The sequence below is a fragment of the Eucyclogobius newberryi genome, unplaced genomic scaffold (genome assembly GCF_026437365.1).
Source record: "Eucyclogobius newberryi isolate DKJ021-1_F unplaced genomic scaffold, fEucNew1.0.hap1 SCAF_16, whole genome shotgun sequence".
Taxonomy (NCBI): domain Eukaryota; kingdom Metazoa; phylum Chordata; class Actinopteri; order Gobiiformes; family Gobiidae; genus Eucyclogobius; species Eucyclogobius newberryi.
The window spans coordinates 16,964,009-17,036,097 of NW_027315790.1; the positions used below are offsets into that span (position 1 = coordinate 16,964,009).

At 40.3% G+C, this 72,089-nt stretch overlaps 3 protein-coding genes across 4 annotated transcripts; all 3 read right to left on the reverse strand.

Moving 5' to 3' along the window:
* Positions 1–12,749: 12,749 nt before the first annotated feature.
* On the reverse strand, positions 12,750–15,213 carry LOC140361427 (CMP-N-acetylneuraminate-beta-galactosamide-alpha-2,3-sialyltransferase 1-like). The gene is made up of 6 exons (XM_072447138.1): positions 14,987–15,213; positions 14,686–14,882; positions 14,184–14,363; positions 13,857–13,902; positions 13,670–13,789; positions 12,750–12,918 (listed from the first exon to the last, which is right to left on the reverse strand). Exons 1-6 carry the CDS (start codon positions 15,194–15,196, stop codon positions 12,754–12,756), a joined length of 918 nt encoding a protein of 305 aa, XP_072303239.1. The 5' UTR covers positions 15,197–15,213; the 3' UTR covers positions 12,750–12,753.
* A 2,046-nt stretch (positions 15,214–17,259) lies between these two features.
* On the reverse strand, positions 17,260–27,301 carry parp10 (poly(ADP-ribose) polymerase family member 10). 2 transcript variants are annotated; one of them, XM_072447731.1, is made up of 11 exons: positions 27,227–27,301; positions 24,936–25,108; positions 24,193–24,435; positions 23,892–24,122; positions 22,181–23,217; positions 21,704–21,916; positions 20,759–20,873; positions 19,747–20,688; positions 18,857–18,987; positions 18,616–18,790; positions 17,260–17,973 (listed from the first exon to the last, which is right to left on the reverse strand). In XM_072447731.1, the coding sequence occupies exons 2-11, from the start codon at positions 25,105–25,107 to the stop codon at positions 17,669–17,671; spliced, it is 3,564 nt and encodes a 1,187-aa protein (XP_072303832.1). In that variant the 5' UTR covers position 25,108; positions 27,227–27,301; the 3' UTR covers positions 17,260–17,668. The 2 variants fall into 2 exon arrangements, with proteins under 2 accessions (XP_072303832.1, XP_072303831.1); XM_072447730.1 differs by having other exon boundaries at positions 18,857–18,990.
* A 2,702-nt stretch (positions 27,302–30,003) lies between these two features.
* LOC140361857 (CMP-N-acetylneuraminate-beta-galactosamide-alpha-2,3-sialyltransferase 1-like) lies at positions 30,004–59,298 on the reverse strand. The gene is made up of 6 exons (XM_072447739.1): positions 58,958–59,298; positions 52,330–52,523; positions 39,951–40,130; positions 36,920–36,965; positions 33,585–33,704; positions 30,004–32,736 (listed from the first exon to the last, which is right to left on the reverse strand). The coding sequence occupies exons 1-6, from the start codon at positions 59,243–59,245 to the stop codon at positions 32,563–32,565; spliced, it is 1,002 nt and encodes a 333-aa protein (XP_072303840.1). The 5' UTR covers positions 59,246–59,298; the 3' UTR covers positions 30,004–32,562.
* Between the last annotated feature and the right edge of the window lie 12,791 nt (positions 59,299–72,089).

Consider the following 72,089-nt stretch of genomic DNA (forward strand, 5'->3'; position numbering starts at 1 on the left):
TCCCACAGAATAAAGTTATAATGAAAAGGACAATATCTGAAAAATCTATCTCAAAATTCAAGAAAACAATAGAGCCAATACTCATGTGATCCTGCTGAGAACAGCTTTAGTCCCAGTTTAAGTGATCAATTTGTCGACTTGACCATGAATTCTCTGAAGTCTGCTCTTGATGTTGTAGCGCCGTTAAAACAGAAGGTCATTAGGCCAAAGCGCGCCTCCCCATGGTACAACCAAGAACTGCGTTCACATAAACAAAGAGTTAGAAAGTTAGAGGGATTATTTCGTCGTTCTCACACAGAAGAATCCCTAAAAGCATGGAAAAGTTGCCTGCTGTCCTATAAGCAGGCTCTGCGTAAGGCCCAAACCAGATATTATTCAAATCTAATAGAAATCAACAAAAGCAACACTAAATTCCTTTTCAGCACTGTAGCTAGGGTAAAAAACTGTCACAGTGCAGTAGAGCCCTCAATCCCAGCTACACTCAGCTCTGATGATTTCCTCCTATTTTTTAACAATAAAATAAAAACAATCAGAGATAAATTAGATGAAATTACCCCCGCTATTAGCCCTGAACTAGCCCAAGCTGTAAATCTAACGTTCCATATAAATCCACCTGTAAACTTAGAAAGGTTCACAGCTGTTGATCAAGCAGAGATAACTTCAGCCATTATGTCCTCTAAAAGCTCAACTTGTGTCCTAGACCCCATTCCAAGCAGACTCCTCAAAGACATTCTTCCCCTAATTATAGACCCTATTCTTAATATAATAAATACTTCACTCGAAAGTGGCTATGTTCCACAGTCCTTCAAACATGCAGTCATTAAACCTCTTCTGAAAAAGCCTAATCTAGATCCCGACCTATTGGTAAACTACAGACCTATTTCAAATCTTCCCTTCGTCTCTAAAATCCTTGAAAAAGTTGTAGTAAAACAGCTTTGTCGCCACCTGCAGGACAATAACTTATTTGAAGTTTTCCAGTCAGGGTTCAGAGCCCACCACAGCACTGAAACTGCACTAGTTAAAGTCACAAATGATTTGTTATTAGCCGCTGACGATGGACTGGTCTCAATCCTGGTTCTGTTGGACCTGAGCGCAGCGTTTGACACCATTGACCACAACATTCTACTGCAGAGGTCAGAATGTGATGTAGGTGTCAGAGGAACAGCCCTCAGCTGGTTTAAATCCTATCTATCTGATAGGTTCCAATTTGTTAATGTAAACCAGAGCTCCTCACCAAGCTCTAAAGTAATTTACGGTGTGCCACAGGGTTCGGTACTCGGTCCAATTCTGTTTACTCTTTATATGCTGCCATTAGGCAACATTATCAGAAAGCATGGCATTAACTTCCACTGCCATGCAGATGATGTTACGGCAGTTTCCTGTAAACAATGATCAAGTAAAGAGTAACCAGGCAATAACTTGAAGCAGAAACAGAGTCTCTCGGTCTCTCTCAAAAGGTGGAAGTTTATTCACGTGCACAGTGGATAAACACCCTCACTTTCCCTAAGACAAGTTCGTTCTGTCCCTACCTAACTTTACAAGTTACAAAGTACACCTTTTATAGGTGGTAACAAACATAACATAATCACAACCCAAATCAGCTCAAAAAGAGATAGACCAGACTATCACGTCCGTGACGGTTCCAGCTCTCTCTTCAGAGGTTTAATCAAAGACCATTTCCACACCGAATCCGGTCCTGACGCATTAATTGATGATTAAGAGGCGCCGGACAGTAGATATTCAGTATAATCAGGACCTCATATTCTTATCCCATCTGCACACAGGAGAACAACAAAGATATTAATTCCGTGACATGTCATGGCCTAAAACAACATTAGAATGACATGACATGACCCATTTTCTGCCATTACAATACCACTCTTTTGATTATCTTAAACCCCTGTTTAATATCATATCATCAATCAATTACCAATCAGAGAAAATATTAATTAATAATTAATAACACAACAAAAAATGAATAATAACAATAATTAGATAAATTAATAAAAAAAAAAAAAATTAATAAAAATGACAAATTTAATGATTAAAAACACTAATTAATAAAATTGAACCCTTGAAATTAGAAATAAAATAATAATAATAATAATAATAATAATAATAATAATAATAATAATAATAATAATAATAATAAAAAAATAGATAAAATAATTAATAAAAAATATTAATAAAGTTAACCCCAGCTCCCCCGTCCCGAGACCCCCTCCACCGGCCAGGAAAAAACTACCAAACCTCTTTGGGATAAAAGTAGAAAACCTGAGTAGGAGAAAACTACAAAACCACTTTGGGATAAAAGTAGAAACCTGGAGGAATTCCCCTGTGAATGGGGCTCAGGACGGACAGGCTGATGCTGACTTCTGGAAGGAAAAAAAAAATGCTCGATTAATTTCATCAAAATAAAGATTTCAGTCTATCTCTTGTCTTAATTTAAGTCATTACAATTTCCCTTTGAATCAGTGATTTTAAAAACAGTTTAAAAGAAATTAATAAAACTGTTAAAGTTTTATTTGCCTCCGCTCTTGTTTATGCCGTTACTGGCTTAAGGTCTCATTCCCTTGATGATTGAATCATCATCTGAATCACTAATGTAGCCTGTGTCTTGCTTAGACGCGTCTCTATCTGGCCCTGGAACCTGAACAGACACATATTGAGCAGAAACCATTTTACCAATCGCTTTGAACAAACATGGGAGAACACAAGAAAACAGAATCAAGATTACCCCTACAATAATGCCAACATTTATGAACACGTCACGCCAGGAAGTAAGAGCCCATCCTAACACAGAAAAAGGGTGAGTGGCAGTGACAGTTTCAGATTCCATGAGATTACGGAGTCTGGTCAAATTTGCGAGTCCCTGTTGGATCGCACCCCCATCCTCATCATTAGCAGATATGTAGGTACAGCAGCTCCCTCTTAGTAAAGTGCACCCGCGTCTAGTTTCACATTTTTAGGAGCTCTGATGTGAATCTGAGGTCGGAACTTAATCTTGCGTGGGAGAAGAGGAATCACCGCTCTCCACGCAGACCAAACTATCCTACTCAGAAGTTTAACATTATCTCTAGAAATTAGAGTGCCAGGTAACATGTTGGATAAATTAGGCACAGGGAGAGGGAGCACGTGTGGAGAGTTGGTTGCCATGGGCATGTGTGTACATACATAACAATCTCTCCGCTTGTGACTGTCGGCTACATATTTAGCATATCGATACCAATAGTTTAGTGTATAGACGGTGGAATGGTTATAAGTGTCTGTGAGAGACTCGATCTTGGATGTGTCGTCATAGTGCAGTGTACGAGTGTTACGGTCTACCCTGTTTTCTCTGTGGGGCCACATCCAGCTAGGCAGAGTGATAAACCATATTATTCCCAACGCCAGAACTATTGACAGACCCAGTGCATAAATCATTATTCTATAGTTCAGCAACCTGATGTTGAGCTCGACCTTTCTGTCGGTCAGATACCATTTAGAGCTCTGACGCTCCGGGGGACTCCTCCCCCCAGGAGGAGCCGGGTGAGCCTCAGGAATCATGAAGACGATGAAGACAGTATTTGTGTAGATATTACCAGACGATGCAGAAGAACGTGGAGCTTTAAACCGCGCCGGGTTTTGGCAACGTGCCCCCTGCTCGGAGCACTCGATCAGTGGGCTCTGGTGCCTTTCGAGGTTTACGACCTGCTCGGACCCCGACTTTCTCGAACTTGAGATCGTTGCAAAAAGGTCCCACGACGTCCTCAGTGGTTGCCCCTTGTGTCCGACCCACGAGTGGACCGACACCCGCGTTGTCGTTGATCTCCGCAGGTGTGCTGAAGATGGCTCGGCAGTGAGATGCGTGAACCCAGGTGCCCCGTTCTGCGACTTTCACTGCGGTGTGAGTGATGAGGAGGACCTGGACCGGGCCAATCCACCTTTTGGAACACCACCTTTTCCTCCTCGGCTCTCGAATCAAGATCCAGTCACCTGGTTTGAAGTTGTGGAGGACAGCTTCTGCTGCCTTTGGGAGAGCGGCTTTCACCTGTGCAGAAATTGAGGACAACCGGTCTTCCAATTCTATACAGTAAGCTAGCATTGAGTCGTCGCGTCCATGTGAGATCAGCGCCATCTGCCTGAAAAAATGTTTAGGTAAACGGATTTTTTGTTAGGCCCAACCCAAATGCCATCACACTTCTCAGCCCCCGCCTTCTTCCACACAGAGATTTCCTCTGACGTGGAGAATTCCTGCATGGCTGATAAGGACTCTGGAAGAGAAGTGTTATTAGACACAAAACATTAATTTTGCTCTTGTCTGCAGAGATAAGATGCGGCCTTGGCTGCCTTGTCCGCTCTGCTGTTTCCCTGTGAAATTGGGTCAGTTCTGTTAGTATGAGCTTGACATTTGCATATAGCAATATCAGATGGGAGCAAGATCGCCGTCAGGAGTTCCCCAACTTGCGTGCAGTTCAGAATAGGCTTACCATCCGATTTCAAAAAGTTCCTGTGTCGCCACAACCCCGCCCAGTCGTGGCATACACCAAACGCATAGCGAGAGTCTGTGAAAATTGTGACGGACTGACCCTTCGCCAATGTGCATGCGACTGTCAGAGCCACCAATTCTGCAGTCTGTGCAGAGAAATGAGAGGGCAGTGGGCCTGAGGCCGCCACATCCCACTCAGAGCATATTGCAAAGCCAACACGGTTCTGTCCCGTGTTGGTGTCTCGAGATGCTGATCCATCTACATAAAAAACCAAGTCAGAGTTAACAAGTGGCTCCTCTTTCAGATCCGGTCTCGGGGTGCACACCTGTTCGATTGTAGAAATGCAACAGTGAGCTTCGCCCTCTTCAGGGGTGGGCAAGAGGGTGGCAGAGTTAAGCTGTGTGCATCGTTTTACTGTGACGTTAGGTAATTCAAGCAAAACTGTGTTGTACCTGAGCCATCGGGAAGCAGAAAGATGCGAAGTTTTCTGTTCCAGCAGGATCAGAGAGACAGCATGTGGCACAAGCAGTGTTAGCTCAGCATAGCCCACCAGATCACGCGAGGCCAAGACTGCTTTTTCAGCAGCCGCCACCGCGCGTAGACATCGTGGCATGCCGGCTGCAACGGGGTCCAGCTTAGCAGAGAAAAAAGCCACAGGTCGCAGGGAGCCCCCGTGCGCCTGTAAGAGGACAGAAGTCATGCAGCCGTTGCGTTCGTCAACAGTCTGTGTGAAAGGTCTTGTTGGGTCAGGTAACCCCAGAGTTGGAGGCTTCTGTAAAGCCATTTTCAACTCACAGAAAGCTTTGTCTGCTTCCTCTGTCCATGTCAGTTTGTCATTAGTCCTAAGGCCTTTTCCATGGATTAGTGCACCTAAAGGAGACTCCATTACAGAATAATTTGGAATGAACTGTCGACAATATGAACACATTCCTAGAAATGACATCAATTGTTTCTTAGTTATTGGTTTCAGAATATTCTGAATGGCTGAAACGCGCTTCGTCGTAATGCTTTTGCCATTTTTATATATCACATGACCCAGAAATATTACTTCCTCTTTAACATATTGCAATTTTGAGAGACTGGCCTTGTGGCCTTCTGCATGCAAATGTTTGAGTAAGGTCACCGTATCTTGTTTACATTGGTCCTCGGTTTGCGAGCACAACAATATGTCATCCACATATTGTAGCAGGCAGCTACCTGGTGCCAGTCGCAAGGGAGCCAATGAATCTCGCAGCGCTGCATTGTACCATGTTGGAGAATGCACGAACCCCTGACACAGCCTTGTGAGAGTCCAGAGTCGATTCTGAAACTCAAAAGCAAACCAAAACTGCGAATCCTGGTGAACGGGAACAGAGAAAAAAGCATTAGCTAGATCCACAACTGTGAAATATTTTGCCTCTGGAGGAATCTGAGATAAGATAGTGTATGGGTTTGGCACCACAGCAACGACAGGTTGAACAGCTTCGTTCACTGCTTTCAAATCGTTTGTAAACCTCCATTTCCCTGGTACCCCAGATTCGCTTTGTTTTTTAACCGGAAATATGGGGCTCCGTACCCCCCCAGATTTACAAGGAACTATTACTCCCGCCTCCCTCAGGGCTTCAAACACCGGAGTAATACCTTCAACCGCCTCTGGGCGCAGAGGATATTGTGGTCTACAGGGGCGAGCGTCAGATTTCGGGGTGATCACCACGGGCTGACAACCTCGAATCAGGCCGACATCGGTTGGACTCTTAGCCCACAGGTCAACCCCCACCTCTCTTAGTTCCGGTATCGCCTCTGCCCCCGCCTGAGATAAAAAACAATCCGCTCCCGGAGCAGCGTATCTCTTATCAGTGGAAACACAGCGAAAGGAATGCAGAGACGACTGTAAACACACCCGCCATGCGTCCGAAGACCGTGAAAATGTCACATTAGAGTTTGGAACACTATCCCAGTCCTCTGCTATAAAACACTGATGGACAAAATCCTGTACCTCCCCCCAATTAGCATTCTTTGGTTTTGATAATGCTACGTACAAATTTGAGTTTGACAGGCTAAAGTTTTTAAGTGAATCGGGGAGTGACACGGAGACAACAGAAAAGTCTCTACCCCAGAATAAAGATTCAGTCTTTAAAAAGTCCTCACAGCATTCATTCCAACAAGCATCAAAATCACATTCTATTTCTGTTGCATATGTGGGCAAACAAAACGAGCACTGCAATTCTCTCACATCCTTGAAGTCAACATTCTCATTGTGTGTCACTTTCTCATAGGCTAATGAAATTAACTGAATTGAGGAATTTGGGGACAATTTCCAAAAATAGTCATATTCAGGAGCCTCTGTACGCTCTGCCAGAAAATTTAAACCATGTACCAATTCTCTGTTATTTGTGACCTGCAGGCCGTCTGATGTGGAGATAAGGCAAATTCCTAATCGACACATCAGATCCCGTCCTATCAAGTTCACTGGACACAAAGGGGAATAGAGAAATGAATGTTTGAACGAGTGACCACTGACATCAAAACATGTTAAAGGAGATGTGAAATGCTCCTTCGTTGTCTCCCCAGAAGCTGATAATGAAAATGTGTAACGACCCCCCAGCCGAGGTTTTTTCGTTAGTGCAGAACATTTAATCACTGAATTTGTAGCCCCTGAATCCACCAAAAAATCAATTTTTTCCCCGTTAACGTTCAATTGGTACTCTGGAAATTTAGCTTTAGCTTGACTAATTTTAGAATAGGTACCCTCCGGTACCACTGCACATGCCTCAAGATAGGTGATTGCGTGTGTGAGTTGTGCCAGGTGCATGTTACCCTCTTGCAGGTGTTGTTGTGGGTGTTGTTCCGGTGCGTGTGTCGTTGAGCCAGTCGTCTCTGCTGCGTGCTCGGACCTGCCCCCTTCCGCCCCCGCCAGTCAATCCGACCCCCCATAATGTCCAGGAGCTGGAAGAGCTAAACATGGTTGAGTGGGCAGAGCTTGTTGTGATCTGAGTCCATGATTGGCCATGGGCAGTTGTCCGTTAGCATAGTAAGGTCCAGGCTGCATAGTGGGGAGAAAATGTTGTGGTCTGGGTACGTGGGGGGTCGGTGCGTGATTTGCTGTGGGAAGTTGATCGTTAACATAAGGTCCGGGCTGCTGTAGTGCAGCTGTGCAATCTCTGGCAAAGTGTCCGAACTGTCCACATGTGAAACACGCCCCCCTACGTTGTTCTTGTCTCCCACGCCCACGCCCACGGCCGCGTTGGTGATGCCCATCTGGTCTACCGGAAAAAAGTGTCAGTGTGGCCTCGTGTTGTTCCGTAGCCCGTTTCTCTTCCTTTTTTTTTTGTGTCTTTGAGATAAGCTTTTGCGCATGACGTGCATATCTGCGCAGGTCATCGAGCTTGGGCTGGTCAAGTCCACCAATATACAACTTTTCCACTTTGGCAAAAATGTCTGGAAGGATGCCAGGGCAGAGGGCCCGACAAAGGCTTTCTTCATATGCTGAGCCCGGTGTGTCTACCATGCCACTCTTTTCTTTATACAGAACGGAGAATCTATGAAAATAGTCGTCTGTGGTCTCGTCTGGCTTTTGTTTACACCCCAGGAGGGCTTCAGGGTCATATTTGATTGGAAAGGCCTCAGTGATGGCCGTATTCAGCCCCTTTATAGCCGCAATGTATCCCACATTGTGTTCATAGACTGGTTTGTCGGCCCGCATGTCATTAGGTGGAATGGCTCCTTTAATTTTTGCAAAATCGCTAGTCCTCAGAGCAGATAGTAAAATTTTTCTACATTCTAACCCGGAAGGTCTTAGCTCTTGGCAAAATTCTTCGAATTCTCTAGCAAATGTAGTCCCATTGGGCACTGGGTCAGGCAGGGCTTTGGAGTTGGCCAGGACCTCTTCTGGGCTCCAGGGTCTATAAACAAACATCTGTCCCTCCGGGCCTGCCACCTCCACCATTGGCAAGGACATGTGTGGTCCAATATCTTGTCCTGTCCGTAGAAGTTTAGTCCAGTCCTTTTCTACTTGAGCAGGTTTGGGTTTTTTGTATTTTACTTGCGTTGGCTCGATGCCCCCTGTGGCTCCGTCCTCCTCGAGTTCTGGTGGTGGGTTTGGGTGGGGTCGACCGCTGGGGTAGGCGTCCAGGTCGGTGTCGAGCAGCGCCGCAGAAAGACCGGTCAAATCTGGATAAAGAGAAGGCATAGACGAAGTGATCCGTTCTCCCAGTTGTGGCGGTGTGAGTGTGAGTGCGTGTGTGCGTGGGCGCGCACCAGCCGTGTGTGTGCTGGTGTCTGCTATGCGATAAGGGTTGGCAGCAGTATGTGAATATTGCGGCGGTTTTCGACTCTCTCCTTCTTCCTCACATTCAACCTTCACAGTCAATTGTTTACATAGTCTCTTTCGCTCACGTGACTCAGCTTCCGTCTCCCACACTTTTACCCACTTCTCGTGTTTCCGCACCCACTTAACCGATTCACTTGATACTTTTTTAGATTTTAACAGCTTCTCTTGTGCTTCCTCTAAGTTTGTTTTAAGTTTTGCAATTTGACTCATGCTTAAAGACCCTCCCACTGGGAACCCATATTTTTCAGTCCAAATCGGCAAGCATTCTAAACACTCCGCCCCATACTTGTTTGACATTATCAACATTACTGGTGTCTCAGGAATTTTTACACACTTCGATTGATTTTTCCCCATTTTGTAACCGTACGTTAAGTCAAAATCACACGTCTGTGTTATGCTAAATCGTACCTTCCACTCTTCTTTAGTCTAGGGTCCACCACTCGCTAAGACTATTTTTACCCCAGGCAAAACTAGACTACAAGACAATTTTTAAATTGCTTTAGCTAGTGAAATAAGTGGGCTCTTCTCTGCAGTGGCCTTCTGCCGACTGATTATGGTTATCTCGAGTGTGTTATAAAAACAAACAATGTCCTCCTATAGACACCAGTAAATGTAACTTTAGCAAAATATCACAAGAAATATTCAAAAACAGATCCGAGAGTAAAACAAAGTACCAAAAAAAAAATTTACAAAAACAGATTAATACCCTATGATTCGACCTAGTTGAGAGAGACAAAAAAAAGACTCACCGCGGTGGTTGTTTTCGAATCCGAACGTCGGCGCTCCTCTCCTCCGGGCCGGTGACGCAGGCCTCCCGTCTCAAACCGTGGAGAGTGGAGGCTGGAATGTGGTGTTCCAGGTGGCCAGCCCTGCTTCACACGAACCCCGAAAAGATGGACCGCCGCCGAAGGATCCGTCGTTCGTAAGACGCCAAATTGTTACGGCAGTTTCCTGTAAACAATGATCAAGTAAAGAGTAACCAGGCAATAACTTGAAGCAGAAACAGAGTCTCTCGGTCTCTCTCAAAAGGTGGAAGTTTATTCACGTGCACAGTGGATAAACACCCTCACTTTCCCTAAGACAAGTTCGTTCTGTCCCTACCTAACTTTACAAGTTACAAAGTACACCTTTTATAGGTGGTAACAAACATAACATAATCACAACCCAAATCAGCTCAAAAAGAGATAGACCAGACTATCACGTCCGTGACGGTTCCAGCTCTCTCTTCAGAGGTTTAATCAAAGACCATTTCCACACCGAATCCGGTCCTGACGCATTAATTGATGATTAAGAGGCGCCGGACAGTAGATATTCAGTATAATCAGGACCTCATATTCTTATCCCATCTGCACACAGGAGAACAACAAAGATATTAATTCCGTGACATGTCATGGCCTAAAACAACATTAGAATGACATGACATGACCCATTTTCTGCCATTACAATGACACTCAGCTGTATTTATCAATGAAACCTGATCAGAGCGATCAAGTAGACAGACTTAGTGCTTGTGTGAAGGAGATAAAAACCTGGATGACACTAAACTACCTGCTTCTTAACCCTGAAAAAACCGAGGTCATTGTGCTTGGCCCTAAGCATCTACGAGACGCTCTATCTGAGCAGATAGTCACACTGGACAATGTCAGTGTAGCCTCCAGTTCTACTGTAAGAAATCTTGGAGTCTTATTTGACCAGGAGCTCTCATTTAAAGCTCATATAAATCAAGCTTGTAAAACAGCCTATTTCCATTTGCGCAACAAGAGCCAAAATCAGAAGAATTCTGCCTAAAAGTGATGCCGAAAAACTTATCCATGCATTTGTAACGACTAGATTAGACTACTGTAACTCCCTGCTTGCAGCGTGTCCTAAAAGCTCCATAAAAATCTTTCAACTGGTTCAAAATGCAGCAGCAAGATTACTAACAGGAACAAAAAGAAGAGAGCACATTACGCCAGTGCTGAAGTCTCTTCACTGGCTCCCCGTCGAGTCCAGAATCAAATTTAAACTCCTCCTCCTGACCTACAAAGCCATAAATGACATGGCCCCATCCTACCTCAAAGATGCTATAGAACCATATCATCCAAACAGAGCTCTTCGCTCTCAGAATGCCGGCCTTCTGGTGGTCCCAAGAGTCTCTAAAAGTACAGTAGGAGGTAGAGCGTTTAGCTACCAAGCTCCTGTGTTATGGAATCAGCTCCCGACCCATGTTAAATATGCTGACACAGTCTCTTCATTTAAGTCCAGGCTTAAAACGTTCCTCTTCGAAATCGCTTATGGTCAGACTAGTTAGGAACAGAAACATAAACCCACAGCTTTAGCTATGCTGCCCTAGGAGTAACTATGCTGGGGGAAGTATGGCAGCTTGAGCACTATCCTCTTCTTCTGACTACTTATGCTATCAAACAATATTTATTTTTTAATTCCACTTGCAAACTGTTCACCGCCTTCTTTTTCTTTCTCTCACTCCTGAGGACCTGTGGACCCAGATGCCCCTCCCCTGGTGAAGTGGTCCCTGCCCCGTGTGGACGGTCCCTCATCTGCCTGAAGAGTGGGTCCAGCTCGACTCCGACGGTCCCTCATCTGCCTGAGGAGTGGGTCCAGCTCGCCTCCGACGGTCCCTCATCTGCCTGAAGAGTGGGTCCAGTTCGCCTCAGTCGGTCCCTCATCTGCCTGAAGAGTGGGTCCAGTTCGCCTCAGTCGGTCCCTCATCTGCCTGAAGAGTGGGTCCAGCTCGCCTCCGACGGTCCCTCATCTGCCTGAAGAGTGGGTCCAGTTCGCCTCAGTCGGTCCCTCATCTGCCTGAAGAGTGGGTCCAGTTCGCCTCAGTCGGTCCCTCATTTGCCTGAAGAGTGGGTCCAGTTCGCCTCAGTCGGTCCCTCATCTGCCTGAAGAGTGGGTCCAGTTCGCCTCAGTCGGTCCCTCTTCTGCCTGAAGAGTGGGTCCAGTTCGCCTCAGTCGGTCCCTCATCTGCCTGAAGAGTGGGTCCAGTTCGCCTCAGTCGGTCCCTCATTTGCCTGAAGAGTGGGTCCAGTTCGCCTCAGACGGTCCCTCATCTGCCTGAAGAGTGGGTCCAGCTCCAGTTTCCCTTGTGTCCGTCTGTCCGTCTGTGAGAGTCGGATCTCTCCTTCACTGGAACTCCTCCAGGTTTCTACGCTTTTTTCCCAAAGAGGTTTTTTTTTGTAGTTTTTCCTGGCCGAGAAGGAGAGTCTAAGGACAGAGGACCCTGGGACATCGTCCCTCGCCACCACAGACATTGTCTGACTCCATCGCCACCACAGACATTGTTGATTCATTTCTCCCTGTGGCCCTCAGAGGCAACTGTTGTTGTGATTTTGGGCCTCACAAAAATAAATTGATTTGATTTGATTTGAACTTTTACTGCTGTTTTATAATTCAGCCTAAACAAATTTCAGAAATACATTTCAAACATTTTCCAGAATATGGAAATACAGAGCATATCGTCAGAGTGTTTTATTTGTTGTACACAGAGGAACAGGACACATCCTTTGCATGGCCCCTCCTCCCTGTATGAGATAAGATAATCCTTTAACGCAGGTAGATACAGTCTCTGAACAGGAGTTACGGGACATGCGGAAATTCTGATATTCTTGAAAAAAAAAGAGTTCCATATCGGATTCAAAGGGATTAAAATACATACCACAAATATTAACAATCATTATTTATAATTATGTTTTTTTTCTCTCCCAAGATTGCCACTGTGTCTTTGTGATTTGAATGCATTTTTCCTGTTGTGTGAAGCACTTTGAATTGCCTTGTGTACGAATTGTGCTCTACAAATAAACTTGCATTGCCTTATTTCATAAATAAAAGTGTAAAAAAACTTTCAAGAGGTAGTAAACAGGCTTCACACACATCACGTTAAGTTTTTGCGTTCATTGCAAAGTCTTCTATGTAACAAACCAACATATTAAAGGGAAAGAGGGCCATTTGCATCCTTAACTTTCTCTTTCTTCTTCATCCTCTATTGAAAGTCACTTTGTTTTGCTTTGCCAGCTCTTGAATGAGATTGTATTCGTAGGTCCCGGGATGAACGCCGGTCTTTAAATGTTTGTCATGAAGTACTTCCCAATAGTGATTCCAGTTTCCATTTTTGTCTGCCCCGAAACCAAAAACGTTCACCTGTGAAAGAAAGAATATAAAAAAATAGTCTGATGGAAGCAAGTGGAATAAGGTGGGGAATGGGTCATGTGGATGAAGTGTCTTGCCGGACAAAACAACGCCAGTAAACAGTCCCGACAACAAACCACCAACCTTTTAGTCTCTGTAATTATATGTGACTTCATTATGTATCCTACTAAGAATCACGTAGAATGTTTTTTTATGTAGCACACTTTGGTACATGTTACATTTACTTACATTTGAATAAAACGAATGAATGTAAAAAATATGCAAATTAACCAACTCGATGACGCGCTTAATTTCCCATTGCAGTCAGTTGTGTTATTCGACTTCTTGTTGTGAGCAAAGTGCGCTTGACCAATGGCTTGTGTTGATGTCTTACACAAAGCCAGTATGTCAGTCGTTCTTCCCTGTTCTGTTGCTTGACTGGAACTGAAATAAGAATGAGGAATTCTTGCAGGAAACAAAGTGACAAAACCAGTTTCCTACACAAAGCTGGTATTGTAGTTGTTAAAGTTGTTAAAAGAATGACACTGTGAATGATGAGAAAACCAAATATGTCACAAAGCAACAGAGCAATGGTGTTACTTCTTAACTATACGTATTAATCAAGGGGAAGACGTTGTGACAAAGTAGAAGTATTTCTATCCTCTTGTGCAATATGGACACGTTGCAGGTATTATCAGGTATTCTAAAACGCTTACTTTCCTTCCTTAATTTGATAATAATGGCATGCACACACTTAACTTACCTCATCACAAATGTGCATGGCAAGAACCAGGGTCATGAACCCAGTGGAAGGGTAACGCCCTCTGTTAAGAAGCCAGGATGTGTGAACGTACTTCATGAATCCAGGATTGACCACCAGCACCTATTTCAAAGAAGCAGTCTGTGTTTATAATAATAAATACATAATAACTTAAGTCCAGAACACTTACCAGATTCTTGTTAGCCTTGATTTTCGTTTTAACTGGTGCATATGACCTGAAAATGTACAGTTAAAACAGAAGTATCAATGCTGTATAGGGAATTATTGGGTGTGTACTAGACCCTTTAAAATGCTGTGTCATGTTTGAAATTATGAAATCGAGGCAACTGGAAATCAAACAAACATTTTCACATATTAAACGACATCAGATGCAAATGCTAATGATGTCAAGTCTTTAAAACAAATAATAAGTGACTATGTTTAATTTCCAGGGCAGAAATGATAGTTTTTCTCATACAATGACATTTTTTGGACACTATTTTTTAATTTAGCTTACCTTCCATGAACGCCAGTTGTGAAGGCCTCTGCAATCCACTGGAGGTCCAGGATTTTGAATGGAAACAGAACCAGATGTGTGTTATTATCCAGGTCCATAGCGCTCTCCGGGTACATGACACGATGAGTGGTCTTGGTCCCCACATCTCCCTCGTAGCCTGCAGTCTTACCAAAGTTCATTCTATATCAAACCACATGAACACAGTGATTCAGTTTGAGACACAATAACAGACATATTACTCTATAAAACATCACCATTACCTATACTACTAGTAATTTGGTAATAATTCTAGTAAATAAACTGAAATATATGTGAAATGCTGTTTTGATTTTGCATACTTATACCTTATTACGCATTCAGTTTGATTTTAAAAACAATGTATCTCCAATGATCTGTAGAAAAACTGTACAACCTGTAGAATGTACTTTTGGCCGCCGCAAAAAAAAAATGACAACAAGTTTATGGTTGACAGGGACGGAGACGACTATCTTTAATGTTTTACCTTATTACAATATCATTAGTATCTATTTGACGTCCATAATGGGTTCCTATCAGATTTCCAGAGTTGCCCACCACCGCACATGTCTGACAGCGGTCCGGGTGGCGTTCAGTCACTACTGGTCTGGAAGGGAAGATCTTGAAGAGACGCTCTTTTGCCACTTTGAATTGTTTTAAATTGCCTCTTTCACGCTGCAAGGACTGGTGGATAGAAAGGATCAAATTTAGCCATATGTAAAAAAAAAAAGAATAAAGAAGTCTAGATTTTTATAAGCATTGGTTTGAAGAATTGAAGAAAGACTTACCTTCCACCAGATGAAGGTCTTTAGTGAGAGATTTCCATCAATTGTTAAAAAAGGTTTAACTGATTTGTTGTACCTGTCTCCAACAGGGACTTCTACTATTCCTCCCCATGCCTCAAAGGTAAGTCCAGAAGAATACATTCCCCAGATAATGGCAAAGCAAGCGCTACAAACTATCACCATCACCAGCCGAGATCTGTTTTTCATATTCATCACAAACCAGACCTGCAATAGAAACAAATGCAGTTATTTCACAAATGTAGTTATAGTTTTGGAGTAAATGGTCTCTTTTCAGCTTTGTTATCTTATCATTTTGTTTCCTTACCTGTTGGAGAGATAACTCCGGGCTGTGTGGACTGTAAGGCGCTGGTTCAGGTGTAGCTGTCACTGCTCTGGAGAAGAAGGCGGAGCATTAAACCCATGGGTGTATTATCCATCCTCTCACAGGGAAACACACATTGTTGCTGATTTGTAATCGCAAACCCAGCGGGACTCGAGCCGCCGTTTACATACCTTTATATTCCAAGCACGCTATAATGCAAAGGCGGTAGCGCCCCCTACTGGATGCCCCACTAACTACAAGTGCATGAAAACAGTTCACCAAAAACATACCTGTTTTGTATAGACTAGTACATAGAATTAAAATTTACTCCGTTTTTAAGTTGCTGTTTGAATGTTGCCTACATTGAAGTAATTAAACCAGAATATAAGCTATACAAAGTGCCCTTTTATCACACTCTTGTCTGTTAATACTGTGTTATAACCTAATGAGTTACATCTTTTTGTTTACCTGAAGAGTTGATACCCAAAGATAGTAGTTTCAGTTTAGGTGGTAGAGGGAGAACCACATGAGGCGCACCCATGGGCGCACCTGTGCCTCCTTCTAAACAGTACAGTCCTATAGTCCATGTACAACCATCCACCTGGTCCCACGTTTAGAGAAAGTAACTATTCTCAGCTCCATAAATATTGGGACATTGACATAATTCTAATCTTTCTGTATTTGTTTCAGTTTAAATCCATTGTGGTGGTGTATAGCGCCAAAAAGATTAGAATTGTGTCGATGTCCCAATATTTATGGACCTGACTGTATATATAAATATGTATCTCGGTATCATTATTGACATAGTCAATTTGCCAAAAAGTATTGCCGTATAAGGTAAAGTTAAGAAAGCTTTACATACACTTTACTTTGTACTGGTTTCACCATATTTAGGATATTGTGCAGATCCAGGGTTATAATTATAAACTATCATAAAATCTTTATTCATACTTCAAAAAAGATAAATTTGAATTATTCTTAAAGTTGATTTTAGTTTTCTTTTTTTTTTTTAAAGATTATAGCCTCCAGACCAAACAAATAAGGCAAATGACAAAGAACTACCTAAAATACTCAAAAACGTTATATTGAAAGGAAAGAATATTTATATTTTGAGGGGACTTAACTTTTTAAAAATGACCCAAGTCCTAACAACAAGGACATGTTTTGTTCTGCTTGTGGGCTCAGAATATGGGACTGTCAGAATGAACAAGTCCAAGTATGAAACTATTTAAACAAAACTACAAAGAAATGATAATAACAATGAATGCAGAAATAACCTAAGTTTCTGTGGTGCCATTTTATCGTTCCTTGCATAATGCATATGCAAAAAAGCAATACTTAAGCAATAATGTATCTTGTATATCGACGTTTAATAACCAATGCAATTTACTAGTAAAGTAGAATCAAGCATGGCATAATGATTATTAACATTTTAACATTCCACTTCCACCATCAACTTTTCAACATTCCACCCCGATCCGCCCCATAGAAAAAGCTGCATTTTGAAATGCTGTGTAATTTAAACTGCGGGTTTGATTCAGTCTGAAAACGTACCAAAAAGTTCTAAATAGTTGAAAACATGTGGGATCTGCACCTGAGCAATGATGCATGTTAATTAGCACGACTAATAATCATTTAAAAAGGAACTGGGAGTTTGCGTCCGTCGCCCTCATCCTCACTAACAAGGCCAGGAGCAGAGCCAGGCACAGGTCAATCAGCTCACACAGAGGTCACGGGCAAAGGGGCCCTTTATTGCCTGGAACTTGTTCTTACCATTGAGCTGGCTTTTTAGGACTTGCCTCTCTTGTTTTAGTTATTTGGCTGTCGCTGCTTTCCTGGTTACCTCGAGGTTGCCATAAAGGTTGGATAAAGTGCATTCACTGGTAAAATAAAGGTTGAGAACCAAGGCTTTAGGCTTTCAAGTCCATACACAAATTAACACATTAACGCCAAATAATTTATGAAGACTTTTAATGTCACTTTTCGCCAAGTGCTCAAAAATCAAGTCTTTGGTAAACATTCACAGATAAAGCTTAATCATCTCTAGATTGTTTCTATAAACCTTCAGACCCTTTATTATTGTTTCTATAAACCTTCAGACCCTTTATTTTGCTCTCTAACAATGATTCTTTTCCATGTTTATTTGGTTACACATACTATGAAGATCTGATTCTAATATTTGAAAAGTAAATACATTTGACACGAAATCCAGGTAGATTTCTAATGCACAATAAAAATATTATAAAACTCTATTCAAACAATAATAATACGAGCACAACAGAAAAAGGAAACATGGTTTAATGTAAAATAGCTCCCTTCAAACGCTAACTTCAGACACAGACATGAGTTTGTTTTTGATATATTCAACCCAGCCCAAAGATGCGCTGACATGTAATGAGATATTCGGGATAAGCTTGTGTATCGTTGAATATGATGAACATGGACGGCCTGGTGATGTCGTCAGTTACACTGTCGTATCTCAAAGGTATGTCTCCAGTCTCTTTCAAAGGTGCCGTCTTCATGGAGCCGTCCCCTTTGGTGTAGTCTCCGGTCAGGACTTTTGCCACAAAGATAAACTTGTTTCCATCTATGTTTGGAGGAGAATACTGATCTGATAAGGACAGAGAGGAGTTCACGGCAAAATACACTCCCTGGCCATAGACCGTAGCTGTGGAAAAAGTACATGACAAGATCAGTGTAATATTGAGAATGAGCCATAAATCATTTAAAACAGTTCTGTTTAACATGTCAAAAATATGAAGCAGAAGATAATGGATGCATGGATATAAAAAAATACAGTAACAAATGTGTATTTTATTGTTCCATTGGGGAAATTAAGCTTCTGTTTTTGATTCTCACACAGATGAAAAAAACTTAATGAAGTAGTAGTTTAACATAATAGCCATTATTTAATCCCTTATTAATTAAACCTGCCCATACTCCATACAACTTTTCTTTTTCTAAGTGTATCTACGCTCTCATTGGACACTTCAGCTTCATTCGATCATCCAGCTGAGGTGCAGCGTAACACAAACGCTCATATTATTGACATTATGTGTCAACAATTAGAAAACCCCATTCAAGGATATAATTGTCAGCTAAACAGCTTTAACACTCTTTATCATAAACGTACGTCTGCGAACACTAGAGCTTGTAGAAAAATATATACTTGATTACATATTTATTATAATTCATAACTAGTGTTTTTATTGGTAAAACTGAAATATAAATTATTTGACTATGAATATTTAGTGCTTATGTATATGCACACACGCACAGGCACACCTACACACACACACAGAAAAAGTACCATTCTTTCCACAGAAGCTCCTGTTGAATCCATGAACACAAATCTCTTTGACGCTGCTCTCGCTGGTGCCGTGGTAAAGACTGCGTTCCACTTGAGGATACACCGCAGACTGTTTCACACTTTCCTTTTTCAGCCGGTACTGACTGTAAAGTAGTTTGTTCATCAGTTTGTCCACCTGCCAAGACACACAATCATTATTACACATACTGTACAGGCAGTGTTTGATATTCATATTTACCACCTTAATGATTCGGATCCTGCTGTGGTGGTGCTGAATTGTCTCGTAGAATTTCTTCACCACCATTTGAAATTCATCTGATTCTTCATCGACTTTGACTGCCTCGGGCAGGTTTGACAGCAGAGAGTAATCCTCTTCTGTTAACAAAAGATTCATTATTTATAGATGCAAGACAGCCTCTTTGCTTCTTTGTGAAATTGGTGGAAAATCTCTCCAATATCCATTCCAGGACAGGCTTCCCCGGCTTTTCTACTTCACACATGGTGCAGCAAACGGATGAACCGAATGTGCTGCATTAAAGCATTTATGGAGAGTTTCTAGACCAGTTTCTAGAGTGACCTTCACACAACGACACCTGACTGATTTCCACATGAAGAAAGCGCAAAACACATCTACATGTGCATCTACAGGAATTTTCCATAACAATTGAAAATATTAAATTAGGGCCTGTCATTTTACAAGGATCACAATATGTGGATGTGTTACGCTTTCCAATTGGGTAAAAAATAGATTGCAATTTGGTAAATAAACTATTCAGCTCTGAATCAACTATTCAACTTAAATTGTTTGATTAGTCAGCTAGTCAAACGGTTAATTCTGTTGTACTTCCAGACTTTAAAACAAATTATTAACCAAATAAATGTGGTGACTGAAAACTCCTAGACGGATTTAATAATGCCACCGTCTCTGTTATAATTAATAGTAATATTCTTATTTTCAACTTTATCCAATTTGTGCTTTCTCTGGTCCTGTGGCACCCCTAATTTAAGATTCATTGCAATATGAGCAATGTCATAATATCGATATCCACATATAACAGCTTAGTATGAAACTAAATGTGACTTTTTCCATAAATCTTTCTATATACATGTCTATAAATGAATTCTAGAGACCTGGTACATCAGCTTCAGCTTGGTCTCCTGGGCTGATGGGCTGCCTGGAGAGCTTCAGCACTGCTCCCGATGAGATGTTGCGCGCTTCCATCTTCTCCAGCTTTATGATGTGCGGTTGGTTGTCCAGTAAAACGTCCAGTGACTTCAGCCTCAGTCTCCACGCGTTATCTAGGAGGACGGTCAGATCGGGAGGATATGGCGTCTTGCGTTTCGTAGGGGGATCGTACTGGACCCACTGCACAGTCCTTAAAATCTCTTTATCCGATACCCAGTCTGACATTTTCTCTAGAAGCAGGTTCACGTCTGGAATCGCTTCATCCACGTAGGTCTTAAACCCTGAAATGCTTATGATCGTGCCGACTATGTCAATTGTCACCGCGTGGTTTCTCCTTATCACATCTAAACACGTCCTGTGGAATTCGGATAAGTATTTTAGACATCTGTGCTCCAATTTCTGCTCATCTTGTCTTTGGGAAACCTTCTTGCCAAACGCTATGTCTACACGAATCAAGTCGGAGTTGTAACTTGCGAAGACGACTAACTTGAGAGTGTTGGCTGACAGGATGGTGTCTTTTAATGTTTGCTTGGCTGGCTCTTCCGCGTTTTGTACGTCTTGCATCGACCTCTTGGACAGTTCTAATGCTTGTTGCAATTGCGCATCTTCGTCCTCCACTGACCACTGGTTGGCTTCCATAGAGTATTGGATGGCGAGGGACAACTGAGCCTCTTCTTCCAGGCTGCATGAGAAACCCATCGCTCCTGGCGTTAGGGGATTTTGCGAACTATCCGTCTCGGGTATTGACGTTACTTGGAGGTCTGTGGGTTCCTCCGCCGAGTACAAGTCGACATCGTCCATGTCTTCGGATGTGTCCGGAATAGCGCTGAGCTCAGGCGGACTCTCCTCAAAGGCCGAAACAATCTTTTTAGCTTCATCGATCAAACCTGGACAAAAAGAACATGTGAGCAAAAGCAGAGAATTGCTCATTGTAAAAGTTTGGATAAGGTGTATTACTAGCGTTGGCTTCGTCGTGATCCGTTTGCATCGCATCCTGGCTCGAACTATCCGGAGTGGATTGGAGACTGAAGTTTTTGTCAGCCATTATCTTCATTGCACATTCAAGCATGTCCTGGAAGGAAGTAAAGCAATAATGTAAACAATTGGGGAAAGAGCAAATCAAAATGTAAGGCGGCAAAACAAATAAATACCATGTTCATTTGTTTTTATTTATTTAGTTTGACATACACTGTTTTGTATTTTTATAAACTGTATTGTGTTTTTTTCAAATGTGTTTTTAACATTGTAAAGCACTTTGAATTGCACTGTACGAATTGTGCGCTAGAAATAAATACATTTGATTGATTGCTAATGCTATATTCGTTGCCTTTATAATAGGTTAAAAGTATAATAATACTTAAAAATGAGAATCGAAACTAACTATTGTCACTTTAATGAATAGCATAAAAACATGAAGCAGACAAATTGCAAGTCGTGAGATAAAATGATTTGTTGTAAGTACATATATTTGGTGGTTATGAAAAAGTGCCATGTGTTTGTTGCTGGCTTTCCCAGGAGCAGGATTTTGAGATGAAACACTTAAATAACACCTTGTTTTGACATTTTCAATTTAATTCAACACCATAGCTCATAGAACATTTTTCAAAAAGACGCAATACCCATTAGAAAATAGCCCAAAACACAAAGCAATCATAAAACCACCAAGGGTAGAACATGCTGCCAGTCAGTATCTGTCAGAACACTTTTTTCCATCGCTCCAACGTGACATTTCTCTCAATGATAAAAAAAAAAACCAGCTGAAGGCACGGAGGAATTTAGTGAAGCGGAAGCAAAGAGCTGAATGTATGTTGATTATTTTTGTGCTGCTCCACTCGCTTCACTGTCGACGATTTCTGAGAATACACTTTCTGCTCTGCGTTAATAAAATAAAAGCGGTAGTACCTTGTTTACCGGCGGCTCCCAGGGAACCAACTCAGGAAAGATGCAGACTTGGAACTTGGTCTCCATATCGTTGAACATTTTCTTGCTCTCATCAGTGTCCCAATAGCGCGTGACCCCAGGGGCATTCACAGTGATGGCTCTGGTGCAGATGTCGTTCACCAGGCCCTGGAGAAGCTCCTCTGCGATTTGGCAAGCGGTGGGGTGGCCATGGATCTGGGGGCAATTGAAAAGAAGCGTTTGTCATTAATCTGATCCCCAACCATTAATTAACTCATAAGAAATATTTCCCAACCAACATACAACTGTTGGAGGAGTACAATATGTTTCTTTCAGATTTTTTCCAGAATTTGTGCCTTCCTTGAATATTTGAAATTGATAATTGGAAAGCCTCTATTATTTAAAATCACAATAAATGATAAAATGTGTAATAACTCCTGACACAAACGCACCGGGATACGTTCCACACAGACCACGCACCTTTAACCCGCACACATCCTGGGACTCCACGGGGAATATGGACACCTCGGTCATGTCCGCCAGCAGCTGATGCGAGTGGACCTGGATGTATTTAAGTCGACCCGGCTCCATCCGAATAAACGTCTCCCTTTCAATGGGCGTGGTGAGAAAGGTTAATATGGCCACCCTCTTTTCATTCTCCATCCCCGCCAGTGTCACCACATCCAGATTCCGCCCGCACTCGGACACTATGGCACATCCCAGAGCCTGGCAGAACTCCGTCCATTCCCTACAATACAGCATGCTCTCGTAGTTCGGATCCACTTGCATGCTAAAGCTACACATTTGTGATTTTAACAGGCTACTCGCTCGCTTTGCGGTATCTTCGTTCACCGACGTCACCACGACATTGCAATCAGACAGCGTGTACAACGTTAGCTCGCCCGATTGGTCGATCATTTGGGCTAACCTTTCTTTCACGTCTGTCTGTGCTAAAAACTGGGCTTTCTCTTGCTCTACGGTAAATGTGATTTCAGTTATTTTACAAAAAAACTCCATAAGCGTACATTTCACTTGGTCCATTTCTGTTCCTTGAGGACCTGCTATGGAAACGCCCTTGCTGTCAAATGTGATTTTGTAATTTGGGTGAGATTTTTCAATTTCTTGCTGAAGTGCGCTCTTCTGAAACAAAGAGAGTTTTGGTGAATCTGTGATGGGAATAATTTCTGTTGTAATTTGGACCTCCTCTGGTTGTGAGTCCTCCATGACTTCGACAAAGTCAGCAGGAGGTACTGGGGTTAAGGAGACAGGAGGCGGGCTGTTAGCATTAGCCAAACTAGGTGCGATGGTGGGAGTTATCTGCATTGGAGAATTGTCTGGTTCCACAGAGGTTTGGTAAGTAATAACGTGGATGCTGGGCGGAGGGTCGGGTTGAGGGCTCGGTAATAGTAGAGGTGGGGGAGGTACTGCTTCTTTAGGCTGGAGGAAATCAAAGTATGGTTTTAACACCAGTTCAGCACCTTCCAGTTTGTGTGGGTGGCCCAGGACAAGGCTAACCGCTGTGAAAAACACATATATTATTACAAAAGTGATATAATGTATAAATTCCCAATGTATACACGTACTTATAAACTAATGTGTGGAGAAGGACCAACATTCTATAAATTGACTAATAGTTTTACTGGGATTCCATGGTTTTGAGGGTGAATTGTGAGTTTATTTGTCTCTGTAGGTCTTTCTCTGGGTCTTAAAGTCGAGTGAGGGCAGTTTGCAAATGTTTGGTCTGAGAAACTTAAAAGTGCTGTACCCGATTAAAAAAACACACCAAAAAAACAGAACTAGTTCATTTTAAAACTGTTTGCAGCGGGCTAAATGTATTTCTTATTCAACTAGTGCATCTAATTATTCACCATGATGAGTTTATAAGTATTTTCACAACTTTCACAGGCCAGCAGTTTGTCATCACGGTAAAGCTAACAAACATTAGCATGCTAACAGCGCAATGTTTGCCAGAGAATAATTATCTTCTGTAATTAGATGCAGACACCCCAAGATCTGCTTTTACAACATCCAGAACAGCCTCTTTAATTGTTTGGAGAACTTTTATCAGCTCTTTGTCATGTCCTTTTTTAGTAGATTAATCAATGGACAAGGTTCGTCTTTAGTCAAGTTGGTGTGGAGCAGTCATACTATTAAGTTATGGCAAATGACAACTGTGCATTGGTAAACTTACACTCAAAGCGGACAAAAGTCACTTTGGCTAAGCCTTCTGACAGCTTGACCACCTCCCTGACCTGCTGACCTCCTCCTCGCTGGCTCTCAAAATACAAAGAGACCAAGTCAGCAGTGATGCCTGGGTGGATGTTCTCCACTAAAACAGAATCCGTCTCAAAAACTTCTTCCAGAGTGACCGCTGCTCCACTAAGGCGTCTTTTGGCGATTGGTTCACAGAGCCTTAGAAAATCTGTACGATCAAACGACATACTATCAGTGAGTATCCATATTACTAATATTAAAATGTAAAAATAACAAACCTTGTGCTAAAGGTTGGCTGAGTTGAATGAGGAGGAGCTGTTTGTCAGCTGAGCGGAGCAGAGTGTAGTCAGACACATTGAGGTTCATTAGGTTCTCCACATAGAGCTCAATCATGTCTATACTTGTCCTGGGGTTGAGTCCCTTCAATAAAAATCTGCACGGGTCTTTAGTGGCAGGTTTCCTCACTCTCAACTCCACATTATGGACAATATGGGGCTCTTTGGAAAGCACCCGAGCTGCAGCTATTATAAAAATACAACAAAGGAATTGAGATGAGATGATGGTACAATACACTTAACTACCAAATGTTAATGCATTATCAAACATATTTTATGGTATGTCAGAATCTGAATCAGAAAGGGTTTATTGCCATTGTCAATGAACATAATTCACAAACATAGGAACATGTCTTGGTGATTCAGTGCAACATAAAACAATGAATAAGTGAAAAGACACAATTTGAATCTGCTATGGGATGAAAAAAATTATAAAAATAAAAAATAGGCTTAATATGTACACACATTTACAGTTGAGTTTACATATGTGGTGCAGAACAGTGAACAGTGCAGTGAGTGATTAAATCATGGTTAAGTGACTGTGTTTAGGAAGTGCTCATGAGTCCAACGGCAGAGGAATGACTTACATTACAAGCCGTTACTCATTGTGGCTCAGGGTTATGAACTACAAAAGGCAACTAAACTAAGCTGGCTGGATGTAAATGTTTGGCCCGCTCTGGATTTACCTCCTGCATCCTCAAACACCAGCCTGGCAGTGTCTCCACTCTTGTCCACAGACACCAGATGACCTCCTCCGGACCTGCGCTTGTTCTCAAAGTACAGTGAGAGCAGCTCATCATCCACACCTTCAGGAAGCCCCAGCACCTCCACCACTCGACCCTCCTGGCTCTCAGTCATCCTGAAACAATCAACAACACATTATTCTTATTAGACTTTAATGGTGTATGCAAATTCCACAGAGCTGTTTTGCTTCACAACTAATAATAGAAAGAATAGATTTATATGTTTTTCTTTTTCTACAATGGAACACTCCTGGACGAATGAGGGATTACACAGACGTAAATCTTTTTTTTTTTTTTTTACCATGTATCATAATTGATTTGAAGGTACAGACAGTTTTGTGGTAGTTCAAAAGTAAAATTACTACACGTAATTAATCAGCAGTTTTTACAGTGGATACTTTTTACGTTTACGTGCATTTCAGACCAAGTATATGTACTTTTACTCCTATATTTTTAAATTGGACTGGACAAAAAAGAACAAAAGAGATGCTACAACTCAGTGGGACTTTTATGGTTAAATAAAAGGTCGATAAAAAAAGTTGGAAGTACTTCTTGAATTTGAAGTTCATTTGTTTGAGCACATTTGTCAGTACTCGTCAGATGTAGGACTATATTGTATTCCCCTAAATAAACTATCGCTTCTTTATACTACAACTTCAACGCTGAATGGCTTGCAAAAAAATAAGTCTGATAAGTTTACAGGAAATGAGTTAGGCATTTATTACATTTGAATTGCCCCTTCAGAGTGCAGGCTGTAGACTCTAGTGTAATGTAGTGTAAGTGTGATGTTAAAGAAGACATATATTGGGGATATTTTCAGGTATTAAGTATTAAACTATAACATAAATAGATCATTATTTTACATTTTGTTCATTGTATACAGTAATCTTGAACTAAAATGACTTAATAATAGCAACAGGTCCATTCACTTACTCTAGTTGTAAGTATCCATCCATCCATCCATTTTCTACCGCTTGTTCCCTTTCGGGGTCGCGGGTGACTGGAGCCTATCCCAGTGACTTTATCGTGGGTTCTCTCCGGGTTCTCCGGCTTCCTCCCACCGTCCAAAGACATGCATGTGTTAGGTAAAATTGGTGACTCTAAATTGGCCCTAGAGAGTGAATGTGAGAGTGAACTGTCTGTAATGTCTATGTCTCTGTGTTGGCCCTGCGACAAGTTGGCCACTGTCCAGGGTGTACCCCGCCTAAGGCCCGAAGTCACTATGTGTTGTTGTTGTTGTTGTTGTTGTTGTTTTATGGCGGTTGGCATCCAATTGTTGCATTACCGCCAGACTTTATTCCTCAGACTTTTCGTAGTCCTCAGACTGTCGTAGTCCGTAATGTGTTTACGCTATACCTTAAAAAAATAAGAGAGAAAGTGCCACTGTGTTTATGTGTCATTGTCTTCAAAGCCAAAGAGATCAAAGTGGAAAGGAATTGAATGCTGTTGTTGTGGTTGTTGTTTTATGGCGGTTGGCATCCGAGTGTTGCATTACCGCCAGACTTTATTCCTCAGACTTTTCGTAGTCCTCAGACTCTGTCGTAGTCTGTAAAAGTACTCCTGTCGTTGTTGTGTTGCTTTTAATGGCGGTTGGCAGCAACTGAGAAGGTGCACTTAATTTATTCTTCTTCATTTTTGGTGTTTTATGGCGGTTAGTATCCAAGTGTTACATTACCGCCACCTACTGTAGTTGTACAGACTTTATTCTTTGAACTTTACTCTTTAGAAGAAGAATTGTGCAGAGCTGAAAGCTCATGCCCCCTCAGCGGATTGTCCTTAACTTGTTATGACTAGAGCAAACTAGCATTTTCGGAGCATTCAAGCCAAGAGGAAAGAACAGGATGACTCAAACATGTACAAATCAACCAGAACACAAATCTGAGCCCATTAAAAATGATAGAGCAGAATTAGAACATGGTTAAAAGTCGATTTTACATTGTCCCCTTAACAACCTCCTGTACAGTAAGTTATTTTAACGTTTGGTTAGGTAGTTCTTTTCCTTTTCATTTTGTCACTATTAAATGCGTCGACACAAGCTAATATGTGGCTAATGTGATGTGTTGTACCGTGATGTTTATTAGTACAGAAAGTGAAACTTACTCTTCTCACAAGCCATGTTTCATGCAATGTCTGCTTATTTGCTCTCTAAGGTGGCACTTTATCAAAATGTGCAACGAAAATTAATATTTTTATGTGTATTATAGATATATATGTAGCTACGGCACATAACTCACCTGTTTTCCTTAAAACCATCTGCCTGGGTTGGTTCAACGAGTTTTTCAGAGGAACTTCCTTATTGTGCTGCTTGTGCTGCTCACGGAAGTGTACGTCTTAAAGAGACAGTACACCATTAAAGGCTGAACAGGCTACGAGTATTTCTATGTATCTTTATCTACCTTTCTGTATATTGCCAACACTTTTGAAATTCAAACCCATTATACTTTATGAATAAAAAATAAAACAAAAATATGTTATACAATGAAATGTAACCCATTCCAAAAGGGTGTCAAAATACTTATTTGATTATTTTTCTATTACTGTTTCAAGCTTTAAAGTTGAAAAAGATGGTATTTGTTTCAGTCCTATCATCAAAACTCAAAGGTTCTTTTTAAAATGTATGAAAAATATCATATTTCCTTAATTTTCTTTTTATTTATTTTCTTTTTTCATTTTTTTTTTTTTTTAAGCATCCGGTAAGAAATACAAAATTGACTTAAATGTGGCTTTAAACAGGCCTTATTTTTTAAAAGACACATGTGTTTTTTACTTGAAATACCAAGTAAAACATTTATCGTGATTTATGGTGCTACTGCTTATAACGACAGACCAAAATTCAGGTATCAGTTCTTTCTTCTTCTTCTTCTTCTTCTTTGGTGTTTTATGGCGGCTGGTCTCCAAGAGTTACATTACCGCCACCTACTGTAGTTGTACATCTTAGACTTTATTCTTAGACTTTGCAGGTCTCAGCAAGGCTTTCATCCTCACTCTCACGCTCTGTGTCATGGGTGTGAAATCTATCACCCGAGTGGCCCTCCTCTGTTTCTAATTTTTACTTGTATAGACCTATAGCATAGACCTATAGCATCTCAAAATTCTAGGCCTAAGGGGTGTGTGTAATCATGTGAGGTTAGCAATGCACCCAAGGTTAATGGGCCTTGGTGCTCAAATTCATTTTATGACTGATATAAAAGTCAAGACTTGAATTTTAAATGGAGCATAGCTTGTCCTGTCCGGCTTGTAAGTTATATGGATCATTAGGCTGCACACTAGAGAACAATATGTGACTATTGTTTTAAATTAGTTTAGTATCCAACTTGGTAACACTGAATATAAATAGGTTAATATAAGACAAATGTAGACCTGTTTTTTTTCTGAATTTTTCAACTCTTATCGTTCAAAACAAGTTTTCTATAGTATATAAAAGATAGCACCTCTAAACTCATTTGTCTAATGGACTCAACTCTATATTTAGTTTGCGTTCTACATAGATTATACTACAGTACAGTCTAAGCAGCTCTGCATGCACACAAACTGACTCCGCTCAATGTCGAGTATCATTTCACAAATCACGTAAAAGCAATAATATAATCCCTATTCTTAAGTAGAATAAAGAATATATTCAACATCCATACCACCTTCCTCCAGCTTAGAGCTCTCCTCCCAGCATGTTGTCAATCTTTAATCCGTTTTGATGAATGAGCTTGATTAGATTGTAATAACTGTTCTGTGGGGCAAACCTTATACCATAATGAAACTGATAGCAATTTGAAATTCCATACAACTCACTGCATGGTGTCTTTAATTACTTTTCCACGTCGTTATTATGCAGAGCTATGTCTGATTACATTTTTAATATAGCATGTACTTTGCATGATGGACGGAGCTGGAAATATAGAGTTTATGATGGCATAATCCATACATCTAGCCTATAGTAGCCGTGTTTTGTTTATAGTCGGCTATAAGTCAAGGTTTTTAGCGACTCAGCATCTCTCTAATGGCAGTTTTTGGGGAAACTTTCTCCGGCAGCATCTGCAAAAACAGCTGCAGCGTGAAGCGTCATGACAAATTAAAGAGAGAGGATACATGGGCACACTTAGTGTCAGGACCGGGCGCGTTTCATTTCATTGATGCATTGGGAAGGAAACCAGCATCTGCAGCACACTTTTGCTACTTCCTCAAGGCACAAAAAGAACAAACCAGCATCTTATGCAGGCACAGCATAAGATCAGTAATGCTAAATATGACGACAAGGAAATGTATGGGCGTTCAACAATACATAAAACATGAAGCTGCCAGACAAAAATACAGCATGGATTGTAAAATTAGCATACGTTTTATGCATCTCTGGCCCAGCTTTCGCCTACGAACCGGAAATTGGCAGTTCAAGCCCTGGCACTGCATGCTGTTGTTGCGTCCTTGGGCAAGATGCTTCTCCCATTTTGCTCATATGAAGTTGTGAATGTGATTGGCCATCATCAGAGAGGCTAGACGTACTATTGTTGTTACTGCTAAACCAAAACTGTGTTCCCACTACTTACTTTATAACTGGGACTGCAACTAGAACTAATGCAGCTGTAACTGCATGAATAACTTCAGTACTGTTGCTCCTGGTATAAGTAGGCATAAGTAGAATCAGAGTTTCTTCAAATTGTTGTAGTAGCCCTCAGTCACACAACCAGTCAGCACACAAAACACAAACAAGTCCTGTTATAAAGAGTTTATTTAGCTTTGAACAATAAAAATCCTTAATTAAAATAAATTTAAATGTTAAAATAATTCTTATCATGATCATATTTTGGTCCAGCAAAGGACCTTTCAGGTAATTAAAGCTGACACAAGAGTTTGGCCACTAGGTAGAACCATCTGCAACGTTGTTGGTTGTTGTGTATCATGCTTTTGCTCATTTACTTTAGCACTCTATAGGCGAAGTGAAGGCACAATGACTCTGAATGAATGTGTTTAAAGTGAATGTATCTGCTTCTGTTGGTTCCACATACTGGGTTTTTTTATCTTTTATTTTAAACAAAAACACAAAAAGTGCACCATGTCAGAAAACCACTTCCCCAAATGTGTCTATTTTGAGACATTTGTCGACAGCCATAAAACATGCAAGATTTTAAAAAATGAAATACATATAATAACAAATAAACAAACAAACACAAATCATTGTATCACAGTAAATCTTCATAGCAAAATGAGTGAAAGGCACTTCACAACCACTTTTAGAACTTGTACAGTCACAATGTGCAGTACATAAATTTAAGGCACCCTGTACAGACCGTGATCATCAGACGACACAAGAAGTTTAATCATCTATTCCTCATCATGGTGAGTGACATAATCGAATAGATTTATGTTCCCTGCGGTCCAGCAGTAAATGGGCCCTGTGATGCATCCTTGTACACACGTTATACAGATTTTATTTGTGATGTTGGCACAGTTTTAGTTCACTCTGACAGCCTAGGGGCCAGTTTTATGGGATGGTAGTTTAGAGTGTATTTTATATGCCTGCAACAGACACGTGGCATAGTTGACGAGGGAGGAGATAATACAAATCTACAAGAATGCAAGACAGGAAGAATTATTGATCAAATGTATCTGTACTTTACTTAAGTACACTTTACAGTGAATACGTTTTACTTTGCTGCAATAGAGAGCATGTATCTGTACTTTCTATTTCACTTCATTTTTCAACTGGGCTGAAAAGTAGAAAGCACTTTCCGTTTTGTTTGAGGGGTTATTTGTTCGGAATTTCATGGAGAAATTCTGCCTAAAAGTTTTGAGTTCAAGAACTGGCTTTGAGCAATAATAAAAAAATCAATTTGCTTCTGTTGACCAAAAACAGCTCAAATCTTTATCAAATTAGTTTACAACTAACCAAAATACATTTCAAGATTTCAAAAACAATGTTTGGAATATTACGCTAACTATTTTTGAGAATAGTACAAAAAAAAAAAAGTTTTAAAAGTAACATTGGATTACATTTTCAAAGAAAAAGGGGTTTTTCTTATCATCCTAGATGTTTTATCAATTCTGAGGTAACAGGTTCTGTGGTAATAGCAAACATGTTGGCATCTCCTCAGAGCAGTACATTTTGCTCCTTCATATGTTGCAGAATTGACTACGCTTTTTGGACGAGAGGCAAAACGTTGTTGTCAACTCAAAACCTTGTCCAGGAGGCTAATTCTGAAACCTTTAACGCTGGACGACTGACAGATTCGACAGACATTTTAGAAAAGTTTGAATCTCAGATGTCTCTTCCTCATCTTTCAATAGAAACAGAAAAAAACAGAAGGGCAATGCTGGGACAATATATCATTTTACAATACATGTGGTATTGTATAGGGAAACCATGTATCATAATGCTTTAATGACATCTTGTACATTAATAAAGTGCAAAATCTAATATTTGAAACATTTTAGTTCATGTGATGTTATGTTACTTTTTTGCTGATTAAGTTACAGACAAATCTGCGCTGATTGATTAAAATAAGGGAAGGAAGTTTGTGTTTCAAATACTTAAATCTATATCATATTTGTATTCATTTTGTGTGTGAAAGTGTGTCCCATTTACATAACATTTTGAGCACACCAAAATGTTTCCTCTGGTCAATATGTGCCTTGGCAAGTCTCCTTTGGCGTAGTCAAAATGCATTTCACTGCCGCAATCAACCGACAATCATGGGACAAGCGCGAGTAACTCAGAGAAGCCACTTTCTGAAATTCCAGTCAGAAATCACTTCTCTCAACAGGCAGTATCAGAATATAAAATAGACCAAGATTACAAAAGTGAAGCTGGCCTTGTTTATGTACTCTGTAGTGAGCAATAGTCAGGGGAAAGAAGACGTCTATCCTTATCAGGGGCTTATGTAGAATGCGTATAGCACTTATCTTGTTTATAGCCAAATGCGGTGCTCATTCTTGTTCAAGGATGAGAATGGAGATGGTTGAATCACATCGCTATAACGACAACAGAGAGGATAAGTGAGCTGGAAAATCAGCAGTTAATCACAGGATTATCACTCAGAGACATTTCCATCTTTCTGACCTCTCAATATGCATTTTACAAGACAAAATTAATAAATTGGTTAATTCCATGATTTGTTTATGTTGTTATTTTCAATATAACAGGTGTCATTGAATGAAATTGATAGTTTTTATACACAACTACATAATTTGCTTGCCATTTTAATTGTTTTATGGTCAACTTAGTGTCAGTTAGTTAACACTAAAAGTGATAGTTGTATTTCCACAGTCAGTACTGGGCCTGGGAATAGAACAATTCCAAAATATAATAATTATTTCCATCCATTTGCCATTTGTTTCCATTTTTCATGACAACAATCCTTTCAAAACCATCAGAAAAAGTTCTGAATTTGATAAAAAACAATTATCTCTGGTGCATAAAGCTGACAAATACATATTAATACCAAAAACGATTGATTTCATCTCCGATTCATAAAGGAGCAAATCAGAAGGTCTTGAGGGAACACGTCCTTTAAGCTGTGTCTGCAGGTGGAGGTGCGAGGCATCATTAAAGGTGCTGGGCTTTGCAGCACAGGGCTCAGCATCACCTGCCCTTAAACATCTTGAGTTTGTGCTTCTCTGCCAGTAACAGGGTCACATTGTACTCCTGGTCTCCATCGTGGACCCCTGTGTGTCGAAAAGCTCCAGACAAGAGGTTGTCCTCCCAGTAGTGGTGCCAGTTCCCATTTTGGTCTGCGCCAAATCCAAATACGTTGACCTAAAGCGAGCCGGAAACACGCAGTTAACAGATTTCTATAAGTGCTCTGAAGTGGAAGGAAAACATATTTGGAAATAACAAAGTGTATGTAATTATTTGAGTAGCAAAACAAATGTAGGAAACATATCTCTATATTAAAGCCTTTTGTTTCTTTACACATAATTTTGATGCTGCCCCAACAACAAACACATTACGAAATTTAACACTGAAGTAATACATTTTACTGACATCACCTGATAGTTATAAAAACAGTACTGTCATTGGTTACACTAAAAACTACAGCCTTTTTTTGGTTGATTAAGGCTATTAAAAGTGTAGTTGTTATATTGGAATTGTAATGATTGCAGGTGGTATTGCTTTGCCTGGAATGTTCCACAGTATCCCTAAAAATATCCCTTGAAAAACACAGCTCTGACCAGTAACTTGGCTTGGTGGCATCCCTTGCTTGCAGATAAATAAGTTTAATGGCACACTGTGGAATATTCCAGGCGGAGCAGTTAACTTCTCCATGGAGACGAACAGATGGCGCTATCCACATCAGAAGAGTAACATAAAAAAACTGAATCATGCACAGCCAACCCCAGAACATTCTTTTTCATTTTGACGATCAGTCAATTGGCAAAATGTTCCCGTCAGAACAGATGTATAACCAAAATGTGTCGTTTCTCCAACTGTGTGACCCTTTTAAATTAGTCTATTGTCTATTGTCATGGGTTGTTACAAAGTCTTTGTGTTGGTTGGTCTGACCCCTAAAAATTCCACTTGATTTACGAGCTTTATCGTTTTAAATTCAGTAAAGAAGCCAAAATCAGAAGTTTAAACTAATGCCATATCTAAGTCAGCCTCACCTGATCACATATGTGGACTGCAAACAGTAAGCTGAGGAATCCAGTGGAGGGGTATCGTCCGTGACCCTCAAGCCAAGACTCATAGACGTACTTAAAAAACGTGGGATTGTAGATCAGCACCTGCAGAGAACACAATATACATCATTCAATCACACGGAAAACTTCCTGCAAACAGCTTTTATGTAAGAAGAGGCCTATGGTTGGCACAAGTGTAACATCTAATAATAAGCTTGACGATGTTCCATAGTGGCTTGTTTTTTTTGGCAGGGAAAAGTCCCCCGGAGATCGACTAAACTTTTCACGTTTTTACAAGTCTGATAAGTCGCCTCAAGAAGGAAAATGCAGCCATTCAAGCATTTTCACTAAAAAGAACTCAGCTGCAGTGAAGTAAACACTTTCTTATTTCTATTATTTTTTGAACGGCAACATGTGGATGAATAAAAAAGTAATTCGAATTACTGCTATTTAAACAGACTGTACCTGTTTTTTGTTGTTGTGTTTTTTAAGACAGTACAAATCAGGAACAGTACCTCTAACAGGAGTCAAAAGCTTTGTAAAACTAGATATCAGGGATAAAGGGCAACAAACAAACATTGTCAACACATGAATGGCAGACCAGACAGCTTCTATGACGGCTTGACAGATGATATGGAATTTCATAAAGTGAGTGGTCAAACTTTCAATCATTGTCTTGTAAGTTCTATTTCAGTTTATGGAGCAAATAGCCAACACCTGGAAAGAATCAGTCTCAGTGTGAAATTGCATTAGAGTGAATGCCGGCCTTCTGGTGGTCCCAAGAGTCTCTAAAAGTACAGTAGGAGGTAGAGCGTTTAGCTACCAAGCTCCTGTGTTATGGAATCAGCTCCCGACCCATGTTAAATACGCTGACACAGTCTCTTCAATTAAGTCCAGGCTTAAAACGTTCCTCTTCGAAATCGCTTATGGTCAGACTAGTTAGGAACAGAAACATAAACCCACAGCTTTAGCTATGCTGCCCTAGGAGTAACTATGCTGGGGGAAGTATGGCAGCTTGAGCACTATCCTCTTCTTCTTCTGACTACTTATGCTATCAAACAATATTTATTTTTTGATTCCACTTGCAAACTGTTCACCGCCTTCTTTTCTTTCTCTCACTCCTGAGGACCTGTGGACCCAGATGCCCCTCCCCTGGTGAAGTGGTCCCTGCCCTGTGTGGACGGTCCCTCATCTGCCTGAAGAGTGGGTCCAGCTCGACTCAGTCGGTCCCTCTTCTGCCTGAAGAGTGGGTCCAGCTCGACTCAGACGGTCCCTCATCTGCCTGAAGAGTGGGTCCAGTTCGCCTCAGTCGGTCCCTCATCTGCCTGAAGAGTGGGTCCAGTTCGCCTCAGTCGGTCCCTCATCTGCCTGAAGAGTGGGTCCAGTTCGCCTCAGTCGGTCCCTCATCTGCCTGAAGAGTGGGTTCAGTTCGCCTCAGTCGGTCCCTCATCTGCCTGAAGAGTGGGTCCAGCTCCAGTCTCCTTGTGTCCGTCTGTCCGTCTGTGAGAGTCGGATCTCTCCTTCACTGGAACTCCTCCAGGTTTCTACGCTTTTTTCCCAAAGAGGTTTTTTTGTAGTTTTTCCTGGCCGAGAAGGAGAGTCTAAGGACAGAGGACCCTGGGACATCGTCCCTCGCCACCACAGACATTGTCTGACTCCATCGCCACCACAGACATTGTTGATTCATTTCTCCCTGTGGCCCTCAGAGGCAACTGTTGTTGTGATTTTGGGCCTTACAAAAATAAATTGATTTGATTTGATTTGATTTGAGTCCTTTTGTCTACCAGCCCCTCAAAATGTGTTAACCTGTACGTCATCTATTTCCTTTTATTTACTTGTTGCTTGTTATTATTTCTTTTAATATAATACACCATACAAACAAAAAGAACAAGACACAGAGAGCAAAAAACAAAAACGAACATACTGTGTGTCCACTTTTGTATCTGCCCCATTAATCTTTCCATTTCATAATGTCCAATGTTATTTGTGCTGAGTCCTTGACTGTCAGCTCCATCTCCTTGTTATTGCTATTTTGCTACAACAAAAAGTATATAATTCCATAGTTATCCATCTGTCGTTTCCATTGTTCGAGTTTTACATCCGAGACACATTATTTTTTAAAGTCAAATGGAATGTCAGTGTTGAAGACAGTGCAGTGCCTCATTAATCTCAATCCAGTATTTATGAAGAATAAGGCAGTCCCAAAACACATGGTGGCAATTGACAGCCACTAGTACTAATTTCTTTATATCAGGAACAGTGCATATCAACTAACATTACATGCAAATATGCCAGAATTGGCCTGTAGTCTCTGGACATAATGTTAAAAGTCACCGTATACAAAGTAAAATTGCAGTTAAAATTCATCACTCTAAAATCATACATTACACCTGAAGACAACAAAAACACTCAAGACAAAAGACAAAAATCCAGCAGGGGGCAGCAAGAGGTTAATGCTGACAGCTTTGATTGTCTATGAGCCATTTGTTTCAACTGTACTTTAAATGAAGTGTATGTGTTGAGGTTTCTGATGGTGATGGGATGTTTTCAACTGTTAACATTCATTTTGCAACCAGTCAGTGATGTGAGTTTTTCAGCTACTTGACTGATGTTGTGTCCATGGATATAGAGCACAGTGTCATCTACACACATCTGGACTGATGCATCTGGGCAAACAGCCGGAAGGTCATTGATATACAGAGAAAATAACAATGGATCCAGAACAGGACCTTGTGGTACACCGGTGGAAAGACTGAGGGCGGATGATTGGTGTGTTCAGATCCTAACGTGTTGGGCGCAGTCAGCTAAATATACTTTACAGTATTTACTAAGAAGTTAAAGGATTGTAATGTTGTCAGCAAGATGTAATGATTAACTTTGCTTTAAGCCTTCCTCAGATCCAGTGACTGACTTTATTATTTACTGGAGAGGACAGCTGTAGCGTGAAATCAGGGGAAAGAGAGGGAAGAGACCATCGGCAAACATTCCTTGCCGGGGCGATAACTCGTGACGCTGAGGAGATAACTAACAACCACCAATGCAACGCATCTAACCACTACACCACAAGCGAGCACCAATTACTTCGAAAAGTTCGTCAAGCACCAGAGAGTGTCTTTGCTTCTTCTGATTGGTCAACTTTGTTCCATTTCTAAGCAAATCCATATTCAAAAAGATTTACGATGGCAGAAACAAATTCTTAAGCTCTAGTTCAGCCCACAGCAGTAAATAAACACATTCATTCTCCAGCAATTATTTTTAATCAAATGCATATGAAATATCTTGCAAAAATCTGTTTTTTGTTAGATTGTAATACAACTCACCTTATCTTTGTTGGCCTTTATCCTGGGAACCACTGGTAAATAAGTACTGAAATACAAAATATATATATAGTTTTAGTACTTTGTGATGGGCAATGTGGCTCAATATTTCTGGGCATGTAAAAAAGAGTAAACATACAGTTAAACTTTATTGGACTGCGCTCAAGTGCATTGCATAAAAAGAGTGCTAAAGTTCCAGGAACAGATGGTGAGTCTGTTGATGTGGAAACAAACTGCATTCTCATAGCATGCAATAATAAACTTCAATAGATTTTGGAAGGTGCTGTTTTGTCAGGTGTTGTTATCTCCATTGTGCCACGTATCCCTCTTTCTTGCCACTTCCAATACTTTTAAAAGCGCTGAATCTGAATCATTCAGTTTTACACGGCTGATATGTTCGGAGATGTTCAACATAATCCTACAAAATGTGAATACAAACTTCATAGAGTTGACTGAAGTACTGCTGCTGCCTTCTGCTGCTGAGATAAGGCATGTCCTAAATGTTCTTTTTATTTAATTATGAACATTTGAAAAAGACTTGAGAATTACATTATAATACTGTCATTATAGCATCATACTACATTCCCTTAAATCAACTTTACTTTGAATGAAATTACATAGATGTCTGACTGTGCCCTAGCGTTGCTTCAATGTGATTCACTAATCATTTTGAAACATATATAATCTAGCATAATTTAATATGGACAATGGCTTTATATCAGAAAAGCTAATGAAACAGCACACTGAGACAAGTTGTGAGTTACTACAGTGCTTTAAAATGGCCGTGCTAATTCTCAAGATTAGCGTCGCAATGGAACAAAAAGTAATATTTCCAATTAAAGTATCTCATTAAGAGTGCAATGAATGTGGCTTGTTAGAATTTGCAGATAACACATGGCGACATAAGGGTATTGAAACAGCCCGAGCTGCTTCACTTTCCAATTTCCTCGCAACTTCTGAACCAAACAAAACTTATATTAATTATGTGATAATTGCTCCAAACACAGTCCTTCTATCATTTAGCCACGTCCAGTTTCGTTTAACAAGACTGGCAATTGTAAAAGGAGCAATCCAAACTAGCCTAATGCGGATATTACTGCCAGTGGAGTGGAAGTAAATGATGCAGAATGATTGCTTTGGCGCAGTAGGGTGACAGTTGCATGTTTGTTTATTTGTTTATTTGTTTATTTGTTTGCTTGTCCCTCTGTCTAAAACACTGGCAGGTTTGGACCATGGCTTGGACCATGTTTTGTTTTTCTGGGTGACCACTAATCAAGCTAATCAAGCCGCTGAAGGTGATATTTATAGGCAGATTAAAATTGAACGATAGCCCGAGCGCTGCGTCGCAAATTGTAGCTCGGCGTTTAGGAGTGTAATCGTTTCTAGGGTTAGCATTAGCATAACGGGCTTGAATATTTATCAGACACAATGGCAGGCTGGTGGGCTGTTGGCTAGCTTAGAATAATGTAATGTTTGTACGCTCAAGAACTGGGCTCAAATAACAAGGGAATTTGATAAAATAGCAAAAAATAACAACAACATAATGTCTCAGTGAATATGAGAATGAACCTTTGGTAAAGTCTTCAGGCATAGATATAAAGCATTTATAAATATGTATTAATTGGCAAACTATTACTATTACTATTAATCATTGGCAAACAAGTCGTTTAATAATCATATACTAGGGTTAGGATAAGGGTTAAGGTTAGTTAATGTTACTAATTAGTTTATTTTTCTTAACTGATTATTTATTACTAAACATGTATAAATGCTTTGTAGATATGCATTATAGTTGATCAATTCAGTTCATTTTTTGTGTTTACATTTTTACTTCTCACAGTGTGCTTTTTTGTCATCTGGGCAACACGTCATAGTAAAAAGTTTTACAAGCTTGTTTAAGCTTAAAATATTTTTTGAAAATTCAAAAAAAAATATTTGATCCAATTTCTGTCCTTCTCCTTGATGCAGTTGGTAATAATGTTGATTGGCTTTTTTCAGTCAATACTATAGTTAACATAGCTGGTAGAAGCTTTATTAGACAATGTCTCATGTAAGTTATCAAAAAAATTAATGAACACAGGAAAAGGCTCTAAACTCGTTTCTCAAACAGTGGTGCGTATACTTCTGCTGAATAAGAGGACATCTCTTCATTTCTTATTTCTACTTCATTTAGAGCACATTGTATTACATTTTTTTCTCTTCCTTGGGTCTTTTTTAGCTATAATTTAGACCTGCAATTGTCCTGTTATAGATCAGAGTTAGATCTGGTAAATCTTTTCTTTGATGGTACATTGTGTAAAAAGTAATAAAAACAAATAATAATAATCACGCGTGAGTCTAACACAAAGTAATAGTAGTTTCTCTTATAGTACTATGCTGTTTTGTAGATCAAGGCCATTCTACAACTATTCTGGAAATATTTTTTTCCAGTATCAATATTTCTTTTTTCAAATGAATATCTAATTTTGATACTAGTTTGTGTATTGATAAGGTTTTTAAAAAAAAAATCCAAATCTCACACACCTTATGTTTTCCATGAACAACCAACAGGCGAATCATAAAAACCCAACTTTATGACATTAAATCATCCCAAAGTCGATAACGTTATATAACATTGCCTTTCATTTATAGCCAAATGATATATTTGTGGATGGTGAATTATGTCACTGATTACATAAATTATTTGGCCTGATATTCCATAAAATTCCACAAAACAGTCAAATCTGTATTTATATAGTGGTACACAGTACCGCATCAATGTCAGCGCTGAGCAGGTGGTATTAAGGCTTTTATGAGAGTTTCCGGCTGAAAAATAACTTCATGCTGTGGCTGGGGATAAGTTGTGCAGTGACAGTGAAGCATAGCGAGAAAATTGCTGGTCAGAAGTAAAAAAAAACGTTGTGCTTACTTTGTGCTACAAAGGTGGGGGTAATTGCGTGGATGCTGTCAAGTTTCCACCCACATGACACATACAGTGCGTTCACGCATGTTTGGTCTATAAATATGGTGTATATAGTGGAATGTAGGCACTTACTGTGTAATTGTGCCGGTAGTGAGGGCGCTAATGATCCACTGTAGGTCCAGAGTCTTGAATGGGATCAGGACCAGGGAGGTGGTGTTGTCCAGGTCAATGGCACTTTCTGGGTACATGAAGTGATGAGTGGTTCTGGAGCCCACATCGCGCTCAAAACCACTGGTAGGACCCTGGTTCATCCTGGAAGTAACAATAAGCAATACATTTGGTTACAATGACAGGATGTCTTAACAAAATATTTAATTTTAAATAGACAGTGCAGTTTCAGACCAGGGCACAGTACTATCACAACTGTTACAAAACTTATAAATGATATTGCTATTGCATTGGACAGTCATGAAGAATGTGTTGCTGTTTTTTTTTTATTTGTCAAAGGCCTTTGATTCTGTAGATCATTGTTAGATCATTGAATCATCTTGGATCGCTTGGATGCTATTTTAAAAAGGTTTTCCTCAAGGGTCCGTCCTTGGACCACTTCTATTTAAAATTTATATAAACTGTAAACAACCAATTGGAAATGTGTTGTGTGTTTTGTCTTTTTTAATTTTGAAAAATGAAAAAACCCGTGTCCCCTAACACAGGAACAGTAGAAAATTTATGAAAAAATTGATCCGCTGCTTGTTATGCTGAAACAAGTGGTGATGTCACTATGAAGAGTAAAATGTTCAATATTCAATTTTGAATAGGAAGTCAAGGGAGCTGTTTCAGTTATCAAACCGTTTTAGATCTATATTACAGTTTACAATGAAAAAAAAAAGTACTCAGAGGGGTGGATTCTATTGTACATCATTTACTACTCCACTACTCTGAACATGTGGCCATTGTCTGCTATTCAAAACACTTTAAAAAGAAAAAGAAAAAAAAGTGCACGCTTTCTGAAGCCTTCTATTGAAAATGAAAATGCACATCAGTCTTTTATATTTCTATCAAATATATGTTTCACAAACATGGCACGATATGTTTCTTCTCAGTATGCATATGAACATTTTTATACAGTTAGGGTTATTTTTGACATTTTCAATAACTTTTGAACTACTGCAAGTTTATTGTATTTCCTGGGATTGTGAAGAATAATCATTGTCATTCCAAGCATTCAGCAACATCCATACCTTCCCATTGTTTGTGAGAGACAAAACATTTACATAACTAAACATTACTGCATACAAACAAACAAACACACACACACACACACACACACAAAATTCATCCCATTTCACCGTGTTGGGGCGTCCAAACAGGATTCTCAACATTCTCCTGTCCATTTAGAGCTCAACAATTACTGCCTGGCAAACAAGACATGCTGCTTCTATTATTATGTCCAACAATACTCACTCAAACTGGAGCGGTAATTGGCTCCTACAGACTTGTCAGCAATCATGACATGATAGAGACAGTTGCAGTGTGATGGAGTCTGTGGGAGAAGTTGACCCTGGTGCAACTAACATCACCTGTTTGATCCACCTCAGCACTATTAGCCTCCTCATTACGGCGCGTAAGTGACAGCAACATAACAAGTTGACATTCTCGGCCTGGGCCTGTCGTGGCTTCAAATGACCTTCTACTGCAGCCAGTTTGAGCTTTCAGGAAGGAAAACTCTTGGTAAACGTATATAATAAAAACTAGTGACCCGGAGTATCAGGGAGTTACTTCTATAAGACAAGCATAAACTTACACTGTCAGTCTGAGTGTTAATCTTTCTTTTTGTTGGAGAGGGAAAATGGAAGGGACACAAGTGTCTTAATCGACAAGTCAAAATCAACATTTCAAACTTGGATGTTTTGCTCTGTCAAAAAATAACAATTCTATTCTATTTCATTTTGTAAAGTCTAAAATCACAACAGCAGTTTCCTTAAAGGGCTGCACAAAATTGTTGATTTTAACAGCAGAAAGTAAATGAAACAGTCATTGGTCAAAAAAAGAGAAGCAGATTAATCAACTCTCCCAGGCCATCCCCCAGCAAATTATATTTCCATTTGTTGCCAATTTAGACAGAAAATGTGATAAACATAAAAAAGCACTGCACAGGCTGATTGTTTCCAATGCATAAAAAGCATTGGAAACGATCAATTTTATGGTTAATACTGTGTGTTTTATCTTATACTTTTAAGCATAACGGGTGAAGTCAAAAATGTTTTAATTTTATGGAACTGAAACTAAATATTATAATATAATACACAATATACTATACAAATCATTTGTTTGTGTAAATGAGTGCATTGTATCAGGTCTGCTGTGAGCTATTAAATGTCTGCAGACTAAAGTCATCAGTGCTCCAAGCTGGAGACACATTTTCTCTTACGCAATATGAATACAATTAGTGAAATTTTTGATAACTGTGATTTTCAGCTAATTAGTCCATATAACAATATTTATTTTTTACAAAAAATAAAATCTTGTCCAACAGTACATCTAATCTTTGTGTGTTTTTTTTGAAGAATCCAACCAACAAACTTATTTAGAGTGTAAACTGCTTAAGGCAGCTGTATTGACACGAGAATATGCGACTTCCTGACAGAATATATGAGAAATAAAAGCATAAATGTTGATGATGTAATAACTTCTTGGAGCTCCTTGAGATCACTCTCAATGACAGTGTTCTTTGGTCTTGCTGCGGCACAAATGCACTTTCTTTAAACTTCACAAAACCTAAAGTTGACTGTGTCTGTAGTTGGCTTTGAGAGGGCATAAATCTGACCCGCAGTGACGCAGCGCATCCATCAAGTGGCTCATCTAAACTGGGCCCACAATTCTGACTGAGCCTTGGCTGCACTAAATAGAAGACGAACGACACTGGCACGGCGTTTTATAGTGCACAGGACATCATTGTTGGTTTCTCTCTTCATTCTGAATGCCCCGCGGGGGAAAAGCCCAAATTGCAGAGTAAATTGGCCCCTTGGTTTTGGAGAGATAGAGCCCGGGAACAGTGTGCCTATGGGGGCTATACCGAGACAGATCATCTATGCTGCACTTTCACAACATTACTGTGGCAGATTGAATTCCTCCCTAATTAACTTCTGCTCAAATGTTTAGATTTCCTGAGTCGGTGTAAGCTTCTTGAACTTCTCGTCTAACAACACACTTAGCAATGACCTTACCTCTATCCTCTGGCTCCTCTTTCTCCAGTGTATTTTTAACATTTTATAAAGCGGCGCACCTTTGCCATTTGTTAACTGAGTAGACATGCCTGTGAGCTCTTCATGCATTTGATATTCTGGTCCTTTTCCACCTCATTTTTATGTTGCAAAGAGAGCGTCCATTACTCAGAGGTGGGGTCAGTAAAAGTCTGTCCAGCCATTGAAAGAAGTTAACTCGGGCTGTTAAGTGGACTCAATGAGCTGCCCGTTCACTTAATCTTGTGTGGGCGTGCAGTGTCAACCATACTAAGCAGGCAAATATTTCAGATTGGACTAATCAATATTCATCTCTGCACTAACTTCCCCCTGGCACTAGATCTCAGTACCAGATGGACTTGAAACAAAATGAAGCAGTCTTTGAAAAGCGCATTTTACCGACAGGATGGTTTTAACACATGCAATCGTCTGGAATACAAAACATAGAGTGGATATTAGTGTGTCAAATATAAGGATGAGCAAAAACGTACTGAGAAATTATGATTCAAGCATGGTGGCATTTAGTATAATTGGTTTAGTAACAGAGGTGGTCAAAGTAATGCATTTCATAACTTGAGAAAAATTACAGATACACCTGGTCAAATAATACTCCAAAAAGTAAATAAGTCTTTTAATCTTTAACAAATAATAGTTTGCAATTATACCTTTGTGGCTTCAAAAATAATAAAATACAGTAGGTTACTTCTAAAAACAAGATGACAGTTGTTTTCTTTTCTAATTCTGTTCAGTCCAGCCTGTAAAACTAGTATGCAGGTTGTTGTTATGACATATTTGGTTAGATTTGTAAAGAATAATTAATTTGGCCTATATGTTGTATATTTACCATATCCAAAACAAAAGCAAAAATGAATGATCTCAAAGCTTCTTAAAACTGCAGATAATAACCCCTAAAACAGACTAAAGCCAGATTTTTGTGTTTGTAACAGCACATCTGGACAAAATATGTCTCTGGAGTGAACATCGTGCGGCTTTAAATGGGACAAAAGCAACACCATAATACAATATTGATTCGAAAGTTTTATTTTTGTCTTTTAAATGTGGTGGAGTCAACGTAATAAGTAACAAAATAAATCTACTCTAAGTAAAATAAAGTTCCTCTAAAACTGCACTTAAATAAATGTACTTAGTTTATGACCACCATAGTTCAGTAAATACCAATGAACCAATGGGTACACAGTAATGTGAAAGGAAGGGCATCTGACTTAAATGTCTGCGAAATCAACCTGCAACTGGTTTGCTGTAGCATCCCTTAGAGATAAAGAAAACTGATTGATAAACAAAACTAAATTGAATGGAGCAATATGTAAGATTTAGATTTAAAATTCGATAAACATGACCTATCTGTGTCCCTGGATAGAAATAAAATACTAAAATGTTCCTGATAACTGTTTTGTAAAATTGACTTATTCTTTATTACAAAAACATTGGACATGATGGTCAAGTTGTTGATGTTGTAATAAGGTGTTTTTGTTCGCAAGATGATTATCCAAAGCCAAAATCCAGTTTAAACTTGTGCTTTGTCCTCTCTCTACTCTGATTGGTCACTACCTGAAGCCGATCACCTGCAGCAATCATGAATCAGAGCTGAACACGAGCCATGGCCTGTCCATAAGGTTCAGACACTAGCAATAAAGGTTCAGGTGTGATGGCAGTTTTGAAACAGAAAGCGTACATGCTCCTTTAAACACAGTTGTAAATTGTAAATATTTCTACAGTTAAGAGTCTTGTTTCTCTTCCAAGTGATTCTAAAGTCACATATATTTTTTCCCGATAAAAACAAACACCAGACAAACAGCTAATTTACAAAAGTGACTAAGAATATTGGGGAACCATTACTACCAATTTTGACCAAGTGGTGATTTTCTCAGAACAAACACTAAACCAACTGAAATTCCCCCATTCACTTTCTCCCTATTTGTGGCAGTTCAAACGTTTGCAGCTTTTATACCCCTCCTCGACTGACACCTCCACTAACATTTCCTTCTTTCAGCCCCACAGCTTCTCTCAACTGATAAAAATATGCCCGCTGGAACGGCAGAGGACTCGTAAAAGGCATTAGTACAACCCTGGGTTTTAAAGTTTTTTTTTTGCGGTTTACAGCAAGAAATGCAATCCCGCTGACCTTTAATGTGTTCGTCGGCCATTACATGTGGGTATTAGAGCTTCACCTTAAAAGTCTGGTGCTCGGCGCTTCAGGCGTCGTTGGGCTTAATGAATAATCAACAAGACAAATAAGGCCATAACAGCCAGCCGGTGGGCACAACAGCTTTGACATTAAAGATGCCATTTACAATAACGCCATGCACATTTGTACAGGAAGAAAATTGCAGCAGACTTTCCACTTTTCTCCCTTTCGATATATATTTGCGCGTTCAAGAGTTACTTAAGTTGGCCGGAGATGATTGATGCCCGTCGCGCTAGCACTTTGGGCCAGAGGGCTTCAGAAGGTACAGACATAAATCACCAGTCAAGATGCATTTCATCAGTAAAAGGACCTCCTCTGAATTTTTCTCCTCAGTTGACAAAGTGTCATCTGCGTTCACTCTCTGGTTTCTAAGTATAGTAATAGCTAACCTACAAAGCATGAACAACAAACTATAATGTAATGCACTGGGGAAAATGACCATCCAAACATGTAAACAAGTTAATAAGTGCTTGAAATAAATAGTAATCATCTCTTTATTTCTAGTATTTCGACTTGTCTTAAAGCATAAAATATCTTGCTTTACTTAAACGTACTACTTATTTTAGTACTGCACTTGAAAGAAGCATAAAACCTATTTGTTCTTTTGGCAAATTGTAGTTAAATCAAGATAAACACTTAATTCAATCGCTTATTAAAAACTCTACTTTTTTCCAGTGGGATATTCGCTTGAAAGGCACAAACCCTTTTTAACCTTTTTGTTATTCGAGTTAAGATGTTCTCTCTGAAAGCTGTGATAACTAATACGCTTTGTTGTGTCATTTACTATTAACATATTCTTCATGTGTTGTGCTCGTTTTCGTGTCGGTATAATTTTATCACCCCGACGGTCATCATTAGAGGGTATCATTGGCAGTACAATGCTTCCCTTGTGTACTTTTGACAGCGTTTCAATAATTACTGGCTCCAACTGATTCGGAATTGGTACTTCACTTCGGTGTGGGCGCTGTAGTGACATAAAATAATTCCTGAAAATTAGGCCAAACGAAAATAGAGAAGCAGAGAACGTTGAATAGGTCTTTAACTGTCATTACAGCCAGACAGTTAAATGCAATCTGTCTGGCTGTGATATACTGTTGTTTGTTTGAGAGAATCCATATATTTTTCATCCTCAGTAATAAAAACATAATTGCGTGTTTGTGAGACCTTCATGGTAAAATCAAATTTACAAACAGCACTGGAAAATTAGATATAAAACAAATCACCGGGCGTTATAACGGATCATATCACAGCAGATTCATTATTATTCATGCAGACATGTCCACGTCACTGGAGAACCATTTGGACCATGGAAAGCCCAGGTGACAATCTAGCCAATTATTCTCATTGTTGTTTTTGTCTCAATAACAAATAGGTTTATGAGCAGCACAGTCAGGATTGATTGCAGAGTGGGTTGGGGGAAAAACATAATTAGACATTTTGCCCAGTTACACATTGAAAAGTTTCTCCCGTTCTTGTGGCGAAACACATTTTCCATTAATATGAGCCCCTTTCACGCTTTAGGGCACTGATTACAAAGACAAATGGCAGCTTATTCATCTTTGCTGAAGGTTGTTGACGGGCAAGAGGCTCTCGAAGTGCGTGTTCTGGTCATTTGAGAAGCCTCGGGACCGCTTCATTGTGATTTGTGGAGCTTGTAAACAGGTTTTTAGAATGAGATTAGATGTAATATGATGCGTAGTTTGTGTGAAGATTCCTGCTTTTTACGTCGCAGAAATAGTGGTACTTATATTAAAACTGAGCGTGGAGATCAATCTTTATGAAACTTTTTGGAAGGAATTTCATCATCATGTTCAATATAATTCTGTCTGAACTTCAGTTTAACATAATATGAATTGGGGGAAATTGCAATTCCGAGCCAGACGAGTTATTTAAAAATGAAAATATGACGCATAATAATCATTGTAATCCAAGACGCCAAATCCTATGAGGAAAGAAGCTGGTTGCTAGCCAAATCATCCAGCTATATTCTTTGCAAAAACAGACTTTATAATAAAAACATTTAAAGTTATGCACACTTGATAACCACACATAAAAATTTATTTCTTGAAGAGAGGATTTAACACTTGTTTTTATATATGTATTCCACAAAAGAAATGCTGGGCAACAAATTCTCAATCTGGACCAACTGTAAACCCACAAAGAGCGTGAAAGCTTGTTGCCGTGGCTGAGCATTCTGCTGCTAATGGCAAAGCAATATGTCTTGTCTTCTGGTGCTGTCCCCGTCATAGGATAATTGAATTGGTAGACAATGCCGTGCTGCTGTCACAACGGGGAGCTGGCAAAGAAGATAAGTGCAGTAATGTGGCTTTATACTGAAGCGACGTGTCACAGCGAGCAGACACTGGCACACTGGGAGAAATTAAGAGCTGCAGTAGAAAACCTTGAGAAGTTTTTGATTTGCTTTTGGACATACAATAGAAGACATTGTGTAGTTAATCTCATAAGATCTTTGTGTCACTCGTTTGCTGTCAGTCTAAGCCTCAATTCACCCACTAAATGAGATTAGTCCAACGATGCATGCCTCGCTCCATGCACTTTAAGTACAGTAGCAGGTTGGATTGTTGCATAGAGATTTAATTAAAGTTTGAATCAGAAATGAATGACGTGCAAGGGGAACAAACGTATCAAAATGCAAATGTCATATTGTAATTTGAAGCAAGCGTTCTAAAGAAGGCATTTTGTGGTTGACAGTAAATACAGTCTGTAATTGCTCTGACAAGCTGAGAGCGATCACACAATAGTGTCTAATCAGGAGGAAAAACTATAATGTAATTTGTATTATTTTACTCTTTAACAAAAGACTTCTGACTGTCTTGGAAAATATGCGAGATTAGACTTCTAAAAGTAATAATAATCCTGTTTTCATGGGTTTCAGCGGTTGTGGAAAGTAACAAAGTACACTTTAACTTTACTAGATTTGTGACCTTTAGCTTTGATAACAGCACAAATTCGCTATTGGTTAAAGTTAGCTTCTGCAATTAATTCCAGTGTTACATTATTTCTAGAGAGCAGAGCCGCTGCTAGATATTTGGGTGCCCTAAGCAAAAATGCTTTGTGGTGCCCCCATGCCTCCAACCCACTTAAAACCTGTAAAAAATATGGCCGTGGCTAACCCTAACCCTGACCCTAACCCTGACCCTGACCCTAACCCTGACCCTAACCCTGACCCTAACCCTGACCCTAACCCTGACCCTAACCCTGACCCTAACACTAACACTAACCGGGCGCGGTCAAATAGCCCAGCTGTTTCAGGAGCCGCGGCACAAAATAGTCTAGCAGTTTCGGCCGCGCGGCTCTGTAGACACTCCCAAAAAATATATAGGTGTTATGTATTTGCAACAACCTTAAAGCGACAATTTCAGAAATGATGTTTTTTATACATTTCCTTCTGTAAATATTGCATTAATCACAATGATGAGGGGTGTGGGAGCCCTCAACCAAGAAGGTTTAGGCACAACTGATTTTATGTTCTGTATTTTGGTGCATTTTGGATGTAATATTATTAGCAAATCTTGACACAGTTTATTATTAGAGCCCCTCCCTTCCACAGTCTCTAAATGTATTTGCTCCGCCCCTACTCCAACGTCACTCAAAGCCCTTATCCTGCTCTTCTGCAGAACAGATTGAGGCTCTATAAACTCTACAGGCTGCAAACGATTGACACTCTCTGTTACATAAAAAACATGATTTAGACATTTGTAAGAAGTTGAACTACTTTGACTTTGCGCTTGTCGTGGTGTCAGCTCGGTGGTTCGCCGCGCCAGCGCGATGCAGCGCACGTCTTGTTTCATTCTCTCTTTTTCACGGTTTCTAATTGAATATGTGGACAATTTCCATGATCTGAAGGCCGTTTTGCTCCTTGTGGTTTGTAGAATAAGTATGCATATCAACATTGTTCCCAGTTGGGCCCCTGATTTGTCTGCGTCTGCTTAAATGAAAGCTTGTTTAGCTGCCCCTGCACATCTCAAACTCACTATGGAGGAGAGAGAGGCGACACTTGAGTCCGAGTTTGAATTGATAAAGGACTAAAGACAGACTATGCCTACTGAATGCTCTCTGTTTAATTGCAAATGGAACAGTGCAGCTTCACCACAAATAGCCCATGTCATTCAGTCCAAACTGCCTGGTAAGGTCGGTGCCCATAGGAGCCCTTGATTCCCTAAACACTGTGCGTTATGTGCCTAATGGGAGCAGTGGCACTGGCAGAGAGTGACCACTGCACAAAGCCTTCTCCAGCTCGTCCCAAAGATTTGTCCCAAAGATTAGTTTGTGCTTCTCCTTAGATGTTTTCTATGCTTGATTATCAAACACACTGACATCTTTTCCATGACCCCGGGTTTTGTCTTTTCACATGGTTTGATTTAATAGACAATAATAAGAGGCATACGGATTCCATAAATCAGCCACATCATGGTTTAACAGCTATTTAAGTGGATGAACACAGATTGTCTTCTTCAATGGATGTTATTCAAACTGCAGGACTTTGACATGGTGTCATTTTTAGGACGGCTGAACATTCAAACCTTAATATTATGTTTGGAATATCGCAACAACCATAACTTTTCATCGATCTAAAACCCGTGGATCTGGAAAATGTAACTCAACAACACATACCACAGCAAAAATTGACAAGCAACAAACACAGCTAAATGTTTTGCTGCGTTTTATCTACTTTTATCATGTCCTCCTATCACCTGGCTGGCCCTGCATATATAATCAAATATATAATATATAATAATATAATCATCTCATCTTGCTTTTAATTATTTTTTCCTTTATCTGCATTCTGTTTACACTGCGAAGAGATGAGGTATGATTTCACAGTGTGTGTGTGTGTGTGTTTGTGTGTGTGTGTGTCTGTGTGTGTGTGTGTGTGTGTGTGTGTGTGACCTTGGCACTTTCCCCCCCATTACTAGATAAAAGCTTTGGCATCATGTCTAACAATTTTTTTATCTTCAATCACAAACATGCTTTTCATGGGCTAAGTAAGAATCTACTTACCATACTTACTAGCCTCAGACATCAGAGCCAATTAAGTGCTTTTTTTCCTAATTTACTCCACATCTCTCTACTTCTTAATACGTTAAAGTGGAACAAAAACACAATTTACATCCAATTTAATCATCATCAAGTTATTTGCACATCAAATAACTTAATTATCCGTAACTATAGTGCTCCATCTTGTCCGTCAAAAGAACTGCCAAGGACTTGGGTCTGCGTATCTCACCAGTGCAATCTGCTGATCAAACATAAGCTTTAGTCTGTTGGCCGCTGCAATGCACTGTTCATAATAGTTTATAAGGCAGGCTTTAAGGGGAGCTGCGGTGAATTGTAATGTGGGTTTTGTCTGATGCTCTGTCCATTTGGGCCCTCTGCTTTGTGAAGCGTCTGTCTTTAGTAATATATGTATTATCTTGTCTGATAATGAGCGTTTACAACCTTTTTCCAGGGCTCAATTTTTCTATGCGCAAGAGTAAATTTGTAGCTTGTTGCAACTGACATAAAGCCACTCTCAGCATGTGTGGATGATTATATAATGCCTCTAAGCAAATGTTCCGGCTGTGTTTTACATCAGTTCAAATTTATATTACAGCTATTTTCAATTGTTGTCAGGGATGACACAAAGTAGCGAACTCTTCTCTTTTCTCCTATTTCCCCAAGGCCAGGGATAAATATTCAAACACATTGTTGTCTTGTGTCTCTTTGTTAAGAGTATTCTTTTTTTCCAAAATGTCCAAGTGTGTGCTAAACTGAATAGTAATATTATTTTTTTTAGAACAAATAAAGAACACAAAACATAGAACATAGACAAAAGAGCACTAAACAATACAAAAAGAAACACAAGTGGCACAGAAAACAAAATCACAACACACTAAACTAAAAAAAGGTTCCATCTATTCCGAATGACATTTTTCCATCATCCGTAAGTCCATTAGAATATCGACCCAGTCCTTGATTGAGGGTGCAGATTGTGTCATCCATTGTTTGCCCTTAAAGTGGACTGGCGTTTCCCTATGATGTTTTTTGGAGTTGGTGTAAGTACAGTTTATGAATGTGATTACAATAGTTAAGCCTGAGGGGCAGAGGAGTGCTTAGGGTGCCCTGAAGGCTGTTGTCGGCTAAACAGTGAGTCAACTAAAAGTGAGCCATGTTTTGTGCTATCAAAAGCTCTCTATCACGTAAACAATGTATTTATCTAAAAAAGGCAGATTAAACTCATGAGTCAGTCCCAAAATTAAATTGTGACCTATGGGGTCCATATAAGTCACAATAATATTAATATAATATTTCAATTACATCTCTACTTCAGAGTGCTTTTTATCTGCCTCTTTATGTTTTTATAGTTCAGAAAGTTTGATTTAATTCATTCTTACAAGAAGAATGGTGATTTATTAAACGTATGGATTTTACTGTTGTTTAGTGAATAATCATATTCGTAAATAACTGTTTATCTGTGATGTTTCTTCTCACAACAATCATAATGCTAAAATGTGGTATTGTGACATCCTCACACAATACACACATTCAATAAAAGCCTAGCCTACCACCATTCTAAAGTTTCTTCTACAATACATAAATTAAACATCTGAAAGTTTGTGGTAACAAAGAAAGTTCAGAGCCAGTCCTTGAACCCTGACAGCACATCAGCCGATTTAAAAATATAAATGGTGAAATAGCCTTCAATTGTCAAGCTGTCCACATCTCCTATATCATTCAAAGTGCTGAAGGTCGGCCACTGATGTATAAAACACTAGGGTGTGAAAGGAGTGAAACATATATTTGCTCTTTTTTTCTTCGACTATTGACAAAGCTAATTAATGCGTGAGTTAAAATGCTTAATCCTGTAATAGATGGAGGGTTATGGGAAGAACTGTTTTTTATTATATGGTTGATGTAACATTATTGTAGTTTTGTGACCCTTGTATAAGGAAACATAATATACAAAGACAGAGGTTGTTTTGTACCCATGGGTTTTAAATGTCTTGTTGAAATTCATGCTTTATAATAAATACAAGAAGATTAGGCTAAAGTGGCCACTGACCTTATAATGAAGTCACTGGAATCGATGAGTGGGCCGTAGTGCGACCCCTTCAGGTTTCCGGAGTTGCCCACCACGGAGCAGGTTCTGCAGCGCTCGGGGCTGGCGTCCATGTAGAGCAGCTCGTCAGGGATGAGTTGGAACAACTCTTCCACCACTTGGGAAAAGTTGGCCGGCTTTCGTTCAGCTTGGAGCCACTGGTGACACAGGAGAGACAGGGCTGAGCGAGAGTCCTCGCTGCGGGGCCACTTTAAGCAGAAGTGATTGAACAAGGCCAGTGGAGCTGCAGACACCAGGCACATTTGTGAAATAACCTGAGGGTGGTTTAGTGCGTTCTAGAAGGGCTCTTTTAACCTGCCATTCTTCTGCTCAACTCTCACACACGGCACATAAACATTAGGCAGTGAAACCTTTCTGAAATTGGTGTCACTATGAATATATAACTCTCTAGAGAAAGACATATTTTAGCAAACACAAAGACTAGATACTGGGCTTTTCTGGGAAGTCTGGGCTACTACAGTGGTTGTATTAACTGGAAAATATATTCTTACATTTGAAGCCATATGCAGCAGCTAGGTGATGTTGGAAAGAGTTCTTTAAAAATACAGTATATTTAGGATAAATACCGAATACCTTCATTAAACTATATTTTGTAACATACTCCTTTACATGGCCCAATCAGAGTACTGTATTCAGATTACTTTTACAGTGAATTGCATTATATTATAGTGTAAAAATGTAACTGGATTAAAACACTGCACTGTTTGACATGCATTCAATTATCACAAGACAAAAATCACACATGCAAGCGCCAGAAGAGCAATGTTTCTCTTCTCTTTCTCTTCTTATCGCACAGTTCAAAGCCTTAATTTGTACGATCAAGCATTCAGTGCATTCCTTTGTTTTTACTAAATCAATTGTATTCTGAATACCAGCAAATGAAACAAATAACTGGAGTGTGTCTCTCTCTCTGCTTATTTCCCCCCCTATCCTTCCCTCTGCTTTATTCATGAGTGACTAGCCTAGGTGCAGACCGTCCCGACTGTCCCTGTTGGTTAGCAGTTCAAACTTTGGAAAAACGCTCTTTGATAATTGCTTCAGCCTCTTGTTTGTTGGTTTACAGCCACATCTCTCAGCCGGAGTATGACCTGCGGCCGCACAAGCTCGTCTCTCCTGTGGCTTCTTTAGGAGCTGCAGCCAGTGGCCGACCCTTCCCTTTATTATTACTTCATTCAAATTCATAACCCGAAACCTCCGCAAAGTTTCTCCAGCTGCAGTGTTTCATGCACTGTCAAGCTTCCACTCACAACGTAATACTTTGGCTCTGACCAAATTAACGCCTCTACATTTTTCTTAATATTAGCTACCGGTAATAACAATACCCTAACCATGTGTAAAGAATAAAAGGTAGGCAGTTCAGTGGAATACATTGAATTTAATCATTTGACATCTTTCTAATTATGTTGTATTAGAAATTACCTACATGAAAGAGACATTGATCATTTCAGGCTTCTGGTGAGATATTGTAGATATTGTTTGGATCCGTAAATATTATTGTTATTATATTACCAATAATTTAGTGTTATGTACATGGTTTTGTGAAGTGCTAAGGGTTATGCTAAGGGTCATGTTCATGGTGGTTTTGCGAGCCAAAACCAAAAGTCATATTGTTTATTTTTTTATGGACAAAAATTGCACCCTGTCATAGATAATCCAAAAATATTATAATGGACTAATCCATCTAAACACTAAATCTAAGATAGGTGTCATGCTTTTTGTAATAAACTACTTCTTTGGTGCCCTCTGGCTGTCCTGTGCGACAAATTACATTCATTTACGGTGCTAATTTGTTCTTTCCACAAGTCTTCTGTGTTATTAAAGACGGCCTTCCCATAATTTTCTATGAACGTCTCATGTGCAGAAATTACATTTAGCCATAAAACAGTGTGGTGTTACGTCCAGGATATGCCGTGGAGGAGGTTGTGCCCAGCCTTACAGCAGAGCCATGACCATCTGTCTGCACGAGCTCTGATATTTGATGTTTAGCTCATCACGCTCCCCCTGAGAAGCATTTCCTGAAATGAGTAGTGACAGGAGGCAACCTTGCAGTAATTTTTCTATTCTTACCTCTAATTGGACATGGTGTGAGGTGAATGTGGGAATACCTTAGGCATTGCATTGCTTCTCAAGACCAAATTGGAAAGTATAATTTAAGTGTATTGCCTTTTTTAATTTGGAGATAAATTGTAGAGGATCTAATAATAAAATGGGAATGGATTGCAATCAAGCAGAGCCCATTCAACTCAGTAGTGCCAAGATATTTGACTTACACAGTTTCCATCTGTGAATTTTTTATACTGTGACGCCACTACTGAAAAATATGTCTACCCACATCCAGACTCAAGCAATTTTGAGTGTCAGTCACCCTCAGAATGGCTGCCCTCTAGTCTCTCTTTAAACAGTGACACTCTGAAATTGTACAGGTGACAAACTCCATCTCAAAAAGACAATAAGTGCGATTCAAAACACATTTCACTAGCAAGGACCACAGCCCCAGCTAGGACGCAAAGTGGTTATTGACATACGAGAAACATGAACAGCACATATGTACAGAAATTGATGCCGTTTTGGGGCTTCTGGCGATGAGGACTGTAAGCTCCTAGGCCTCGGTACCCCAATCTAGGAGATAAACTAGAATAATTAGAATATTTAAAAGAGGGTGGGATGGAAGGGCTCGATGTCACGAGCGCTGATGTGTGTGACCTGGATGCTTAAATAGTGTAGCCGCAGGAAGGGGGCGTGAAAGGGGTGTGGTCCTGCTCCCGAAATAAGATCACAAACTTATCGTCATTTCACTAGCAAGGACCACAAACTCAGCTATGATGCAAAGTGTTTATTGACATACAAGAAACATGACCAACAGAAATACAGGTTGCGAAGGTTATGGTGGGTGTAGACCTTGAAGGCCATAGAGGACCTGTGTTCCATGATTTAATGAGTTGGTCAGCAACTCCTTGACTGGAGGCAGATGTGGCAGCGCCAATGTGGGAAAAATGTCCAGTAGGAAATGTGGGGACCAGGCGAGGATCTTCTTGAAGTAAGGGATGAACCAGAACCTGATGCGATTTGGGCCTTGTTCGGTAGTGAGGAGCAAGTCCTGAGGGGAGGTGCTACATGACAACCAGTGCGGGAAGTCCTGGAAGATTGCAAAGGAGCTGAAATCAGAGTTTAGCTTGAACAAGTAAATTGTGGTTGAATCGCCACTGTGATTGATCTTGCTCATTCGAAGGGAAGACTAGGCGTCGGTTGGAGGTCCTTGATGCCTGTTGTGGAAAGGGGCAACATCTGAGCAGTGGGGGAAACCGAAGAAGGCAAAAAAGAACATGCCAATGCAAGCATTTGACAGCCATCATTGTTTGGTCTCTTTGGAGACAAGAAAAGTGATAAGAGTAGCCTAAAAATATGTTGATGCCGCTCAGGTAGGCTTTAAGTACCAGTAAATAGAGATTGGTAGTCAAAGGTGAACGGGACGTAATAGATTAGGGAGAGTAGGTTTGAATGCGGGGAAAGGCAGGTTGAAGCCATTATGGAAGGAGCACAAGCTGTACCAGGTGGTCTTGTAGGAAGAGGTCAGCCAGAGTGGGGCACAGGTCTGGAATGTGGTAGCTGAGAATGGAGGAATGACAGTTCTGCCTCGGGAACCAATGTTCTGTATGTATTTGTTGATGTTGTCAATGACTTCAAGGTTATCGGACTGGATAGCCACGAACATGGATGGCCCAGCAGGCGGGCGGCGATCCTGACAGGATTAATTCAATTCAATACATTTTTGTCAAATCGCAACAGTAGAGATAAAACAATGTTCATAGGGACTTGGCAATGTCCCAGCATCCCGTGTCCTTAGACAAATGTCCCAAGGTCCCCTGTCCTTAGACCATCCTTCTCGGCCAGGAAAAATAACAGGAATTCATCTAAAATAAGGCAGCCGAAGATATGCAAACTTCCTGATGAAGTGGAGGAACTCGTCAAGCCGGGGGATGGAGACCCGCCTGCCTTAAAGTGACCCCCAAAACCAGCTGATGGAACAGCATATTAAGGTGGAGCAACGACTTGATGGACTGGATGAGAATCACAATGCTGTGGAGTGCTGTGAACAAATTATGTTAGGGTTGGGAGGTGGGATATGAAGGCTTGCCCCTGGGGGGTGAGCAAGTCTTGCAACTTGGTGCCTTGGAGAGAGGCGTACATGGCACCGGTCGCTCCGGAGATGTGCACTGGGGGAGAAGTGATGGGCAACCCGTTGCAACGGGAAACAACGGTAAAGGAAAACTTGCTCTTCTGGAGAAGCTGTTGCCGCCCGCAAGAATGGGTGTGGCGGAGAGTGCTCCACTTCCTGTGAGTGAAGGAACAAAAGTGAACAGGCGAATCGTGCAAGTCAAAGAGAAGTTGATTTTGTTGATGGCGCGATGGAAACTGGAGACCTGCCGACACATGGACGGTCAATGTAGAGAGGAATGACGAGCGCACGCAGAGGGCGCTTAACAAGCGAGGATGTGGTGAGGACCCGGGAGTGCGGGAAGACCCAGGAATCCGGGAGGATCTGAATCCAGGACTAGCAGGTTGTGATCCGTAGGTAACCGACCATAAGCGAGAGCTGCACCTGGAAGAAGAGCTGAAATGTTGGGATGGGGGAGCGGCAGGATTCCATTGGAGGGTGGCCTGGTATGGCTCTCCTGTCCTGGGAGAGGTGAGGCCTGGGTCAGGCCGATGCATCGGAGGAACGAGGTCAAGCTGATTCATAGACAGGTAAGGAATGAGTGTGTTTTCGAGCATGGGCTTCCGCCAACATCGAGTGTGTGCACAAAGTCACTAACGCTGAAGCAGGGAGAAAAGATGGTTTGAAAGAGGAGTCAAGGAAGCTATTTTTGTCAAAAAAGAAAGACCTTCTTTAAACAGAAATGGAGGGCTTAGGTTGAATCTTCCTGTTATCTATAATGGGTTACTGAACCCCTGGAAAGGTAAAGGACCAGGGCAATCAAATGCTAATCAGGTACTCAGGGTGGTTGAGCCAGGGTCTCACTAAGACAAAGAGGTTTTAACAGCCCATTAAAATTCTGAATAGGCTCGGTAGATACAAGGGGGGAGTTTCTGTTGAAACCAACAACTCTTTCTACTTCAGGAAGGCTCCTCCCAATGGGCGGGTCTTACCACAGAACAGTATTAATATCGGAGTTCTCGACCTAAATTCTGTTATTGACAATGACTCTTGGATGAGAGTCGAAACGTCTACTTTTTCAAACTGAGTCCAGATGACTACAACTGAAGCTTTTTCTACTAACTAACGCTGATGTGTGTGAGCTGGATGCTTAAACAGTGTAGCTGCAGGAAGGGGCTTGAAAGGGGTGTGGTCCTGCTCCCGAACTCAAGATAATAAACTTATCTTCATTATGTCAGTGATAAACTTGCCAGGATGATTATATTACTACATATCAGTGCGTGTCAGTCTGTTGAGCCCAGACATATGACCCTAATACTAGTGGCTGATTAGCTTTGCCCTGCCTGACTTGCAAGCAGAACAACAAACTATCCTCTCCGAGTCCACACACGAGATAAGCACACAGGCCCAGAATACTAATTCTGTTCTACGCTGGACAGCTTTGGTTTTTCCCTTTTATTGTGGCTTTACAACAGCTTAGCTCATTGTTGTAAACTTTAAAATTGTCCCAACATTTGAATGTTAGTACAAAATTAGCAAACATTCAAATATGATTATGGGACTTTTGACTTGTCGTCTGGAGTTCGAATGGGAATCATATCTATTTGCGTTGCGAGTTAAATTCACACTATACAGATGTGACAAACTTTTATAGTGGATTTTTACCTTTACTTCACCACATTTTTACCTTTACTTCACCACATTTGGGAGTCAACTTTGAGCAGACAAACATACAATATACATATAAAAACAGCAAGAATCAATTCAATGCAGTTGTGTTAGCTGAAAAAACCCCAGCACAATAGTTCTCAAAGCCTGAAATACTTACCTTTACTTAAACGGGTACTTAAATACTTCTACTTAAATAGATTTTATCCCCTGACTTTTACTTGAGTAATTCTTTGCTGCCGTCGCCGATCTTTTACTTATTAAACAAGAAACCGAGTACTTCTTCCATCACTAGTTATAAAATGACTCAAAGCAACTCATGTCTTCCAACCAAAAATAAATAAATACATAACAGATCATTAGCTAAATATTAATCCAGAATGGCCAGTCTACTTTTAATTAGATTCCTCTGTTAATGTTCTTACTTTCAGCCAAACTTCCTCATCATTCATTATCATTCCAATAGAGGATTATTAAATGCTGTGTTTTAATGTTATAATAACATTTCTAAGATTAACCTAAGCGTTAGATTTGTTTTCTTTTAAATCACACTGAACATATGCATGACAAAACAGCAATTAGGATCTCCACTTTGCGGGATAAACGTGAACAAATTGTGCGTGGGAGCTCATTTCACAGCTTTGTGGAGAAGATCTCACAGATTCAGCGCTTTCGTTCCTGATTGTTATATTTGGTATATTTACTTCAAGACTGAAGACAAAACTTCACAAACAGCAATTAGCTTACCTGCCACCATTTATAGGTTTCATCTGAGAGCGCACTGTTGTCCCTGGTCATCAGTGGGAAGAAGGACTGATTGAAGTGCTCGGCGAACCACGGGTCGTCGTCCAGTTCCACTATGCAATGCTCGCAGGCGCACAGTCCTTTAGAGTCTGTCAGATGGAAGGCGTACTTGAAAAATTGAAGTGAAGAATATGTATCTCGAAGGGTGTAACTGAACAGGAACGTGGTGAATGTTATAATGCACACCAAAAGAGCAAATGTCCTGAATCTTCTACGTTTGGGCAGGCTCATCGTGTCACCGTCAGAAATTCTCAGACATAAATAGCCTGATGATGATGATATTGCAGAAGTAGTTTAAACTACAACTTTCTTCAATGTTGTTTCTCAGAGCAGTTACTAAATGTATCCAAGGTGTGCCGTGCCTTTTTAGTCCCAGTTGAATCATATGTTGACTTTATGGGTTCGATGACTCCGCTTCCATCTTTAATGATTCACCTGCAAAACAAATACAAGAGATAGTCAAACAAACCCACTGCACGCTTTTTTCCCATATGAGCTTCTATTTTTGAATGAGTTCTTAATCATTAGCTGTGGGCTAAAAGTATTCATTCTGGAAGTAGGTTCCTTTCCCATGGCCATTTGCTTCAATCACCTTTTCAGTGCAGTTAAAAACATGCCAGTCAATGAAAATAGCTTTTGTTGTAGTCCCGGCGGTCGAGTGGTTAAGGCTGTGAGTTTGAATCCCAGCTCTGACAACCTACTGCATGTCCTCCCTTCTCTCTTATCCCCATTTCACGCTCAGTTGTCCCGTCTAATAAAGCCTACTGGCCAAAAAATCCTTAAAAATGAGACATTAGAATTTGCGGCGGACAAGTAACACATGAATGAACAGAAGCTGTCATAAATGTTTTCTTCTTCTTTCGAAAATAACGTTAAATTGCCATCATAATTGCGTTCCACTTGGAGCAAACTAAGTGCAGTCTGTTAAAAACTTCCAGGCAAATTCTAAACTGAAACTGAGCTTTCACTCACTCACTCACTCTCTCTCTCTCTTTTTTTTTTTTTTTTACTTTTTCACAAGTGACAAAGCCTCAAAGACCTCCTGGGGTTTCCATTCAACATGAAAAGGCCACCTCTCCCTTTAAAACAGGCCCTGGGTTGCTCCGCTGTGATGAAAGCTTCTGTTTAGGAATCAGAAAATACCTCTAAATTTAGCTTACAGATTCACATTACAGATAAAGCTTTGCAAAACACGAGGGACCCGCAATATACCTGGCCCCGACAATTCCAAGCTAAGCCTCCCGTATAGAAGATTTATAAGCAACTCTATTATGAGAGCAGAAAGGCTGCGGGTCTTTCTGATTAGAAATTGATCAGGCCATTCAAATTCTGGCCCAGAGGGAGGAAAAAGGAGGATTAGGTTCACAACAAGCGGAAAAAGACTACACAGCGACTCTGCATTCCAGTTGATTTTGCTCACCTTATCAGAAAAACAAACTGTACCAGCCCCACCGTTTATCAGCCGCTCCAACATCGCCCGAGAGGGAAGCACAGATTCCCACCTCGCAGGAGCTTTGTACGTCGGCAGCACATTTGCATATAGTCCAAGGGTGGCTGCTGTCTAAGAATTTGACAAGGATACCTAGGGACACTGATAATAGATACTTCAATGAACGGGCATGCCTCGAAAATGAAACCAGTTGACTCGGATCGGTTTGAAGTCTGGCATCAAGAGACGGGTACAAGGGAGCGCGGGTATTCCCAAACAGGTGGCTATTACAGACTTTTGACAAGGCGCTCACATCATCTTGTTGCTCTGACCTTGCCTGACTGAAGGCTGGTGACCTGAGCTGATCAAAGTTAGGCAAGCGGAGAGGCGAGCACAGAGGCTGTGCACACTTCACACTTCACACACACAGGGCGACTAAGGTGACAGCAGGAAAAATAGAAGCACTTGGACGGGGAGGTATTGACTTTTCCATCAGGTGTATCTCATGTTTTAAATAGGATGTCAGGAAAAAATAACTTCTTTGAGCTTTTTGTAAATGTTATGTTCCTTGTTATTCATTAAAACTACATTAAATGAGACGTATTATAATGAAGTACTTAGTAATGAATTCTAACATAAGGAGCACATCCTTTTTCATGTTGTTCATCTTAAACTGCAATATTGATCTAAAACAGCTGAGTAGTAGAAACAGGTCTATTGACTTCCTGTTCAAAACTGCAGAACTGACACGCCCTGCCTCTTCCTGGCGACATTTCCCTGTAACCTTTACATGTTTTAGTTTTGAAAAGTGCCTAGTACGTGACATTTGAGAACTCTACATGTATCGCTCCGATTCTTTACTTTTCAAATAATTGTAAATAAGTATAGGAATGTGGGCGGGGATTGGGGTAGGTGAAAACAGGAATTTTCTGAGCTCTCAAGCCTCAGTTGCAGGAAAATACAGGATTATTCAGACATACAAGAATCAATCAGAATACAACTTTGAGTAACCTAATAATGAGGCTCATTGAGAGTTGATGTCCCCTTTAAAAGTGCACTATGTAAAACATTTTTAACAATAAAATAAATAAATAATCCACATTTGAAAAACAGAGGGATTATTTTGTACACTTTTCTACATCACCACTATGTCTACCCTGTACGATAATGAGAGATCCACCCTTAACGCATCTGGTTCTTCTGATGTCATGACTCCTCCCTGTTTACTGGTGTGGTGGTAGAGTATATGAAGAGAATTCTGTATATCTCTAAACTTGTCTTCAATAAAGCTCAGTGCCTCTTTTTGTTCACGTTGGAGCATTAAAAAAAATAAAAAATAAAAATTCCTGCTTGCTTTATATGTGTCTATTCTTTTTTATCTTTTACTTCAGAAAGCCCTGCACCAAGACTAAAAAAAACTTTTACAATCTGCTCTTAATTTGAAATAATTTAAGATTTTTAATCATTTCTGTAAGGTTATATAGAGCTGGCTGGCTGATTGGTTTAGAATGGCTTTAATGGGCTCTGACATGACCATCCAAAGCAGTTTATGATCACCCTTACAGTTACAAGTTCACTTCAGTTTGACCGTCTAAGTGGTTGTAATGCAATGCATATTAGTGCATTTCACACTTGGGTGTCATTACCTTGCAAATGTACATCGATTTCCGAATAAAGTTTTGGGGTGAGATTTAGCTAAGAAGTCATCATCTTTGCGAGGTTTTCACTTTGTTCCCAGAATAGTTTTTTCTCCTTGGCTTACCTCTGTCGCTTGTGCAATTAAAAACAAATCTTAAATTTGCAGTTTTGAAGAGTCCCAGGTATTAAAAAAGAAAGAAAGAAAGAAGAAGAAAGAAAATCCACTCTGGAGCCAAGAGTCTTAATGACCTGCCATTTGAATGATAAGGACAAAGGTTAGTTTAAATCTTCAAACACTCTTTAGCTATTCTATTGTAGCGACCAGCAGATGACCAGAGGTTTTTACTACGGTACCATCCCACTACCTTTGGGGAGGTGCATGATGTCACTGCATACATAGCAGAAGCTTCACACTTTTAAAGTCAGAATCAACTTTTTCCTGGTTGACTGACTGACCCCTGGGTTTTGGTTTGGCGCCAATGTTCAGAGAGAGAGAGAGAGATAGAAGCAGGAAGACCAAACAAGTTTTCATCCAGGTCTTTGAGGAGGAAAAACCCACGACCCGGGAGAGGAGATAGTTTAAGCTATGCTAGACAAGCTAAGAGAAGGAAAGACATTCCTGAGACACCCAACATTTTTACTATCTCGATAAATGATTCTGTGCCTGTCTTTTAACGGGATTTATGCTTTAAACTGCAACATGCAAACTCAAGCGAAGGACAATTTGCAACAAGTCTACAACAACATTTGGATTCAGGACACTCTTCAAATCAGCGTCATCGTGGATCAGTGCAATGGCCTTTTCGTTATGTGATGAACATCTCAGAGCCAAGAAAAATTGTCATGGAATTAGACATACACCCGATGCTATTCCTTAACACATAGAGAACACAATTCAACTTAGAATATGAAACGACACAGAAACATCAGACATTTGTGTGGCATGCATGGGAGAAAACGCGGGGACTGTGTCAGCCAAGCCGTTGTAAGGAGCCTGGCTGACCCTCCTGCGTCTCACCCCCGCGTCTCACACCGTTTTTTCCCATGCTGGTTGGTTTTATTAGATATTCTGGAATAGGCGGGTCACATTTCTCATTGGTCAGCCTCACATCAAGGCACTTGGTATTTTTCCGTAGAGATCAAGCCTTGGGTAAACATTACCCAGACTCCTCTGGGTTATCACCCCCCCTAGGGTAAACATCCTTTGGCCCATCTTTACGACCCCTTCACAAACAAATGCTGTCACACACCCGTTCTTCTCTTAGACTAATGATGCAGATAAAATATCACTATTATGCAGATAAAATACATCACAGAAATATAATCATATATTCACATTTTATCACATTTCCCTCCTGTTTATCAAAGCATTAGTCTTCTGTCTCATATGCCAAACACATTATTCTTTTCAGTTTTCAACATGTCTTTCATATTGGTGTTAAAATGACACTTTTACACACAAAAAGTTTATGCACATTTCTCAACATTGAACACACTCCTTTTCTCTCGTCCCACAACATTTCTACAGCATTACTGTCCTAAATTTTGAGTCAGATTGGTCAATCTCTGTAATTTGACGAACAGACAATTTATCTTGTCTATAATTTGTGCGGTGTGATGGGAAATATAGAAGTACAAGCGGAAAGCCCTCAAACCCGCTGCTCTCTGGTCAGTCAGTTTGACTCGTCAGGGACCTCTGGACACCCCAATAGAATCAAATACGTAGTATCAGGTGCTACTGGAACCAGATTGTCCTCTAACCTCTCGACCTTGACCCTGCGGTATGGTTCTGGGTGATGCTGGTCTTTGTTATGACCATGGCTGGCCACAAAAGCGATACATAGGCACAGAGTCCTACTCCCTTTGCTTCCAAGTGTCCTCTCAGCACGGTGTCCCCACACCACCACCATACATCCTGGCGTTGGGTATCCAAGAGACCTCCTCCCGCTATCTGCACAGTTAGGTTACACATATGAACTGGTACAGTTCCCATCTTAAGGCATATTTCATTAACTTTGCATGTAGTTATGTTGTAGCAGACAAAAAAGGCGCTTTTAGGTAATGTGAACAATGGCGGTTGCATATTATTTGTCAATTTTGGAAATGCTCTGTCATAATTGGCACATAGTTTATTATTCATGGTTCTGTTGGCTAGGTGTTGGACGCATGTCGTGTTTACTATTATCGCATCTACTAATAATAATTGTGGTCGTGCTGTCATGCATATTATGCAATCCTTTCGCAGAGGTCTTGCCACTGCTAATGCTTCTTGTATCCACATATTTGTTGCAATATGTGCACCCGTTGCCATGTATAGAAAGGTGTCTGGCGTTAATTGCTTTTTATTGGTAACTATTATGGATCCCTGCATTGCCCTTCCTACTGTGTCTAGTGTCTGAGCCTGGGCCTGATTGCTTGAGATCGCTACAACACATACAAGAATATGACAGAATGGATCCAGAGCTGGTCCTGGAACCCACCAATACAGTCTGAATACTTCACATTCTGTCTTATTTTGATGATTGTGTAGATTTACCGTTATTAACACATTACCACAAGTCTGAGCCATTTCTATTTTACCTTTCCATCTTTGTGCGGCGGCTGTAGTAGCGTATGGCTCCCATGATTTTCCTGAATATGCCGTTGTGTTTTCCCAGCTACTATCTTGCTGCCCCACCATCATATACATTTCATACTCTTCTACATCAATTTGATCACTTATTTTCTTCCCCCTGTATTTCAGATCTGCGTATGGAATTTCAAAAATGTATGTTTCATTCACAGGTATACACAATTGTGGCATCCAAGTGGATGCTGATCTATTAGAACATGGGTTGGGTGCCCAGAGTACCTTTGGCTTGCTGTTTGTTCTCTCACGTGGTCCCGACTGTCCGATGCATAATACAGGTGTCAGCACCCATATTACCGCCGTCGCTGCGATGATGATAACACGTACGTCTTTTTGCTGTCTCTGGCTCCCGTTCATTGTAGCAGAGTGTAGCACTTTACGCGCTGTGGCCTCTGTGTTCACTGCATACAAAAATGAAGAATACACTGAAGTCCTGCGTCTTGTAGATCTTATGGATCTGCCGCTGTGTTGTCCGCCGCTGTGTTGTCCAGACATTTCTCTCACTTTCCCATGAGAGCACCCATGTTCTCGTCCCTCCAATGGTCGGTGTGAGGACGACACGGTGTGGCTCCGTCCACTGGCTGTCCCACTTGGATTGTCTCTGTAAACACCACATCTCCAACACGTTCTGCTGCGGTGATAAACAAAGTCTTTTCGACAGTTCAGTGTATTTCAAACAGTTTTCTTGTTTTACAATTTTTTTTGTAATTATTGATTCGGAATAGTTGTTTACACGTACATATTCCCCCCTTTTTGAGATATGGAATTCCCATTTCTCAAACTAATTTAAACAAAATTCAATAATCCAAATAGTTTACAACGTTCACTAATCCAGGAAGAGATGGAATTGCGTCTGTCTCTCCAACTCCGCAATGTCACCTCTTGACCTTTCACAGTTCAGTGGTCACATCCCTGGCTGAGCCCCCCCTTCCACGGCGCTGGGCCCCTGTGTCTGTGTCTGTAATCCGACACTGCCAAACCTATCTGTTTTACCACCATTTGTTTTAAACTCCAAATGTTTCAAACTCTAAATGTTTCAATCTCTGAATGTTTCAAACTCTAAAAGTTTCAAACTACTACATTTCTGGTGTCCACGTGTGCGCGCGTATGTATGTATGTATGTATGTATGTATGTATGTATGTATGTATGTATGCATTCAAATACATCAAACAATAATAATTATCTCAATAATTCCCCCGTTGAGCTGGCCATAAGGGTCAGTTCACAACTTAGAGTATTAACATCAAATTTCACATATCCTCTGTTTGTGTGGCCTGAATAAAGTCACCCATCTAATGTAATATGTGCTAATCTTCTATATGTGCTTCAGGTGAGTTTCAAACTCAATCTCTCACACCTACTCATGTGGTGCTTTACAAACATTGTGTATTAGTTTGTTCTAGCAAGTCTATATGTGTATAACAATCAAAATGATCCTAAACCTTCCCCTTGTACATAAGGCACATCATTTTATCAGTCTAGCCATCTCTTGCCTCCGTCCTGAGTCCTATAATGTTTAAGTCCTGTTATCACTGGTTTTCATAACTTCTATAACGTCTAAATTTAGATGATATTGTCTAATTTAAATCTATTCAATTCTTGATTGAATCTCAACAATCCTTCAGGTATTTACTTTAGAATGTCAAATTCTTTCCCTGTTAATTTTAACTTTTCTTCTTATTACCCATCACGTCAACCCCCCTGAGGTGGTGTTGCTGTTAATTGTCACTGTGATACGTAAAGATAACGGACATCTTGTCCATCCTGTCCTCTTGCTAATCTGCTTTCTCCCTTCTCCTGTGTTTTCCCAGTCTTTAGCTCGTCTGTTATCTTTGACTATCTGTCCCATATCCTCCCACCTGGCATTGTTTGCTTTAGTTAATGGCAGATGCCGTTTTTCCTGGGAGGACATTAGCAATGTTACGTTTTCACTCACGTCTACATCGCAATACGAGGTTCCCTCATGATAATACAGATTAGTTATTGTAATAATCTGCGGACCTAGTTTATTCACAGCTTCGTCGTAAGTCATGTCTGGTCCTGGTGTGGCTTTGTAACGCAACGTCATTTGTAACTGATCTCGCTTTCTAATGTCACGGGGGCTGGTTGTGTTTTCTTTTGCCAATGTCAACAGTGTGGTTACTATTTCTCCTGAGTCACCTGTAGGTAAATCTAGTGTCCATGAATAGTATGGCAATCCTGTCCGTTCTGTGACATATGCTCCGCTGATGGGTTCATGTAACGGGTGTTTTATAACGGTCATTGTCCCGTCTGTCAGAGGCAGTATAGCCATTTCTAGTGCTGTGGTTAGGTCCCTTCCTAAAAGATTATGCGGACACTTTGAATCCATCACAGCTGTTGCTAAAATTTCTTCCCCTGTTTCTTCCCACCTAAATTTAGTAGGTACACTCAGTGGATTTCTTTTTGTTTGTCCATTTGCTGATATCATCTTTACTACAGCCTCCCCTGGTGCAGTCACACCTACACTGTCCGTTCTGCTCCTGTGTCGACTAAGAATATCAGTAATTTCCCATTTACCCATATCGTCACTTCAGGCCTGTGTTTATAGTTGACATATTCTAAATTTAAAAACATTTCTGTCTCTTCGTCCCCCTCATTCTTTGTCTGTTTCTTGTCCAAGCCACCCTCCTTTGTCCTGCACTCACTTTTCCTATCTAGTCATGCCTCTTCCTCTTCTTCACTATCCTCCTCAGTTCTTCTCCTGTCCCTCTTTTTGTGGCATTTATTCGCCACATGTCCAGTTTTGTGACAGAGAAAACACTTTCCCAATTTCCAATCCTCCTCTCTTTGTTCCTCTCTTTTCTTATCTCTATATCCCCCTCTGTAACCTGTTTTTCCCCTTGCTCCCCTCTTTCCTACGCTTGTCTGGACGCATTCTTCTAATGGCACCATAACATACGCCTCTGTTAATTTACTTTTTTTCTGTTTTTCTTTTTCCACTGATTCTGCATGCACTGCTTGTTCTGTGAACTGTTCGAGTGTTCCTGTTGCCATATGTACATCATTTTTCTTCAGCCACCATTGGATTTGGGGCTTAAGTCCGTCCATTACTGCTCTTTTCAACTGCTGCTGATAAACGCTATCAGCCGCTGCGTCTTCTGGGATTCCACTGTTATCTTTAAATATCCCCGTAAGCCTGCATCTAAACTCTTGAACTGTTTCTCCATCCCCCTGTTTAGTTTGCGCTATCTTCAGGTAATCCGCCGGCCTCGTAAAATGTGCCCTTGCCCTGCCCCAAACTCCCCCTTCTGCTCCTTCTTGCACTCTGGCCATTATCGTAGCCCCATCCCCCGGTACATCATTATATGGTCTAGCTACTCCTGCATTAAACGGATCCCAATTCCCCTTTAATTGTATCCGGCTCGAAGGACCAGAAAATGTCATGGAATTAGACATACACCCGATGCTATTCCTTAACACATAGAGAACACAATTCAACTTAGAATATGAAACGACACAGAAACATCAGACATTTGTGTGGCATGCATGGGAGAAAACGCGGGGACTGTGTCAGCCAAGCCGTTGTAAGGAGCCTGGCTGACCCTCCTGCGTCTCACCCCCGCGTCTCACCCCGTTTTTTCCCATGCTGGTTGGTTTTATTAGATATTCTGGAATAGGCGGGTCACATTTCTCATTGGTCAGCCTCACATCAAGGCACTTGGTATTTTTCCGTAGAGATCAAGCCTTGGGTAAACATTACCCAGACTCCTCTGGGTTATCACCCCCCCTAGGGTAAACATCCTTTGGCCCATCTTTACGACCCCTTCACAAACAAATGCTGTCACACACCCGTTCTTCTCTTAGACTAATGATGCAGATAAAATATCACTATTATGCAGATAAAATACATCACAGAAATATAATCATATATTCACATTTTATCACAAAAATGCAGATCAAGAGGACCTGGTCCAGCGCTTCTTCAGCCTGACGTGTCAAAGCCCGAGCTCCAGACCGAGTGGCCACGCCCCGAGATGAAGTGGAGGAGTCAGCTCCTCACAGCTTCTGCTTCTGGTCATATTAACGCACATATTTCACAGTTTGTACACAGCATAAAATGAGACTTTCTTGGCCCGACCTGACTCACAGGTCAAAATACAACCTGTGCATCACAACCATGGACCATACTTGTGTGTAAATATCTCATGTTACAATGTAACACTCACTCGATAAGTACGAGCTCAGGAGACGATAGACACATAGACACAGGTGAATGAGCTCTGTGTTTTATTGCAATCCAACTCATATTCATTATTCTAATGAGGAACTGAATTTGGACGCACGGACATATGATACGGCGGTCTGCATTTTATATCTCGCCCCGCAATTAATTGAGAATTCACTGCCGTGGACCATCTTTCTGTGTAAATATCTCATGTTACAACGTGTTTATTCAGCAGCACTCTATAGTGCGGTACTCAGCCTGATATATAAAAGGGGCGTTGCAGGAACAACAACAACAACAACAACAACAAAAGACAGTTTTTCATATGATATTCTTTATTGCAGCTTAACAATTAAACAAAATAAAAGTGTAAATTTGGTAAAAATGTGCAAGAATCTAGAGTGGCAACCAAGTGGATCACACAGAGAAAAAGATTATTCTGCTTACATGTAGGCCTGTCACAATAATACTGTATCAACTTTTTGTTCAGTAAATGACAGATGCAACAATATTTTTTGTGGTGTCAGTATTTTTCTGGATATTTTTCTGTACAATGAGGAATATTTAAGCTGTAGAAGATTGAAAAAAAAAAAAAACACTTCTACGACTCATTAAAGTTCTCATTCTACTATTTATTAATTTTGGATCTTTTTTCATTTTTATTGATGGTGTACATTTCAATTATTTTGCCTCCAGTCACCCAACATAAACAAACCATACACCTCTGCCCTAAACTTATGACTCGCTCACTCAATTTCACTATCGATTGGCTATTGTGTTGGAACATACACACCACTGATCATACTATTGACCATTTAGAGCAACATCCAGCTATAAATGGAGAAACGTTAAGCCAGCACCACCTCCAGGCCGCCGCATTGATTTAGCAGTCTGTGAACCCTGGCAGAGTAAATACAACTCTTCCACAAAATATTCCTTCTACAACAAAACATACAGCAAACCGACTGTGACATTTTCTAACATTCAGCAATGAAAATAGACAATAATACAATGCCATTCCACTGCTATCAACACCCAATATCTTAAAGTGAGCTTGATGGGAAGAGTAGTACGAGATATTAAAGGGAGACCCACAGGGGAGCTCCTGCACAAACCTTGCTCCATATTCAGTAATATAATACAAAGAGTCAAAATGAAAAAGATGAGATTTTACATTTGATGGCATCACATCGGCGAGTCTTTGTGCCTTAATCTCCCCATTTGCTTTGGTGGAGGCTTCGTTTCAGTTTTGCATATATTGGCTTTCACTCAACACTTGGTTTAATAAAGGTAGATGCGGTTACGTTTGCAGCTCAGAGAGGGATAAAGGTTTTTTCAGATGAGTATTAAAAAAATGACCTCTGGTTGATTCTGAGTAATTCAAATGTAATTCCTTAATGTAAAAGTAAAAATGATTTTGTTTCTTGCTTAAACTATTTGTTCATCTTGTTATATAAATGGAAGGACACCAAATGGAATGTCTGCAATGTGATTAATCAATGCTAACTAAACATGCTTTGACATCTAAACTATTCCAACAGCTTGGCAGTGAGAGTGAAATTGGCAAAGTAAATTGAGTCTGTAATGATTGAATTTGCTTAAATGGTTAAACATTAGCGGCAATGTTTATTTTCATCCAATCCAGGATAATTGTGAGAGGATACTACATTTTTTTATGCTAATGTTTTTGGAGTGTGCTTACTCCTTTTAGCTTTAATTTAATTAAAATTCTAAAAACAACAAACTTCATTTAACATGGGTTGATTGACAATAATAACTGTTTGTGTGGGTAGTAAATTGTATGTAGCTAATATCCACTAAAACAAAGACATTATTTGATCGACACGTTACAATTTTCCTGGGGATTTTTAGGAACGTTTTCATTGAATCATGATCAAGCTTTGGTGTAATCATCAAAGATCAGCTTTGGTCTTTTTAATCGAGAGTTTTACAGTTCGTATTTTCAGAAAATGAATAACACATCTTTATTTGTTTTTAATAAGAAAAGCCAATATTGTGCTCGATTAATTCTAGGAAAAATAAGTCTTGATTTTTCTTTTTCTTTTTTATTAAACCCAAGCCCTAAACTGTGAAAAATGTATTTTTAATCAGCATTATATATATAAACACAACTTAATTTACTTCAGACTTAAAGAGTTTAGTGCTCCGCTAATGGATTCTGCAGAAATACACACCATTTGTCTGTTATTTCCATTTCCATTTTTCGTTATAAGTCACCATTTGTTTAGAAAATGAACAGATCCTGCATTTCTCTAATTGGTAAACCGCCTGTCAATCACGACCTTTAGAAATCTGGGAGTCAGAATACGATTCCAAACCGAAACGTCTTAGTAAAGTACAGTGAAAGCGTGTGGTCTCTCTGGTCAGGCAATTAAATTGGTTGTTTATGTGAAAAAATCCTGAAATTCTCAACATTTTTGTTTTCACGAATCAACCTTTAGTAGTGCTTTTTCATTACATTGGAATGAAACAATACATGGGGGAACAACTTGTTGGCGCACATAAAACTAACAGGATGTGTGGTATTCAAGATAGCATTCATTTTTTTACAGTACCTCATGTAAATACAGCCAATTAAATATCATCTTAATGTTTGTTGTTTGGAATAAAAAATATAGCCTAAAGCAATATTTTGTCATTGACGGTGCGCGGCGGCTCATTATTTTTAATACCTGGCGTGTGTTTAATTTTTAAAACAGATTGTCAATGAAAATAAAACCTCAGGATGAGATGCGTCGCTCATTTCAGGCTTAATTGTTCCTGTTCTTTACCACCTCCAAAAGTCAGCCTCCCTCACATCTGCTGCTCTTTATGTCCTTGCCTGTTAGTTTTACTGTTATTAACATTACTCTGGCAGACCTTTACTTACTTGCCCTTGCTCAGCAGCTGATTATATCTCTAATTTGTATTGCAGCAAGATTGTATTATCCACCTACTCATGCCTTCCCTGGTTGCATTTTTCCAGATTACTGCAGAGCGCCCCCCCCTCGTCACGTCCTTCACACTCGTCCGCGTACCTGCAGTTGCCAAGAGCAATAAAGTTTCCCCGGTGAGTTCCCTTCCTGTGTGTCGGCCTGCCTTATTCGCTTCACACCAGTGTCACTGAATACAAGCCCAAAGAACAGTGCTTTGAAATGAACCTTCTGAGTCTGGGCTTCTTTCTCAGTCCCA

Excerpts from the sequence above, each read along its gene's own strand:
- LOC140361427 (XM_072447138.1), bottom strand. The coding sequence starts at position 15,196 with ATGAATATGAAAAACAGATCTCGGCTGGTGATGGTGATAGTTTGTAGC. Across the intron at positions 13,790-13,856 it reads TCAAGGCTAACAAGAATCTG|GTGCTGGTGGTCAATCCTGG; the intron begins GTAAGTGTTCTG and ends TCTTTGAAATAG. Across the intron at positions 12,919-13,669 it reads CCATGCACATTTGTGATGAG|GTGAACGTTTTTGGTTTCGG; the intron begins GTAAGTTAAGTG and ends TTTCTTTCACAG.
- parp10 (XM_072447730.1), bottom strand. The coding sequence starts at position 25,107 with ATGACTGAGAGCCAGGAGGGTCGAGTGGTGGAGGTGCTGGGGCTTCCT. Across the intron at positions 23,218-23,891 it reads GACTTTTGTCCGCTTTGAGT|CGGTTAGCCTTGTCCTGGGC; the intron begins GTAAGTTTACCA and ends TGTTTTTCACAG. Across the intron at positions 17,974-18,615 it reads GAGCTTCTGTGGAAAGAATG|CTACGGTCTATGGCCAGGGA; the intron begins GTACTTTTTCTG and ends CTTTTTCCACAG.
- LOC140361857 (XM_072447739.1), bottom strand. The coding sequence starts at position 59,245 with ATGAGCCTGCCCAAACGTAGAAGATTCAGGACATTTGCTCTTTTGGTG. Across the intron at positions 52,524-58,957 it reads AAACCTATAAATGGTGGCAG|TGGCTCCAAGCTGAACGAAA; the intron begins GTAAGCTAATTG and ends CTGTGTCACCAG. Across the intron at positions 40,131-52,329 it reads TCCAGTGACTTCATTATAAG|GATGAACCAGGGTCCTACCA; the intron begins GTCAGTGGCCAC and ends TGTTACTTCCAG.